Here is a 72,089-nt window from a genome sequence, read left to right on the forward strand (position 1 = left end):
GGGAGGAAAAGGTTTTCTTAGCCAGGTTTGGTATTTTCTAAGCTTCATTATAGAAATAATCATTGTAACTATACCTCAAAGTAAATTGACTTTTTGAGATGGTCCTATTGTGAAATCTTTGTTAGGCGCAATTCATGTTGAGATCATATACCAACCAAGGTTTGGAATGCTGTTAGGAAATCTTACTGTGTTTATGATTAAGAACATAAACTCTTCTTGTAAAACAAAAGTTGGTAAGAATTCCATAACAGTTTCCCCCACACCAAAAAAAGCATTTACTATGATGTATTAGTTTGGATCGTAAGTTCACTGAAGACCCACAAAATTAGCTAATTTCAGTTCCTTATATGATTTTGGGTAGTGGCGAAGGGTTAAAATAGGGACACTTAACTCATTGATTAAAAGCATTCTTTCTCTTGAGCTACACAAATACAGGTATTTGTCTTTTAAAGTTTACTTCTAAAGTGCCTTGTAAGCTTTCCCCATTCCTCTTTAGGCCTTTTTTTTGTATTTTATGTTGAACATTGTATTTTAATGTAGCTTATTTATAAGCTTTTTGTTTCTTTGGCTTGATCTACTCTCCTAGTTATGTATTCTATTACATTTTTAATGTGATAAAGGATTTCTGACTCATTGATTTTTATTATTTAAATTATAATATTTTGAGCTGGCTTCTGGTGGCTTATGCTTGTAATCCTAACTACTCAGGAGGCTAAGATCTGAGAATTGTGATTCAAAGCTGGCCCAGGCAGGGAAGTCCATAAGACTCTCATCTCCAATTAACTACCAATAGAAAAAAAAGCTGGAAGTAGAGCTGTTGCTCAAGGGGTAGTGTGCTAGCCTTGAGCAGCAAAGCTCAAGGACTGGGTTTAGGCTCTAAGTTCAAGCCCCTGGATTCCCCCCGATCCCCCACACAAATGTGGTCACACATCCACACACTCACATCCACACACACACACACACACACACACTGTATATATATATATATATGTATACATACATATTTATGTTGTGTTTTGTACAGCCTAGTTAATAGTTTTATAATTTTGTCAAATTCTTTTTTCAAAGGCATAGTAAATACTGCAAAGTTCATAGTGATATCATTTTTATATTATCTGTAGATGATATACAATTTTGGGGGGGCTCTAGTACTGGCCACACAGTGTGTAGCACATTTCTCAAAAATACAGCTCAGGATCTTCCAATTTCCTCTATGATCTAGTATGAAATACTAAGCAGTACATTTGTCCACAATTCTATCCTGAAGCTGCCTGGTATTTATTTAATGAGCATCATGACATTTATTGTTACTGTCAGGGAAAGCAAATTAACAGAATATTTTGACTTTAATCAAAATCTGATTATTTTTGATTACTTCAATTTCTCTCTTGAAAACTATATATTCTTGGTAGAATAAACCTAATCTCATATTAATATATTCTGATGTTCATATACTGCTGATAAAGTTGCTAATATTCTGTAATTTTTTTGCCTATTTTCATAAAAATGAAGTTGGGATATAATTGCATCTTCTTTTTTGCTTGTTAGGTTTTAGTATTAAGACATCTCAGATGCTATTATTGAATTGAAATATGCACTCTTTAGTCTCAATGAACATATATAATAATGGAATTATTATTTCCCTGAATGTCTTTAGCTTTTAAATAAAATTTAATAGTAAAGAATTGTTTTTAGCATTTTTCTTTTTCATACTGAAATTTTCAAATAACAAATGATCCTGCTGTTTTGTTCTGTTCTGTTTGTTTTGTTCTGGACTAATTATTTGAATTAGTTCTATTTTTTTAATTATTCAGTTTACCTATATTGCCCATTGATACATACAAAAGCTTATAATTACTTGCATTCCTAATAATTGCTGTAAAAGCAATATTGGTATTGCTTTTTTTTGGTCAGGTGTTAGGCTTTAATTCTGGGCATATACTCTGTCCTTGAGCTCTTCAGCTCAAGGTTAGTGCTCTACCACTTGAGCCACAGCGCCACTTCCTTGTATTGCATTTTAATTTCCTCATTTTGCTATTTGCACTTTGTATTTTCATTTTATTTTTGCATAAAAGGTAATAAAATCAGAGTAAGGAACCACATATTTATCTATTTTCTTTTTTATTGTATGTTGACTTTCTATTTAATTAATTTCTGTGATTAATTTTATAGTTATTTTCATTTTTGTACCATTTCTTTAATACTATTCTTTGTAACTAATTGAAATAAATGTAAATCTTATAGCTTTTAATATTCTTTTTTCCTTTTTTAAAATTGTAATTAATACAAGGGTTATGGTTATAATCGCCAGATAGAATGTACATTACTTCACCAGCACTGATACCCCACCTTCTCATGTTTAGCTTTTAATATTCTTATAGAATGCAATTTACTTTATAAACTTACTGAGTTCTGTAACCAGTATGTTGTATCAAATTTCTTTCTCCTCTCTTTTTCTTTTTCCATCTATGTTGAATGTTCATGAGCTTCTTTCTTTACTTCATTTCTCCTTCTCATCAAAATGGTAACGCACAGTGCATCTAGTGTATATCAATACATTCTTGTTATGTCATAGTGACAGCCTCACGGTCCTCATGTCCAATCTCAGTTGCACAGAAACTCTAAAATTAGAGTCTTAGAAACTCATGAATGAAGAGCTAAAGCCTTCTTTCCCTTTTAATAAAGGAATATTTTTGATTGTGTGGATCTATATATTCTGAAATTAGTGTTTCTGTTTCCATCATTTCTATGGACTCTTCTTGGTGCCTTGATTTCTTTTAATAACTGAGAGATCTAATTACAGCTTTGGTCATTTATTTGTATATTCATTTTACCCTGATATAATATGAGTTTTCTCAGGGGGTTGATTATGGAAAGGTTTGAGATTTCCAAGAGCATTGTGGTTGCATAACTGTGCAAGGACCTATTACTTCCAATTTCCCCCCCGTCCTGAAAATATATATGAGGTGTGTCAAATTTTTCACATTACCTTCACCTAGTTATTTTAAATTTTGGCCTATCATACAAAAGCAATACAAAATCTTCAGCCTGTACTAGTGCCCTGTGCTAGTAAGACCTTTTTCTGACTTGTCAAATTCTGTTGTCACAAAGAAATACTTCAATGCTATGCATACTTTCTGTGATCCCCTATTGTCTGGTTATGCAGCTTCTTATTTTCTGTAAGTCAAATAACATATTTATGACATAACATTTCATCATTGGTTTCAGTTGTGCTCGTCATGGGATTAATTAAAATGACCCAAACTGATATTATTGGTCAGGAACCCATATGAGTGGGATATTGCACTAGCAGCCCTGTGGAGACATGGCACCACGTTGAATTTGAACTGTCCTCACATCCTGCCATCCATGCTCAGGTGCTTAGTGGCCACTGAGATCTGAACTGACCACTCTGGTCCCTGGCACATCATCTTCTCACACTTGCCTCTGTTTATTTTGCCTCCATGGAATTTATTCCTGTTTTATAATAATGTATATGGCTTAAGTTTCCTTAAACCTGGATCCTACAGTGAAATGTGTATTCTACCTTGCCTATTTATCATTGTAACATGAAAAGTGGGAACAGTTTCTTGAATATAAGAATTATTCGCAACGTTTCCTTAATGTATGAAAGAAGACATGAATGACTAAAAAAACTAGTATCTTTGGATTTGCCACAAAATTAGGTGGAATTTGGTCCTGAAGCACTTTAAGCAGAGGAGAAGCAAAGCCATGTACATAATGGTTGTCAGCTCATAAAGATGTCTTTCCAGGGCTCAATAACAGATGTAAGGGAAGGAATGTCGAGTCACGGCATGTGGATCAGTCCCTGAAGTCAATCTAAGAGTGTAGAAGTAACAGTGTCTCTGTCATCAGTCTATAAACTGAATGGTTTTCTTGGATATTGTTTGTTTTTCTTTGACTAGGTCATTCGAAGCCCTGGAACTCAATGCTTTGTCCAGCAGAAGAATTCACCTCATTGACCAGAAAGTGGAATTTACAAATCCATCAATGATAGTTACTTCTATTCTTCTCTTGGAACCCCATAATTTGGCCAGAGGGAGAGTTAGGAACATAGACTGTTGTACCCGAATTTCTAGAACCCCAAAAAGACCACCAGAGACCACAGCCAAAGCTAAAAAGCAGGGGTTCGTTTATTTTCGAGTCCGGACTCAGGCCTCCGCGTACCAACAGCCGGCAATGCTGAAAGGCCCTGAGCAAGAACTTTACACCGCTTTTAAAGGAGAATCACAATTAACCACTGGTCGAATTAGAACTCAGGTGTCTAACCGCTGAGTACCAAGCTATTACCACCTGGGGTTCAAGTACATGGGCCCTAAACAAGGGGGAGGGGGTCATTCCCAGAACTTGGAACAATCTTGGCACAACAAGACCAGAATGTTATGATTCCACAAAGGTCACTCCCAAAGATACCTTTTATTTTACAAAACAGATTTCCAAAAAATTTTCTCTCTGGTTCCTCCTTACATTTCTCTTATAGTATACTGGGTCATAAATATACCTACTATGTTCATCTCAGGATAAATTGGTGTTGATACAATAAAGTGATGGGAATATGTGTAGTCATTTCTCCATTACTGTAAGTAATTTAGATAATCAACTTGCAGTGATTAAAAAAATTACTTTGGCACACAGGTTTGGGTGCTTGGTGGCATCTGATAGCAGGGACACGGTAGGGCAAATCATTCACCCACAATGCCCTTTCATACCTCTCAACCCTTCTATCACTACCCAATAGGACACAAGGAATCACAAGTTAAGTAACTTTATAGACCTTAGCTTAATATCTAAACTATAATCAGATTTAACAAACTGAATATACAGCAGTGAACACTGAAAAACATAAAGAAAACTTAAAAATATTTCAGCAAAGTTTGTTTATGAAAAGAGTTTATGTTTTTAATATAGATTTAGTGAGGTTTTATACAACCTTACAAAACTCTTATTTACTACAGTATCTGAAAACTACCACTATCTTTACTTAAAGTTTCACCATGAATAGTTGCATATCAATAATACATAAAATTTGGAGACTCATTTTTTAGTGTGTATTAATTACCAAAGGGTTTTTATTGTTATATTTCTGCATATGCATATAATGTACTTTGATAAAGTTTATTCTCTCTTTAAAAAATATAAGCATACAATCCTTTCAGTTTTTAAATTAAGTAAACATCAAGGCGCCAGTAGTTTGGCCTAGTAGTTGAGTGCTTGCCTAGCACGCACAAAGACCCAGGTTCAATTCCTCAGTTCCACATTCTTAGGGAAAAAAAGCTGGAAATGGTGCTGATGCTCAAGTGGTAGAGCTCTATCCTTGAGAAAATCCAAGGACACTGCTCAGGCCCTGAGCTCAAGCCTAGAACTGGAAAAAAAATCCCTATCAAGTATAATTATAATTGATTTTTGGTGTGTTTGTATAAATAGCTGCCAGACATAACAATATGATTAAGCTATGAGGAAAATGAACATTTTAGGTCCAGGAGACAAAGGATGCATCTTTCCCTTACATGTGGTAAGTATATATAGTTAATAAAAAATAAGTACATGCATTGGGTGGTATGCAAGTATGTATAAATATATTGACTGAAATATGGTAACTTTAAGGGAGAACTCAATTGTGAATATATACATTAAAAAAATTATTGTAGAGCTGGGAAGGTGGCTTAGTGGTAGAGTGCTTGCCCAGCATGCATGAAGCCCTGAATTCAATTCCTCAGTACCAAAAGCCAAAAGGGGCATTGTTGCTCCAGTGGTAGGGTGCTAGCCTTGAGTAAGTGAAGCTCAGGAACAGTTCCCAGACCCTGTCTCAAGCTCCAGGACTGGCAAAAAATGTTTTTTGTAAAGGTGATGTACAGAGGGATTACAGTTACATAACTCATGTAATGAGTACATTTCCTTTCAAGAAGTGTCATCTGCTGCCTTCTCTCCCATGTCCCCGCCAGCTCTAACTTATATAGTCCATAGAGTGTCCTCTAGTGATTATCATTGCCGAATCAGCTTATCCTTTGTCCCAACATTTCTGTGCATCCCTTTCCCCTTATATACAAGACAAAGGGACAGAAATCAAATACAGTTACAAAAGTGACAAACCAAAGGGGGAAAAAAAGGAAAAACAAATTACAGGCTTCTAGGCCTGATTTCCTTCCACCTTACCACTAGAGAAAAAAGAAAACTCCTACAGAGTGACAAGTATTACACCAAACTGTAGCAGATGCCCTGGGCTCCCATTGCCACTGTGTGCTTGGGGAGCCTGGATGAGGAGGTCAGTGAACACTCCTGTGGGGAATATTCTCCAGGAAGGGCCCGTGGTCAACACTCACATGCCAAAGGATAGAGTCACTAGCCAGCATTAAGGTTATGGATTTGTTGAATTCTTGAGTAAGGAAGATGCTGACTCTGCCATTAACACTATGAACATGATCAAGTATTATTAGAATCCCATCCAGGCGAACAAGGCACCAGCTCATAACAAAAACCTGGATGTAGTATAGCTCTGAGTGCCTACAATAACAAATTGGAAAAATCACAAACAAACAATTTAATGTGTCATCTTAAGCACCTGGAAAAAGAGCAACAAACCAACCCTAATCCCAGTAGAAGGAAGCAAATTATTAAAATCAAAGCAGAATTAAATGAATTGGAGTCCAAAAAAAAAACTATAGAAAGAATCAACAAAACAAGGAGTTGGTTCTTTGAAAAAATTAACAAAATTGACAGACCCTTACCAAATCTTACCAAAAAAAGAAGGGAACATACTCAAATAAACAAAATCACAGACGAGAATGGTCATATCACAATAGAAATTACCAAGATCCAGAGCATCATGAGGGAATACTTCTCAAACCTTTATGCCAACAAATTTGAGAATCTAGAAGAAATGGATGAATTCCTAGCCAATATTAACATAACCACACTGAACCAAGAAGAACTAACCCAACTAAACAGACCTATTTCAAGCACTGAATTAAAAATGGCAATAAGAGACCTTCCACCTAAGAAAAGCCCAGGGCCAGATGGATTCACAGCTGAATTCTATAAGGTCTTCAAAGCAGAGCTCACACCAATACTCCTCAAGCTCTTCAACGAAATTGAAAATGAAGGTTCTTTACCAAACTCATTCTATGAAGCCAGTATACCCTCATCCCCAAACCAGACAGAGATTCATCAAAGAAAGAGAACTATAGACCTATTTCTTTGATGAACATCAATGCAAAACTTCTCAACAAAATACTGGCCAACCGTCTACAACAACTCATCAAAAAAATTATGCACTATAATCAAACAGGTTTCATCACAGGGAGGCAAAGCTGGTTCAACATATGCAAATCAATTAATATAATTCAACACATCAACAGGAGCAAGGACAAAAATCACATGATTGTCTCAATAGATGCAGAAAAGGCTTTTGGCAAGATCCAACACCCCTTTAGGTTAAAAGCTCTGGAGAAACTAGGAATCCATGGAACATTCCTCAATATAATAAAGGCTGTGTATGACAAACCCACAGCTATATTATACTTAATGGAGAAAAGCTAAAGCCATTCCCTCTAAAATCAGGAACGAGACAAGGATGCCCACTCTCTCCATTCCTCTTTAACATAGTAATAGAATTCCGAGCCAGAGCAATAAGCAAGAAGCAAGCATAAAGGGGACCCAAATAGGGAAAGAGGAAGTGAAACTTTCTCTCTTTTCAGATGACATGATTCTGTACTTAGAGAACCCTATAGACTAATGGAATAGAACTGAAGACCCAGATATTAAACCACAGACCTGTGGTCACCTAATCTTTGACAGGGGAGCCAAAAAAATAGAACGGAAGAAAGATAGCCTCGTCAACAAATGTTGCTGGCAGAAAACTAAAGTTGGATCCTTCTTTGTCACCCTGCACTAGGATTAACTCCAAATGGATCAAAGACCTCGAAGTAAAAGCTGATACACTGAACATTTTACAAGAAGGAATAAGAGATACACTAGGTCTCCTTGGCACAGGTCAAAACTTTCTTAATAAGGACCAAGAAACACAACAAATCAGAGAAAGGCTGGATAAGTGGGACTGCATTAAACTGCACAGCTTCTGTATGGTAAAGGACATAGCTAGCAAACTAACTAGAAAGCCTACAGAGTGGGAGAAAATCTTCACTAACCATACAACAGACAAAGGCCTCATATCTAAAATATATCAACAGCTCAAAAAATTGAATCACTCCAAAACTAATCTCCAAAGAAATAATCATCCCATTAAAAGATGGGCCAAAGACTTAAAGAAAGTCTTCTCTGAAGAAGAAATAAAAATGGCTATAGACACAAGAAGAAATGCTCAACATCTCGGGCCATAAAAGAAATGCAAATCAAAACAACTCTAAGATTCCACTTCACTCCAGTTAGAATGGCCATGATCAAGAAGTCTAATAACAACAGATGCTGGAGGGGATGTGGCCAGGAGGGATCACTACTACACTGTTGGTGGGAGTGCAAACTCATTCAACCACTATGGAAAGCAGTATGGCAGTTCCTCAAAAGACTAAACATAGAGCTCCCCTATGACCCAGCAATTCCACTACTTGGCATTTACCCAATTGTCCGGAAACAAGGACAGACTAAATCCACTAGCACAATGATGTTCATTGTAGCACTATTTACCATAGCAAAGATATGGAACCAACCTAGATGTCCCTCACTTGATGAGTGGATCAACAAGATTTGGTATTTATACATAATGGAATTCTATGCTGCTGTCAGAAAGAACGATATTGCCCCATTTGTAAGGAAATGGAAAGACTTAGAAAAAAACCATATTAAGTGAAGTAAGCCAGACGCATAGGCTCAATGGTGTCCCTTATTTGTCATAATCAGTAGAAACCTTGGGCTCTCCTAGCAGAGATTCACAATAGAACAAAATCTAGATGCATAAGGCCATATAGTATGATGCTAAATGAAAGGACCTTCAGGATATAGGAACAAAAGCCATATAATGAGTGATTATTGTTTTTAATGTACTATGTTATCTCTCATCTCTTTTGCTGTCCCTTGGTTATCTCATATTATTTCAGTATTTCACCTTGTTATGTATTTTATATATGCTTAATTGGTTATTTGAAATAGGAGAGGGAAGGGGGGAAATCAAGTTTTGGGGGGGGAGGGGAGGAGGGAAATGGGGACCATGACATGAGAAAGGGTATCAATATTTGTGAAGTAATGTACCTTCTATCTGGTGAATATAATGTAAGGCTTCCATTAATTACAATAAAAAATATATGAAAAAAAAACCCTGGATGTAGGGGCCAACACTTTCATCGGGAATCTGGACCCAGAGATTGATGAGAAGCCGCTTTGTGATATTTTCAGAACTTTTGGAATCATCTTTAAAAACCACTGAAATTATGCAGACTCTGACTCAGGAAACCGCCAAGGTTAAGCTTGCATTCACTTTGCTTCATTTGCTGCTTCAGCTGCAGCAATTGAGACCATGAATGGGCAGTATCTCTGTAACAGCCCTATCACAGCCTCTTAGGCTTTCAAGAAGGACTCTAAAGGTGAGTGGCATGGCTCAGCCCCTGAACGACTTCTGGCAGCCCAGAACCCTCATTCCCAGGCTGAGGGACCTCATCAGCTGTTTGCAGATGCCCTCCCCCCCTTCATCTTCTGCCCTGAATCCCGTGGTATCTTCATTGGGATCTGGGCTTCTTCCTCTAAGCATGCTGTCTCCCTGGCTCCTTCCCACCTCCAGTACCACCTGGAATAAACCCAGCCATGTCCCCCACCATCAATGCCTCCTGGGACTGGAGGACATGTCCCCCCTTCACCAGGAATTCCAGGGGCTTTAACATCCTGGTCATGGACATTCACATCTACATCCATTCGCACCAGTGCGGATGCCCCATCCAGGGATGTCTCATTTGCAGCTGGACCACCGTGGCAACTATGGCCTAAGGCGTCCCCCATGCTGGGCCTCCAGGCTCTAGGGGGCAGCCTCCATCCTGCCTACCACCTGGAGTATCTCATCCTGGACCTCCCTCAATGGGCATGCTCCCCTCTCAGAGCCTCCATTTGCCTCTCCCATGGATCACCCAGTTCTATGCTCCCAGGTGGCATATGCGTAGGCCCTGTCCATGGATGCCTCCTCATGGTTACATTGACCTTTCTTGATTCCCCACCCAGATCCACTCCTTGACCTCCAGTTCCCCCTAGAGGTCCACTTCCCTGTCCTCTCCCTCAGTAAATCCTCCTTCTTCCTCTTTTTATATCTGCCCTATGTCATTCCATTTCTTGGGCCACTCAGAGTTGCTCTAGCTCGTTGGGGCTAATGTAGTAATCACTTAGCTTCTGCTCTCCTCCCCTTTTCTAATGTTAATTATTGTAAAGAAGGTTTTTTTTAAAAAAAAAATTGGTCTTAAGTGTTTTGCAGATGGTCAGAGGATAAAAAAACTATGCACTGTGTTTTTTTTCTTTGAATCACACACAGTGCAATACAAAAACTTCTTGTTGCTGTTTCTAGGAGTTCCCTTTGATAAGCATCATTTCATATGGTTAAATGCACATAGCTTCTAAGCTCTTGTGATAATCTCCTAATTATCCTTTGGTCCCACTGCGTGAATATTTAGAGTGCTGTTTTGTTGCTTATGTTCAAGAGTATTTATTCATCTTTTTTTCAATGTAATCTCCTTTTTCAATCTTTATTGAACAGGTAATGTGCAGGAGGTTACAGTTACATAAGTAAGCTCATGAGTACATATGTTCTTATTTCATTACTTACTACATTGTAAAGTATTCTACATGTGGCTTATAATTTTGAGAAATCAAGAGTTAAAAGGAAGTGATGATCATTTTCTTTTGACAAGGAAATATTGATGCTGCACAGTATAAGAATTGTGGGAGATAATAAGAACAAAGCAAAATAAAATAAGCACCGAGGTGCATGTGTCATTTAAAATGTTATCTTTTACTATTCATTGGGTTTACTTGTAATATTATAGGAAGGTTCCAAATATTATGAATAAAGGAAACCATGCAGCCTATGTTTCTTTCGGTCTGACTTACTTCTCTCAGTAAATTTTTTTCCAAGTCTTTCCATTCCCTTGTGAATGGGGCAATGTCATTCTTTATGATGGAAGCATAGAATTAAATTTCATTCCATTTAGAATGGTCATTATCAAGAAAACTAACAATAATGCATGCAGGAAGGGATTTGGCCAAAAGAGAATACTACTACACTGTTGGCTGGAATGTAAAGTTTTTCAATGGGAAGCAATTTGGAGACTCCTCAAGAGACTATGGTTTTCCTTTATGACCCAGCAACGCTGGGCATTTGTCCGAATGACTACAAACCAGTTTGCACTAAAGCCATCAGGACAACCTCATTGCAGCATTGTTTACCATAGCTAAGATATGAAATCAACCTAGATGGCCCTCAGTGGTCAAATTACCACATTTTCTTGATCCATTAGTTCATTGAAAGGCCTATGGGCTGATTTCTTGGCTATGATAACAAGTATTGCAATTAAATAGGGTTGTGCTGTAGCTTTACTGTGGACTTGTTTGTGCTTTATTGGATAAATGTCCAGGAGTGGGATTGCTGGGTCATAGGAAAGCTCTATATTTTGTTTCTTGAGGAACTTCCATATTGTAAACACTGGTATTGTTTGTTTGCTTTTCTATTTTTAATTTTAATTTATTTTAAAGTAATGTACAGAGGGGTTACAGTCACTTAGTAAGGTAATCAGTACATTTCTTTCGAAGAGTATTACCCCTTCCCTCATTTTCTTTCCATCCCCGCTGGCTCTCCCCCCTGCCCCAGCTATAAAATTTATTTCCAACATAGTGTTGAGTGAATATTGCTGTAGTATTGGTTTACTCTTTGTCCCTTTCTCATTCCCAAATCAGAAAAAACCTTATATTTAAGACCAAGTATATGAAAATCAGAAACAGTGACCTTAGGAAATAATCCAGAAAAATGAGAGGCAAGGGAAATAACTGCAAAAAGTTCACTGAGAAAAGATAGGCAAAACAACTACATTAAGAAAAATCTCTTGTTTCCAAGAGCCATATAACATGTGACTGGTGTTCTTAATGTACTATGTTATTTCTCATCTCTTTTGTTGTTCCTTGGTTATCTCATATTGTTGCAATATCTTACCTTGTTATCTGATATATATATATATATATGTTTATTTGAAATATAATAGGGAAGGGGGGAAAACAAGATGAGGGGAGAGGGAGAGGGAAATGGGGACAAAAACACAAGAAAGGGTATCAATGTTTGTGAAGTAATGCAACTTCTATCTGGTGAATATAATGTAACGTTCTATTAATTACAATAAAAAAGAAAAATCTCTTGTTTCCAAATCATGGAGATCATGTTGATTAATGCGATTTTATGAGCTCTTATGTACATAGCTATTGTGCTACTGTGAACCTTCGCTAGGACTGTCTTCAGAACATACTAGTTATTAGAGATCAGGGAAAGTCAGAAGCATGTAGGTCAGTTCACGCCCACAATCTAATGGTTTAATTGTAGCAGCATCACTGTTACTGCTTTTTCTGGAAATTGCTTGTTTTTCTTTGACTTAATCCTCAGAAGCTCAGGAACTCCTTTTGCCAGCAGAACTCAGCTACCTTGACCAGAAAGTCCCTTCCCTTTCTTTACTTGGAACACTATAACTGGGTCAGAGCAAAAGGTTAGCAACACAGATCATAATGCTATGTACCCACAAACATCACTCCCAAAGATATTTTTTCTTTTAAAATGAGAAATTAATGTTTGAATTCAGGATCATTCAGGATGGTGACAAGGTGTTAATAATGTACAGAAATAGTAGAAAATACAGCCCAGCAGGATCGTATTCTTCACAGGGCTCTCTAAATTTGGTCATTATTTGCCGGGGCCTACTGGCAGCAAATTGGGGTTCCTGAAATAGGGGGCAGGGACTGGAAAAAATAGAAGAGAGACAAACATCGGGTCCGGGAGGTCTGCAGCCCAGGCAAAAACTGCAGCTCTGTTTATTATCAACTCAAAGCTTATATCCCTTCTTGAGACCAGGGTACTGCCAGGTGTTACATCCAGATGGTTAATCAGGGAACTGTTGGGGGTTACATTCATATGGTAAATCTCAGATCAATTGAACAGGAGAAGGCCAAAAAACAATAAGACAATCAAGCAATTATCTGATGCAAATCAAAGTACAGTTTGATTCCACTCTGGCTCCCAACAATTATTATGTACAACAGTTAAAAATTAGATGACTTTGGAGTATCTGTGTTTTCATGCATTCATAAATAGTATAAATGCACTATTACATTTTTATTATTTATACTATACAATCATAAAAAGCTTGAAGATTGCATGAATTAGAGAATGCTTTCCATACAAATGGTAGTTAAATTCTGAATAGATTATGAGACTTTATTTTTGAAACCCTTGCTCTGATACTTTGAGATTAAATTTGTAGCTTCAGGGCCAGTTTCTTTATGCTAAATTTTAGTGGGCTATAGTAGCTTTTCGAGTGATAGCCTATGAAAAAGAAGCAAATCTAAGTTCAAAAATTGCTCTATTACACTTCACAAAGTATGTTTTGTTAAGCAACAATAAGCAACTATTTCTGTTAAAAATTACATGGCCAATTTTTTTTTGAGATGTCATCACATCTTTTTTTATTGTTGGGATAATGTATAGAGGGGTTAGAGTTACATTTGTCAGGTAGTAGGTGCATTAGTTCTCACACATTGATACCCCTTCCCTATTTTTCCCATTTTCTCAATTTCCCTCCCTCCCTCAGTCCCAATCATCTTGTTTTTCCCCCAAAGATATTTTTCAGACAAGAAGAGTTTTCAGAAAAATTGTTCTGTTTCCTCCTTGCATTTCTCTTACAGTCTATTGAGTCATAAATATACTTACCAGGTTAATCCCAAGATAAACTGGTGTCGAAATAGATACAATAAAGAGATAGGACTATGTGCACTCACTTTTCCATTACTGTAACAAGTAGCTGAAATAACCAGCTTACAGCTATAAAAAGTTTCTGTTGGCATACAGGTTTGGAGAAGTCTTGTCCCTGATAAGTTCATATTGGGTCTTTGGTGGCACATCATGGAAGGGACATAGTAGGGAAAAACCATTCACTCTTGTGGTTAGTTAGTAAGCTGAAGGAGAGTAAACTGAAGGAGAATAATACCCTTTGATAGTTGATTCACAATAAGCCAAAGAACTTGCACTTAGCTCATCCTGGCAATGCTTCCATCACTACCCAATAGGACACAAGGAAACACAACTGAATTAACTACAGACCTTAGCTTAAGATCTAAACTATAAGACTTAACAACCTGCAGTTGTTATACAACAGTGAACACTGTTTGAAAAATATAAAGAAAACTTAAAAAAATGCAGCAAAAATTGTTTATGAAAACGGTTTATATTATTAATATAGATTCAGTGAGGTTTTGTGCAACTAACATATTAAAAACCTCTTATTTACTATGGGATCTGAAGACTACAATTATGTTTACTTAAAGCTTTGCCACGAATAGTTGCATGGCAATATGTAGAAGACAACCTCAGAGACTAACTTTCCTTTTACCTATATCTGTGGATTATTATTAGTAGAATAACAATTAGAAAGTAACAGGCCTCCTAAAATAGTTTCCTACCAAGCTCTCTTTTTAGAGCACTCTTGATCTCATTATTCCTGAGGCTGTAGATGAGGGGGTTCAACATAGGGATCACCACCATGTAGAACACAGATATCACCTTGTTTTGGTCAGTGGAGTAGCTGGACTTGGGCAACACATAGACGAATGTGATGGTTCCATAGAACAGAGTGACGGCGGTGAGGTGGGAGGTGCAGGTGGAGAAGGCCTTATGGCGGCCCTCGGTGGAGTGCATCTTTAGGATGGTGATGAGGATGTAGATGTAGGACACGGCTATCACAATCACTGTGAAGACAACAATGAAGCCAGCAGTCAATGTGGAAAGAAGTATTAGGACACTGTCTTCAGAACAGGCAACCTCACGTAGAGGAGCAAAATCACAGAAGAAATGATTGATTCTATTGGGTCCACAGAAGAGTAAAGAACAAAAGGAAATGGTAAAAGATGATGAATCAAGAAAACCACTGATATAAGCTATAATAAGTAACTGCACACAGACTTGTGTGGTCATTTTGGTTGAATAGAGCAGTGGGTTGCAGATGGCCATAAAGCGATCATAGGCCATGGCGGCCAGAAGAAAGCATTCAACTGCCCCAAAGAAAACAACTGTGCCCAACTGAATGCCACATCCATGGTAGGAAATCCTGTTTTTGTCCACCAGGAAGTTAAGCAACATGTTAGGTGTGACAGAAGATGAAAATACCATATCCACAAAAGCTAAATGGCTGAGGAAAAAGTACATGGGGTGGTGGAGCTGAGTGGAGACTCTGACGAGCAGGATTGTGCAGAGATTTCCACATATGGTCACCAGGTAGATGCAGAGGATGATGATGAAGAGGAAGACTAGAAGGACTGGATCATGTGTTAAGCCCAATAGAATGAAATCTGTCACTGCAGTGTGGTTCTTCTCTACTAGGGAATCCATAAGACAATGGAACTGCTGCCTGAGCAATTCTAGGATGAATAGATTATTAAGTATATAAATGTTATAATATCATATTCACTAACCTATATGGAATGTCATTATAAACATATTCAAGTACCAAGTCACATTCACATGGAAAGATGATTCCATCTACAATTTTAAACTGAATTTTGCAAAACCACACTCAAAATTCTATTCTATACTGTGTTTTTACCTTTATATTTAAAATTTCTTCAATCCAAATAATAGGTAATATTAAAGTCTATATAAACACTAGTTAGATTACTATAATCATTTATAAGTTTGAGTATATTTGAGGAAAACCAGGTGCTTTAAGTTGTTGCAAGGAAGGCTCAGGGAGCAGCTCATATATGTTTGCATACTTTCTAAATGGTATGATGCAGATGAGACTTAGATTCTTACTGGACTTTGAGTATAACATGACATATTGTATGTTCTAAAAATGACATGATAATTTCTATTATGTAGGTCCAAGTTATCAGAGTCTGGTGATGAGTGTGTTACATGTTCATGGTTGCATAGCAAGTGGTATATCCCAAATATTCAACCTAGAAGATTAATTGCCTGTTCCTTACCTTACTGTATTATAATGAAATTCAGTTGTTATAAAAGGAATCAAACCCATAAATCCACTTATAAATGGGAATTGGATTCATTGGATCTTCTTCAGCCTAACACGATACAGCATCTCCTAGTTTTACACACATTTCAAAATAGCTATCTGTTAAAAAGAAACCCTTTTTGAGAAGCATTAAATTTGTTTCTCATACTGAACTAGATAAAATTGTAAATTAGGGATATATGTAAGGTTACTTCTGCTTTTCAAACTGTTAAAATTGATGAATATTTTTATGTTTTTGAAACAGAAAATAGTGTTTTGCATATCCTCTGAATTATTGCAATCTCTATGCGAATGGCACTTTATTGTCTGACTGAATTGAAGTTGTTTCATTCAAATAAATAATTTTGTACTGTAGCAGTAATTTATAAATGCTTTTCACCTAATCAAGGCATTTTGAACATAATATGTAGCTATATAAAGTATATAGAAAAAAATCACGTGTTGATCCTGATGTTCCAAATTTTCTGTATGCATATATGAACATTTTCATAAATCCCACATCTACTAATACAATCAAATGGATAATCAAAGTAGTTCTGCCAGATTTTATAACTTTATGTTCAAAAAGTACAAATTAATTTGTAACATTTAAATATCAATATGAATCCAAAGCAGCTCAAAGGTAGCATTCTGGCAGCAATTTGAGTAGTGCTGGAAAGATCATGCATATATCTTACTATTAAGTAAACCAACAATCCTGGTAATGAATTATAAGTAATTACTGACATGAAACTGGTGGTATAAACAGAGCAAGCCAGCCCAAATCACTCACCACCTAATTACTTGATTACACTTGCCATGTTTCTACATGTATGAACTGCAGATTTTATATAGAGTCAAAGTCTCTCTAATAGTTTGCATCAAATTAATGAACAAAATCCAATTTCTTAAATCTTGAAAGGGGAGCGCATCCATCCTTCTGTAGTCATACAAAATTATAGTGGTTTTTATCACCTTGTAAAGTACTTCTGCTCTCTTGTAGAGAAATCCTGGATGAAGCTGGTGATTCAGGCATGCATTGGAAAGCATCATGGAGACACATTAGGTCTGGATTGGCTATTGAGCAACTGAATTTACACAACAACACACCCAATCTTCCTTCTATCTCAGTACTTGTGCATACCTCTCAACACTTTCATATTTGCAAGAGAATTTAATTAAACAAATTGTCTTATTAGGTCAACATTGTTTCCAAATTTACTTGGATATCTGTGATTAAGAAATGGTACTAAATTCCTGGAATGAAATAATGATATTAGCATTAATCAGTCAGGATGTGTCTACTGCTAAGGATTCTGTTTTGATACTTGCAACACATGACCCTAAATACTGTGCAGGCGCATGATATAGAAATATGCAAAATTCAATTTTAAATAACAAAAAATAGGACATGTAATGTCATAAAGAAAGTTGAAAGTAAATCCTTAAAATTTCTCCCTAAAATGATACATTTAAAAGATGTTCAGATGATTTCCAGGAATAGTGTCAAAATATTTTATTGAGTACTTCCTTATCATACAGAACATCAGAACGTTCACAACAATGACAGAGTGTGCTCCCCTAGCTCTCTTATGAATCCTCAGTGTTTGTAAAATGTATGAATCCTCTGCTGTATGTAAAATTATGTCACTCCACTGTTGAGGAGTTGCAACCCTGTGATAATTAGAATCTCTATTCCTAAAGATCTCACTTTTCCCAAGTATGTATTTGTAACATCAAACACATATTTAATCCCCACAGCAATTTTTATGAGGTAGGTTCCTTTTTGTTTTTGAATTCATTCTTCAGAGGAAAAGAAAGAGTGAAGTGTTCAAACAACCTGTGATGATGGTTTCTTAGGCATCTACCGGTATTTCCCTGGGTCCACTGCCATCTACTGAGGTCTCTAGATGTATGTTGCACCAACTTCACTGAAGCATTGATCCTTCTGAGAAGCCACAGCAGACTACTGAGTCTACAGTCAAGCAACTCCTAGATATAGAAGCTGTTCAGGTCCCTGGAGGTAATCACAAAAAATAACGGAGTTTGGGATCCAGTGCATGAACATTATTTCTTCGGCCTTCAGATGGACAGTGCTGGAAGGCCATCACTGAAGGAACGTGTCCCAAGAGAATTGAGTTGATTCTGAAGCCATCCAGCTAGGGAGATAGGATCCCTTTTCTTGGAGGAATGACACCAGCCAAGGAGATAGGATCTCTTTTCTTGGAGGAGTGAAGTGACTCTAAAATGCAAGTATCTGATATAATATAAGCATGAAATTCTTCTAATTTTCTAAACAAGTAAACATCAAATAAAATAGAATGGTGATTTTTTGGAAAAATATCCCTGAGACATAATACAACAATATGATGAAGGTAGTATGAGAAAAATGAACATTTAAGATCCTGGAATAGTTTGAAGTTGCCAGGCCCAGAGAGACAAAGATGAATATTTTCCCTTGTGTGTGAAAAGTATATGTAGCTTATAAAATAATAAGTAAATTCATTGGGTGGTATGCAAGTACATATGAATATATGAACTAAATATGGTAGATTCAAGGGAGAATTCAATTGTGAACACATACCATATTTTCTTTTTTTTTTTTTTTGCCAGTCCTGGGCTTGAACTCAGGGCCTGAGCACTGTCCTTGGACTTTCTCAAAGTTAGAGCTCCACCACTTGGGCCACAGCACAATTTGCGGCTTTTTCTATGTATGTGTTACCCAGGAATCGACCTGGGTCTTCATTCATGCGAGCCAAGTACTCTACCATTAAGCCAAACATCCAGCCTATATTTTCTTTTTTTTTTCTTCATATATTTTTATTGTAATTAATAGGAGGGTTACATTATATTCACCAGATAGAAGGTCCATTATTTCACAAATATTGATACCCTTTCTCATGTCATGGTCCCAATTTCCCACCACTCTCCCCCCGCAAAACTTGATTTCTCCCCTTCCCTATCCAATTTCAAATAACCAATTAAGCATATATAAAATATATCAGATAACAAGGTGAAATACTGTAACAATATGAGATAACCAATGGACAGCAAAAGAGATGAGATAACATAGTACATTAAGGACAACAATCACTCATTATATGGCTTTTGTTCCTATATCCTAGAGGTCCTTTCATTTAGCATCATACTATATAGCCTTATGTATCTAGATTTAGTTCTATTGTGAATCTCTGTTAGGAGAGCCCAAGTTTTCTACTGATTATGATAAATGAGGGAAACCATTGAGCCTATGTTCCTTTGAGTCTGGCTTACTTCACTTAATATGATTTTTTCTAAGTCTTTCCATTTCCTTATAAATGGGGGCAATATCGTTCTTTCTGACAGCAGCATAGAATTCCATTGTGTATAAATACCACATCTGTTGATCCACTCATCAACTGAGGGACATCTGGGTTAGTTCCATATGTTTGCTATGGTAAATAGTGCTGCAATGAACATCGTTGTACTAGTGGCTTTAGTCTGTCCTTGTTTCTGGACAATTGGGTAAATGCCAAGTAGTGGAATTGCTGGGTCATAGGGGAGCTCTATGTTTAGTCTTTTGAGGAACTGCCATACTGCTTTCCATAGTGGTTGAATGAGTTTGCACTCCCACCAACAGTGTAGTAGTGATCCCTCCTGGCCACATCCCCCCCAGCATCTGTTATTAGATTTTTTGATCCTGGCCATTCTAACTGGAGTGAGGTGGAATCTTAGAGTTGTTTTGATTTGCATTTCTTTTATGACCAGAAATGTTGAGCATTTCTTCATGTGTCTATAGGCTATTTTTATTTCTTCTTCAGAGAAGACTCTCTCTAATTCTTAGGCCCATATTTTAATGAGATGGTTGTTACTTTGGAGATTAGTTTGGGAGTGATTCAATTTTTTGAGCTGTTGATATATTTTAGATGAGACCTTTGTCCCTTGTATGGTTAGTGAAGATTTTCTCCCATTCTGTAGGCTTTCTAGTTAGTTTGTTAGCTTTGTCTTTTGCCATAAAGAAGTTCTGCAATTTTATGCATCCCCACTTATCCAGACTTTCTCTGATTTGTTGTGCTTCTTGGTCCTTATTAAGAAAGTTTTGACCTGTGTAAAGTAGACCTAGTGTATCTCCTATTCTTTCTTGTAAAGTTTCTAGCATGTCAGCTTTTACCTCGAGGTCTTTTTTCCGTTTGGAGTTAATCCTAGTGCAGGATGACAAAGAAGGAGCCAACTTTAGTTTTCTGCAGTGCTTAACCAGTTCTCCTAGCACCATTTGTTGAAGAGGCTGTCTTTCTTCAATTCTATTTTTTTGGCTCCCTTATCAAAGATTAGGTGACCATAGGTCTGTGGTTTAATATGTGGGTCCTCAGTTCTATTCCATTGGTCTTCAGGCCTGTTCTTGTGGCAGTACCAAGCTGTTTCGGTCACTAGAACTCTGTAATAGAGTCTAAAATTTGGCATTGAAATTCCTCCTGCCCTGTTCTTTCTGCTAAGAAGTGTTTTTGCTATACGGGGTCTTTTGTTATTCAATATGAAATTTTGGATTGCCTCTTCTATTTCTTTAAAGAATGACATTGGGATATTGATGGGTATTGCGTTGAATTTGTAGATAGCCCTTAGCAAGACTGCCATTTTCAAGATTTTGATGCTTCCAATCCAGGAGCATGGGAGGTTTTTCCATTTCCTCAGTTCTGCTTTAATTTCCTTTTTCAGGGTTTTAAAGTTTTCAGCAACAAGTTGAGGTGATGGGGTGGGGGGAGGGAAAGGGGGACCAAGACCTGAGAAAGGGTATCAATGTATGTGAAGTAATGCACCATCTATCTGGCAAATATAATATAACCCTTCTACTAATTACAATAAAAATATATAAAAAAAACAAAAAAAATAAAGTTTTCAGCAAAAGGTCCTTTACATTCTTAGTTAATTCCTAGGTATTTTCTTTGAGGCTATTGCAAAAGTAGTTGCTTTCCTGATTGTTTCCTTGTTCCTCTCACTGTTGGCATAGAGGAAGGCAGTTGATCTTTGAGTGTTAATTTTATACGCTGCTACACTTCCAAAGTTTTGAATCAGCTCAAGGAGCTCGGGAGTGGAGTTTATAGGGTTCTTTAAATACAGAATCACCTAATTTGCAAGGATGGAAAGTTTCACTTCCTCTTTCCCTATTTGGATCCCCTTTATGCTTGCTTCTTGCCTTATTTCTCTGGCTAGGAATTCTAATACTATGTTAAAAAGGAGTGGAGAGAGTTGGCTATATTTTCTTTTTAAAATATTTTTTGTAAAGGTGGTGTACAGAGGAGTTATAGTTACATAAGACAGGTAATGAGTACATTTCCTTTGGAGCAGTGTCAACCATTCCTTATTCTCCCTCAGTTTTCCCCCTACCATCTTCCCTCCTCCCTCAAGTTATATAGTTCATTTTCAATATAGTGTCTAGTGAGCATCACAGCTGAATCAGCTCACCCTTTGTCCCACCATTTCTATGCTAAGGGAACAGAAATCAAACAAAGGGAGTAAACCAAAGGGGAAAAAAGAAAAAGAATCACAAACAGTGCAATAATAAAACCTCTTGTTGGCTGGAAGCATGGTCTAGTGGTAGAGGGCTTGCCTAGCATGCACAAGGCCATGGGTTCTATTACTTGGTGCATCATACACATATAAAACAGGATATAAACTCCTGTCTGTGGCTCAGGCCTTTAATCTTAGCTACTCAGGAGGCTGAGATCTGAGGATCAAAGTTCAATGCCAGCATGGGCACAAAACGACCTGGGACTCTTATCTCAAATTAATCTCTAGAAAATGGGAAGTGGGGCTTGGCTCAAGGGTAGTGCGGTAGCCTTGAACTGAACAGCTCAGGGACAATGCCTGGACCCAGAGGTAAGGTGGTAGCCTTAACCTGAAGAGCTCAGAGACCATGCCAAGGCCCCATGACCCACAAAAAAAAAAAGAATAAAAAAAATAGGAAGTGTTGCTTTAGAGTTCTAGCCTTGACAAAGCCCAAGGACAGTGCCTGCGCCCTAAGGTCAAGCCCCATGAGTAACAACAACAACAAAAAAATCCTCTTGTTTCCATTTCTAAGAGTTCATTTTGATGAGAATCATTTCATATAATCAAATGACACAGCTTTTAAGCCCTTTCGATAATCTCCTAAGAATATACTTTTGACATCAAGTCTGTACACAATGCTGTTACTATGTTTTTAGGAATGACCACGATGACAGAAGAAAAAAAAAGGGGGCGGAAGAGGATGGAGAAAAAAAATGACAAAATAAAAGAGAACAAGTAAAAACGTAAATGAAAATTAGTAAAATTTGAAAAAATATGATTAGAAGAAAATGTATTCTTCAGGTTTTTTTGGGGGGGGTAAGAGGGGGAGAAAATTGTGTCTCCACTGAATTCTGAATCCAGTCACTTTAAGAAGTCTTTTTCTCCTGTGATTTGGCTTAGTTGATTTTTCCATAAGGTCATACAGGATGAGGCTAAATGAAAGGATCTCCAGGATATGGAAACAAGAGCTTTATATTGTGATTGTTATTCTTAATGTACTATGTTATTTCTCTTCTCTTTGTTTGCCCTTATGGTTAATCTCATGTTGTTATCTGACTTTGTTACCTGGCATGTTGTATATTTGTTTATTTGAAATAGGAAAGGGAAGGGGAGAAACAAGATGATTGTGAGGGGTGGGGGGAAGGAAATGGGGATAAAAACATGAGAAGGGGTATCAATGTGTGAGAAGTAATGTACCTAATATCTGATGAATGTAACTGTAACCCATCTATACATTACAATAAAAAATAAAATAATAAAAAACAAAAGATGAACTTTAAAAAAAAAGGAATATATGTATTTGGTCTCAGTGTATGAATGTTTAGAGTCCTGTTTAGTTAATCATGTTCAAGAGTAATTACTGTCCATTGGGTTTACTTGTAGATTTATAGATACATTTTAATTATTTTTATATGTTATTTTTTTATTAGAGAATTTATTAATGTTAATTTTTACATCAAATTACTAGTTTAACAAACAAGTGTTCAAGGAGGGAATCTCTATTTACAATCACTGGGACTTAGTATTTAGAACTTAATCAAAATTAGGCTAAGGGTTTGTATGTCATAGAAACATATTAATTTATGAAATAAAACATTATGTCTATAGAGTCATAGGTTTTTATGTCCATATAGTTATGTTTATATTTCCATTACCATGTCCATAGCTTTGGGTATGCAGTTATTGAATCCTCCACCTTGTACTCTTCGGATTTAATAGCCACATATTAAGGATACCATGCACCTTTTGTTCCTTAGGTCTTGACTTGTCTCACGCAACATGATTCACTCTAGATTCATCCACTTCCCTGCGAATGCCATTATTTTATCTTGTCTGTTGGCTATGTAGAATTCCACTGTGTATATATACCACATTTTCTGTATCCATTCATCTGCAGTAGGGCAACTGCATTGTTTCCATCGCCGGGCTATTGTGAATAGTGCAGAGATAAGCATAGCTCAGCAGGTGTCCTTATAATATACTGGGTCATGATGTTCAGGATAGATGCCCAGAAGTGGTATGGCGGGATCACAGGGAAGGTCTATTTTCAGTTCTTTAAGAAACCTCCACACTGCTTTCCAGAGTGGCTGAACTAGTCTACATTCCCACCAGGAGTGCAGTGGGGTTCCTTTTTCTCCACAACCCTGCCAGCAACTGTCATTGTCTGAGTTCAAAATCTTGGCCATTCTTGTTGGGGTAAAGTGGTATCTTAGGGTTGTTTTTATTTGCATTTCCTTTATGACCATAGATGATGAACATTTTCTCATATGCTTTTCTGCCATTTTAATCTCTTTTTCTGATAAGTCTCTCTTTAGTTCCCTTGCCCATATAGTGAATGGTTTATTGGGTTTGTGGGGGATTAGTTTTTTGAATTCCCTGTAGATAGTGGATATTAAGCATTTGTCAGATATATTGTTGGTGAATATCTTTTCCCAGCTCTTGGCTGTCTCTCTACTTTTGCAACTATGTTTTTATCTGTACAGAAACTTTTTATTTTTAGGTAGTTTCATTTATCGAGTCTCTCTCCAATCTGTTGTGACCCTGGGATTCTATTCAGGAAGCTTTTTCCTGTGCCTAGGAGTTCCAGTGTCTCTCCTACTTTATCATATAGCAGTTTCACAGTTTCCCATCTGACATTGAGGTCTTTGATCCAATTTGAGTTAATCCCTGTGCATGGCGAAAGGCTAGGGTCAAGTTTTAGTTCTCTGCATGTGGCTGCCCAGTTTTTCCAGCACCAATAATTGAATAGACTATGTTTGTTCCACTGTATATCTTTGCTCCTTTGTCAAATACAAGTTGCCTATAGGTATGTGGTTCTGTCTCTGGGTCTTCTATTCTGTTCCACTGATCTTCTGGACTGTTTTTGTGCCAATACCAAGGAGTTTTTGTTATTATGGCTCTATAGTAGAGTTTGAAGTCTGCTATTGTAATATCATCAGCATTGCTCTTTTTGCCTAGAATTGTTTTGGCTATTCTAAGGTCTTTTCTTGTTCCATATGAATCTTTGGATTATATCTTGTATTTCAGTAAAGAATGTCTTTGGGATTTTGATGGGCATTGCATTGAATTTGTGTATCAATTTTGGCAGTATAGCCATTTTCACTATGTTGGTTCTCCCTAGCCATGAGCATGGCATGTCTTTCCATTTTCTAGTGTCCTCTTTAATTTCTTTCATTAGGCTTTTATAGTTTTTATTGAATAATTCCTTTACATCTTTGGTTAGGTATATTCCTAAGTATTTTATTCTTCTGAGGGCTATTGCAAATGGGATCATTTTCTTGATTTGGCCTTCTGGTTGTGTATTGTTGGTGTACAAGAAGGCTACTGACTTCTGAAGGTTGATTTTGTATCCTGCCACTTTGCTAAAGTGGTTTATTAATTCTAGAAGTTTGGGAGTGGAGTTTGTTGGGTCACTCAAGTAGAGGATCATGTCATCTGCGAATAGGGATAGTTTAATTCCTTCTTTCCCTGTGTGGATCCCCTTGATGTCCTTTTCTTGCCTTATTGCTCTGGCTAAGGGTTCTAGCACTATATTGAAGAGAAGTGGAGAGAGTGGGCGTCCCTGTTTAGTTCCTGATTTTAACGTGAATGGTTCCAGTCATTCACCATTTAGTATAATACTGGCTGTAGGTTTTTCATACATGGCTTTCACTATTTTGAGGAATGTACCTCTTATTCCTATTTTTTCTAGGGCTTTCAACATGAATAGATGTTGTATTTTGCCAAATGCCTTCTCCACATCCAGAGAAATTATCATATGATTCTTATCCTTAACTCTATTGATATGATGTATTACATTGATTGATTTGCGAATGTTAAACCAGCCTTGCATCTGTGGGATGAAGCCCACTTGATCATAGTGTATGATTTTTTAATTTGTTTCTGGATTCTGTTGGCTAATTTTTTCATATATTTTTATTGTAATTAATTCATTATATTTGCCAGAAAGATGGTGCATTAATTCCCATACATTGATACCCTTTCACATGTCTTGGTCCTCATTTCCCTCCCCCCACCCCCACCCCTACTCTTGGTTTCCCCCCTTTCCTATCCAATTTCAAATAACCAAATACAAATATATCCTATATATCAGGTAACAAAGTGAGATACTGTAACAATATGAGACAACCAAGGGACAGCAAAAGAGATGAGAGATAACAGTATCTTAAGAACAACAATTATTCATTATATGGCTTATGTTTCTATATCCTAGAGATCCTTTCATTTGGCGTCCTACTTTATGGCCTTTTGTATCAAGGTTTTGCTCTATTGCAAATCTCTGCTAGGAGAGCCCAAGATTTCTACTGATTATGACAAATGAGGGAAACCATTGAGCCTATGTTCCTTTGAGTCTGGCTTACTTCACTTTATATGATTTTTTTTCTAAGTCTTTCCATTTCCTTACTAATGTGGCAATGTCATTCTTTCTGACAGCAGCATAGAATTCCATTGTGTATAAATACCACATCTTGTTGATCCACTCATCAACTGAGGGACATCTGGGTTGGTTCCATATGTTTGCTATGGTAAATAGTGCTGCAATGAACATTGTTGTGCTGGTGGATTTAGTATGTCTTTGTTTCTGGATGGTTGGGTAAATGCCCAGTAGTGGAATTGCTGGGTCATAGGGGAGCTCTATGTTTAGTCTTTTGAGGAACTGCCATACTGCTTTCCATAGTGGTTGAATGAGTTTGCACTCCCACCAACAGTGTAGTAGGGATCCCTCCTGGCCACATCCCCTCCAGCATCTGTTGTTATTAGACTTCTTGATCATGGCCATTCTAACTGGAGTGAGGTGGAATCTTAGAGTTGTTTTGATTTGCATTTCTTTTATGACCAGAGATGTTGAGCATTTCTTCATGTGTCTATAGGCTATTTTTGTTTCTTCTTCAGAGAAGACTCTCTTTAAGTCTTTGGCCCATCTTTTAATGGGATGGTTGGTACTTTGGAGATTAGTTTTGGATTGATTCAATTTTTTGAGCTGTTGAAATATTTTAGATATGAGGCCTTTGTCTGTTGTATGGTTGGTGAACATCTTCTCCCACTCTGTAGGCTTCCTAATTAGTTTACTAGCTATGTCCTTTGCCATACAAAAGCTCTTCAGTTTAATGCCGTCCCTCTTATCCTGTTGGCTAATATTTTATTGAGGAGTTTTGCGTCTGTGTTCGTTAGAGAGATAGGTCTGTAGTTTTCTTTTTTTGTTGGGTCTTTCCCTTTAGTTTCATAAAATGAGTTTGGTATTGCTCCTTCTGTTTCTTTTTCTCGGAAGAGTTTCAAGAGTATAGGTGTTATTTCATCTTTAAATGTCTTGTAGATTTCCACACTGAATCCATCTGGACCTGGGCTCTTTTTGGTTGGCATTTCCCTGATTGCTTCCACAATTTCGTTGTAAGAAATTGGTTTGTTTAATTTGTTTACCTCATCGTTGTTCAGTGTGGGTAGCCTATATTTATTTAAGAAATCATCCATTTCTACTAGATTTTCTTGTTTCTTTGAATATAGGTCCTGGTAGTACCTATTCGTTATGGACTGAATTTCTTGGGAATCAGTTGTGATTTTTCCCGTGGGGTCTCTAATCTAGTTTATTTGAGTCTCTGCTTTCCTTTTTTTTTTGATTAATCTTGCCAAGGGTCTGTCTATTTTCTTGACTCTTTCAAAGAACCAACTTTTTGATTTATCAATTTTGTGTATAGTAGGTCTTATTTCAATCTCTGATATTTCTGGTTTTATTTTTGTTATTTCTGTCCTTCTATTTGTTTTAGAATTAACTTTTTCTTGCTTCTCTAGGTGTTTCAGTTTTTTTAGGTTATTCACATGCTCTTCTTCTGTCTTTTTAATATGCACTCCTAGTGTGATAAATTTGCCTCTTAGACCTGCCTTTGTTGTGTCCCATAAGTTCCTTTGTGATGTTTCTTGATTTTTCATTACATTCAAGGAAGTTTTTAAATTCATTTCTGATCTGATCTGTTACCCAGGATTTATTCAGAAGTGTGTTGTTCAGTTTCCAAGTTATTGAATGTTTTTTCACTTTGACTGCATTGTTCAGAATTAGTCTGACTCCATTGTGGTCTGATAGAATGCATGGGATTATATCAGACCTCTTGTATCTGCTTAAGTTTTCTGTATGAAGTATTATGTGACCTATTTTAGAGTGTGTTCCATGTGTTGCTGAGAAAAATGTAAAAAGTTTTTCCATTGGGTGGAAGACTCTGTGTATATCTGTTAAGCCCAGCTGGGCTATGGTGTCATTTAAGTCGATGGTGTCTTTGCTTAGTTTTTGTTGTGTTGACCTGTCATTTGTTGTGGTGTATTGAGGTCTCCCATTATGATTGTGTTTGAGTCTATCTTGTTCTGTAATTCTAAGAGAGTTTGTTTGACGAATTTGGGTGCTCCCATGTTCAGGGAGTTAATGCTTATAACTGTAATATTATGGGCATGGATTGTACCCTTTACTAATATATAATGGCCGTCTCTATCTTTATGTACTGATTTTACAGAGAAGTTAATATTGTCGGAGATTAAGATTGCTACGCCTGCTTTTTTGCATGGTGTATTGGAGTGGAAGTTTTTTCTGTCTTTGGTGGTGAGGTGGGTCTCTTGGAGGCAACATATGGATGGGTGGTGTTTCTTAATCCAGTCTGCTGCTCTGTGTCTTTTGATTGGATTGTTCAGCCATTCACTTTTAGGGAGATTATGGAGAAGTGGTCAGTGTCCATTGTCGTTATTTATTTTTACTTCTAAGTTTCTTTCTCTCTCTTTTTTCCCCTTTTGTGTTTAGTGAATTATAGATGTTTGCTTCTTGATGGGGGTTCTTGATGTTCTACAATTTGTTCTCGATTAATTAGTATTTTTTGTAAAGCTGGTTTGGTGTGCACGTATTCATAAAGCTTCTCTTTGGAGTGAAATATTCTTGTTTCTCCCTCAAATGTAAATGCTAGTTTTGTTGGATGTATCAGTCTGGGTTGGCAGTTGTTGGTCTTCAGGACATCAATGATGTTTTTCCAAGCTTTTCTTGCATTTAGGGTTTGCATGGAGAGATCTGCTGTAATTCGAATTTTCTTCCCATTGTAGTACAGGTCCTTCTTTGTTTTTGCAACATTTAAGATCAATTCTTTGGTATTCGGGTCTAGTGTCTTTAAAGGTCTGGGGTTTGGGACTTTCTAGGGGCTCTCAGGTAGGCCAGCTAGTGTCCTCTGTTCCCAGGGGCGGGGCCCAGCTGAGGAGGTGGGCGCCAAGGCTGGAGCCCTGCCTTTCTGGTTCTTTTTTTTTTTTTTTTTTTTTTTTTTTTGCCAGTCCTGGGCTTGAGCTCAGGGCCTGAGTACTGTTCTTGGACTTTCTCAAGGCTAGAGCTCTACCACTTGAGCCTCACCACCACTTCTGGCTTTTTTCTATGTATGTGGTACTGAGGAATTGAACCTGGGTCTTCGTGCATGCTAGGCAAGCACTCTACCACTAGGCCAAACTCCCAGCCCCACCTTTCTGGTTCTCAGAAGGCAAGCTTGGCTACTGGTCTGCCCTTCAGTTCCCTGCTGTGTTTTCACCGCTTTGTCAGAGAGTCTGTGACTGTGGGGGGCCCCTCGGTGCTGTTTTGCTCAGGATTCCCAGCTGGAGGATGCCCGGTTCAAGATTTGAGGGGGACAGATGCTGGCTCCTATTTTCCCACACACCAGACCTGCTGTTTAAAGGCAGGGTCTCAGCACCCCCCACTCTCCAGACCCAGTGGCCTGGGAGAAGAACCTGTTGGGCGGATGGGAGCTGGGACACCTCTGTCTCCCCTAGTGGGGTGCTGGGTCTTAGCATCTTTCTGCCTGTCATTCTCCAGTCAGAGGCCTGGGAGAGGAACCTGTTGGGTGGGTGGTGGCTGGGATACCTCTGCCTCCCTTGGTGGGGTTCTGGGTCTTAGCGTCCGCCCGCCTGTCAGTCTCCGTGAATGGCCTGGAGGAGGGGGCTGTTGAGGGAAGGGACAGGATTCTAAATTCCTTGCCCCCTTCTCCTGCCAGTCTTTCTCGGGCGGGGTGGAGGGGTCTGAGTTAAGTTCTATTGCTTGGCACCAGCTCTGCTTTCCCGATGGGTTTGGGGACCCACTGGGCTACTCACTCATCTGTGTTTGGCTGTGGATGCTCCGTGGTGTTGGGGAGTCATTCACTCCCCTTGGATCCCTGCCGCCCCTGTGTTCTGCGTCTGGGTTCTGCTGCTTGCTGTTCTGGTTCCGCGTCTGGGTTCCGCTGCTTCTGTGGCTTGCTGGCCCGGTCCTATGCTGATTTCTTCAGGTCTGGGCTGCCCGGCCCGGTGGCTTTTCATGGCTTGGAGCTGGCGGGGAGTGGTAGGGGAGTGGTCCTCGTGTTTGGAATTCTTTGAGAAAGTTGGATGTAAGCTTTATCTGGATTTCTTTTATGGTTTGAGTTCTTCTCCGTTGCTTATTGAGTTTGTTGTTGTGGATTTCTTAAGGTAATTGGCTCGTGGGACTCCCTGGTTCTCTCTTTTTGTGAGAGAGAGCTAGGCAGCGTCCCTATTGTCTCGGCGCCTCTTCCGCTTATATGTTCTACATTTTAATTATTACAAATAAGGGAAACCTTGCAGCCTATCTATCTTTGGATCTGGCATACTGCTCTTGGCACAATTTTTTTCAGGTCTTGACATTTCTTCACGAATGGGGTAATGTCATTCTTTATGATCGAAGCATAGAATTCCTTTGTATATGTATCACTCCAGTTAGATTGGCCAGTCTCAAGAAAACTAACAATAATGGATGGTTTTGGGGGTGTGGGCAAATGGGAATATGGCTACAGTATTGGTGGGAATGTAAACTTCTTCAATGGAAAGCAATGTAGAAGTTCCACAAAGGAGTTATCATGGAGTTCACCTATGACCCAGCAATCCCACTCCTAGGCATTTTTCCAAATGACCACAAACCAGTTTGCACTAAATCCACCAGCACAACCATGTTAGTTGCAGAATTGGATATGGAATCAATCTGGATTTCTTGGCTAAGGTAAGTGGCGTTGCAATAAACAGGGTTTGCTATAGCTTTACTTTGGACTTGTTTTTGCTCTGTAGGAAAATGTCCAGGAATGGGATTGCTAGGCCATAAGAAAGATCCCTGCTTTGCCCTGCAGAAGAATTCACTTTGATCAGAAAGTGGAATTCACACATCAATTAGTGATAATTCCTTCTTTTCTTCTCTTGAGACCCCTCATAATTTGACCAAAGCAAGGGGCTAGGAACACTGACCAGAATGTTACGTATTCATAAAGGTCACTCCCCAAAGGTATTTTTCAGACAAGAAGAGTTTTCAGAATTGTTCTTTCTGTTTCCTCCTTACTTTTCTCTCATAGTCTACTGAGTCATAAATATACTTACCAGGTTAATCCCAGGATAAATTGGTATTGAAATGGATGTGATAAATTGATGGGAATATGTATAGTCACTACTCCATTACTGTAACAAGTAGATGAGATAACCAACCAACAGAGATAAAACATTTACCTTGGCACACAGGTTTGGATAGGTTGGTCCCTTTTAAGTCAATTTTGGATCTCTGGTGGCATCACATAGGAAGGACAAACTAGGGCAAAAACACTCACCCTTGTGGTCAGTTAGCAAACTAAAGGAGAATAAACTGAAGGAGAATAATAACCTTTGATACTTTATTCACAATAAGTCAAAGAACTTCCACTTAGCTCAACCTGGCAATGCTTCCATAGTGATGGAACACACAATAGGACAAAAGGAAACACAACTGAATAAACTTTATAGACCTTAGCTTAAGGGCTAAATCATAATAAGATTTAACAACCCATGTATATAACAATGAATACCATTTGAAAAACATGAACAAAATTTCAAAAAGATTTTCAGCAATGTTTATTTCATGAATACAATTATGTTCTTAAGGTAGATTTAGTGAGGCTTAATACAGCTAACATAATGGAAAACTCATATACTACTGGATCTGAAAACTCATGTTTATATAAAGCTTCACCATGAATGTTTGTAATCTAAAAAGGAAACACAACTTCAGCAACTCACTTTTCTTTTTTTTTAAATGTAAAATTTTTATTGTAATGTATAGAGGGGTTACAGTTATATTCCCCACATAGTAGGTGCATTACTTCTCACACATTGATATCCCTTATCATGTTTTTGTCCCCATATCCCTCCCCCCACTCCTCCCAATCATCTTGTTTTCCCCTTCCCTTTCCTACTTCAAACAAATAAACATGTATACAATATGTTTCTTGGTTTTCCCTCTTTCTTTCTTTCTTTCTTTCTTTCTTTCTTTCTTTCTTTCTTTCTTTCTTTCTTTTTTCTTCCTATCTGTAACAGCTTTTAAACTCTGGGGCCCTGACACTGGCTCTGAGATCTTCAGCTTAAGGCTATTGCTCTATTCCTTGAGCCACAGCCCCGGGTTTCTAGTGGTTAATTGGAGATGAAAGTCCCACGGACTTTTGTGCCTGGGTTTGGCTTTGAATCTTGATCCTCACAGCTCAGTCTCCTGAGTAGCTAGAATTACAGGCATGAGTCACCAGTGCTTGGCTCAGTTTTCTTTTACATATTTAAAGGGCTTATAACTTATAGAAAATAACACATCTTCTTAAAATTTTTTTCTACCAAGCTCTCTCTTTAGAGCACTCTTGATCTCATTATTCCTAAGGCTGTAGATGAGGGGGTTCAACATGGGAATCACCACCATGTAGAACAGAGATATCACCTTGTTCTGGTCAGTGGAGTAGCTGGACTTGGGCAGCACATAGATGAATGTTACGGTCCCATAGAACAGAGTGACGGCGGTGAGGTGGGAGGTGCAGGTGGAGAAGGCCTTGTGGCGGCCCTCGATGGAGCGCATCTTCAGGATGGTGATGAGGATGTAGCTGTAGGACACGGCTATCACAATCACTGTGAAGGCAACAATGAAGGCAGAAGTCAATGTGGAAAGAAGTATGAGGTCACTGTCTTCAGAACAGGCAACCTCACGTAGAGGAGCAAAATCACAGAAGAAATGATTGACTCTATTGGGTCCACAGAAGAGGAAAGAATAGAAGGTTACTGCAAAGGATGAAGCATCAAGAAAACCACTGGTGTAAGCCACTATAAGTAACTGCACACAGACTTGTGTGGACATTTTGGTTGAATAGAGCAGTGGGTTGCAGATGGCCATAAAGCGATCATAGGCCATGGAGGCCAGAAGAAAGCACTCAACTGCCCCAAAGAAAGCAACTGTATCCAGCTGAATGCCACATCCATGGTAGGAAATCCTGTTTTTGTCCACCAGGAAGTTAACCAGTATATTAGGCGTGACAGAAGATGAAAAGATCATGTCAGCAAAAGCTAAATGGCTGAGGAAAAAGTACATGGGGTGGTGGAGCTGAGTGGAGACTCTGATGAGAAGGATTGTGCAGAGATTTCCACATATGGTCACCAGGTAGATGCAGAGGATGATGATGAAGAGGAAGACTAGAAGGACTGGATCATGTGTTAAGCCCAATAAAATGAACTCTTTAACTGTAGAGTGGTTCCCATACAATCTGGAATCCATTGGAGATGTTGGGAATAGTAATCTAAGAGGATTATATGAAAGTTTATAAATGTAATTCCATTTATGAATGCCTATGGTATATCATTGGAAGCATATTCAAATACCAGGACACATTTACATGGAAAGATGATTCCATCTATAATTTCAAAATTGGATATAACAAAGTCACTCTCAGAATTGTATCTGATCCTATTTAACTTTATATGTAAATTTTCTTAAATCTGTGTGGTATGTAACTTTAAAGATAAGTAAAAATACTATTTAGATAAGAATAAGCAAAAGGAATTCTGAGTGTACTTCAAGGGAACATGGTTTTTAGCTGATTCAAGAATGCTCAGTAACAGCTCACATATATTTGTATGCTTTCTAACTGGTAAGCATACAGGTATGAATTAGATCACTACTGAGTAAATATATAGATTATTGCATGTTCCAGAAAAGATATTATGGTATTTATCATGTAGTTCTGAGCTAGCAGAATCTCATAATGATAATTTAACATGCCCATGTATACATAGCAAGTAGTGTATACCAAATATTTAGCCCAGTAGTTTGCCTGTTCCTTTCATAACTGCATTACTATGAAATAAAGTTGCTGTAAAAGGCATCAAATCAATAAATCTATTTATAAATAGGAATTGGATTCATTGGATAATATTATATAGCATCTTCTAGATTGTTTTACATTTCAAAGTAACTATCAGTTAAATAATCGGCTTTCTGAGAAGTATTAATTTTGTTTCTGGTACTAAGGTAGATAAAACTTCTAAATTAGGGATACTGATGAGTTTAGTAACTGATTTCCAAATGGTTAAAATTGATTCAATATTTTTATGTTTTTTAAACAGAAAGTAGTATTTTGTATATGCATTGAATTACCATTGCAATCTCTGTGCAAAAAGAACTTAATACTTAGCTCAAATTAAAGTTGATCCATTCAAAAAATGACTTTCTAATGGTAATTTCTAATGGTTCTTTTGGACATGAAGTTGTGACAATTTGAATATAATATTTAGCTCTATAAAGTACATATGAAAAATTCAAGGCGTGTCCTGGTGCTTTTTCCCAGGTTAATCTTAATGCTCCACATCTTCTGTGTAGATACATGGGAATTTTCATAAACACTACTCTAAAAAAAATCAAAGGATGAACAAAGTAGTTCTGCAAAGGTTCATATAACTTTATATTTAAACATCTTTAATTTAATTATTAACATTTATGCTGCAGTACAAGCTGAGAGCAATGCCGACATGATCATGTGTGTTTCTTACTGTTCAGTAATCCTGTTAATGAATTATAACTTATTACTCACATGAAAATGAAGATGCAAAAAGAGCAAGTCAGCTCAAATCAGTCGCTGCCTGATTGCTTGATTACATATGCCATGTTTCCACATGAATAAACTGTGGACTTTGTAGAGTCAAATGTTCTCCAACATTAAGTGAAGCTTGCATCAAATTAATGAACCAAAATGTATTACATCTTGAAAGAAGAATTCACTCATTACTCTGTAGACACTCAAAGTCATAGTTGTTATTATCACTTTTAAAGCCACTTTTGTTCTCTCTTGTGGAGAAATACCAGATAAAGTTGGAGATTTTAGCTATGAACTGGAAAGCATCCTGGAGCCTCATTTGGTTCTGAAGTTGTTTATTGTACAACTCAATTCCCATCACAGCACAATGATCTTCCAAGATGCTACCAATTCTCTGGTGGTCAATTTATTCTTTTGTTTCCATGTACATGATCATATATACATCTTGGAACTCTAATATGTACAAAAGACTTCAATTAAACAAATTGTCTTATAGACGAATATTGTTTTGAAGTTAACTTTGACGGAAAGACCAATAAACACAACAAAGCAAAGAATGTTTGGATAAATGGGACTGCATTAAACTGTAGAGCTTCTGTATGGCAAAGAACATAGCTAGCAAGCTAAATAGAAAACCCACAGAGTGAGAGAACAACTCTAACTCTAACCATACAACAGATATCAACAGCTAAAAAAATTGAATTACTCTAAAACTAATCTTCAAAGAACAACCATCCCATTAAAAGATGGGCCAAAGGGCCGGGAGTGTGGCCCAGTGGTAGAGTGCTTGCCTGGCATGCACGAAGACCCGGGTTTGATTCCTCGGTACCACATACGTAGAGAAAAGCCAGAACTGGTGCTTTGGATCAAGTGGTAGAGCTCTAGCCTTGAGAAAGTCCAATGACAGTGCTCAGGCCCTGAGTTGAAGGCCCAGGACTGGCAAAAAAAATAAATAAATAAAAGATGGGCCAAAGATGGGCCAAAGCCGGGCTGGCATGGTGGCTTATGCCTGTAATCCTAGCTATTCAGGAGGCTGAGATCTGAGGATCAAGGTTCAAAGCCAGCCTGGCACAAAAGGACTTGAGACTCTTATCTCCAATTAACCTCTAGAAAATGGGAAGTGGGGCTTGGCTCAAGGGTAGGGTGGTAGCCTTGAGCGGAAAAGCTCAGGGACAACACCCAGGCCCCTAAAGAGTCTTCTTTTTTTTATTTTTATTGTAATTAATAAAAGGGTTACATGATATTTGCCAGATAGAAGGTGCATTAATTCACATACATTGATACCCTTTCACATGTCTTGGTACCCATTACCCTCCCCCCTACCCCCCTACCCGTCTTGGTTTTCCCCCTTTCGCTATCAAATTTCAAATAACCAAATACAAATAAATTCAATATATCAGATAACAAAGTGAGATACTGTAACAATATGAGATACCCAAGGGACAGCAAAGAGATGAGATATAACATAGTACATTAAGGACAACAATCATTCGTTATATGGCTTTTGTTTCAATATCCTGGAGGTCCTTTCAATTAGCTTCATACTTTATGGCCTTATGTATCAAGATTTTGCTGTATTACAGATCTCTGCTAGTAGAGCCCAAGGTTTCTACTGATTATGACAAATGAGGGAAACCATTGAGCCTAAGTTCCTTTGAGTCTGGCTTACTTCACTTAATATGATTTTTTCTAAGTCTTTCCATTTCCTTACTAATGTGGCAATGTCATTCTTTCTGACAGCAGCATAGAAATCCATTGTGTACAAATACCACAACTTGTTGATCCACTCATCAACTGAGGGATATCTAGGTTGGTTCATATCTTTGCTATGGTGAATAGTGCTGCAATGAACATTGTTGTGCTAGTGGATTTAGTATGCCCTTGTTTCTGGATGGTTGGGTAAATGCCAAGTAATGGAATTGCTGGGTCATAGGGGAGTTCTATGTTTAGGCTTTTGAGGTACTGCCACACTGCTTTCCATAGTGGTTGAATGAGTTTGCACTCCCACCAACAGTGTAGTAGGGATCCCTCCTGGCCACATCCCCTCCAGCATCTGTTGTTATTAGACTTCTTGATCATGGCCATTCTAACTGGAGTGAGGTGGAATCTTAGAGTTGTTTTGATTTACATTTCTTTTATGACCAGAGATGTTGAGCATTTCTTCATGTGTCTGTAGGCCATTCTTATTTCTCCTCTTTAAGAGTCTTCTCTAAAGAAGAAACAAAAGTGGCCTATAAACACATGAAGAAATGCTTGACATCTCTGGCCATAAAAGAAATGCAAATCAAAACAACTTTGAGATTCCACCTCACTCCAGTCAGAGTAGTCATTATCAAGAAATCTAGTAACAACAGATGCTGGCTGGGCTATGGCCAGTAGGGATCATTATTACTCTGTGGTGGGAGTGTAAACTCATTCACCCACTATGGAAAGCAGTGTGGCAGTTCTTCAAAAGATAAGGATAAAGCTACCCTATGACCCAGCAATTCTGCTACTTGGCATTTACCCAATCGTCCAAAAACAAGGACATACTAAATCCACTAGCACAACGATGTTCATTGTAGCACTATTTATCATAGCAAAGATATAGAATCAACCTAGTTGTCCTCAGTTGATGAGTGGATCAACAAGACGTATTTATACACAATGGAATTCTATGCTGCCATCAGAAAGAATGGCATTGCCCCATTTGTAAGGAAACGGAAAGACATGGGAAAAAATCATATTAAGTGAAGTAAGCCAGACTCAAAGGAACAAAGGCTCAATGGTTTCCCTCATTTGTCCTAATCAGTATAAACCTTGGACTCTCCTAGTAGAGATTTACAATAGGGCAAAACCTAGATACATAAGGTCATATAGGATGAGGCTAAATGAAAGGACCTCCAGGATATGGAAACAAGAGCCATATAATGTGTGATTGTTGTTCTTAATCATCTCTCATCTCTTTTATTGTCATTGGTTATCTCATATTGTTACAGTATCTTAGTTTTTTATCTGATATATTGTATATATGTTTATTTGAAATAGGATAGGTAATGGGGAAGACAAGATGAGGGGAGGGGGTGGGAGAGGGAATTGGGAACAAAAACATGAGAAGGGGTATCAATGTTTGTGAAGTAATGCACCTTCTATCTGGCGAACACAATGTAACCCTTGTATTAATTACAATAGAAATATATTTAAAAAGAAATGGTACTGGATTCCTAGAATGAAATAGCAACATTAAGTTTTAGAAATTTTACTTTATTGTTATTATATAGGTATTATACAGAGGGGTTACAGTTATATGTGTCAGGAAATAAGTACATTTCATTTCATATGGTGTCATCTGTTGCCTCATTCTCTCCCATTCCCTCCCTTCTATCTCCATCCATGAGTTGTGTAGTTCACACTCATCATTGTCCAGTATAATCCACATCTGCATTTTTCCACCATTTTCCCTAGAATCTGTGCCCTCCCCCAACCATACCACATATATGCCCATGAATAACGTATATAAGGTAAAGCATACAGAATCCTCAGAAAAAGAAATAACAAATGAAGAAAAGAGTCTTTTGGTTCCATAACTTTAGGCTTCATTTCAGTATATAAATATAAATACATATGTATATGTATATATATATTATACATATGAAGAAGTACTTGGGTATTGCACCTTCATGATTCTCTCCTAACAGGATACTCTTTTGGTCTCATCTCACTGAATGGGAGTATCGAGAATCCTCTATAATTTGTCATATTCCAATATGTTTTAGGTCCAACTTCCACAGATCTGAGAGAATATGTGCCATTTGTCTCTCTGTTCTTGGTTTGCCTCACTTAACATGGTTAGATCTAGTTCCACATGTTTCCCTGCAAATAACATTATTTTATTATTTCTAATGGCTGTGTAAAATTCCATTGTATATAGGTACCACATTTTTTGGATCTACTCATCTATTTTGGGGCATCTGGGTTGTTTCTGTGCCTTGACTATTGTGAACAGTACGGCAATAAACATGGCTGTGCAGGTGTCCTAATCATATCCTGGGTCATGAGGCTCAGGGTAGATGTCTAAGGTTGGTATAGCTGGGTTAAAGAGAGAGGCTACATTTAGTTCTTTGCTAGTTTACATTGCCACCAACAGTAAAATAGGGTTCATTTTTTTTTCCATAGCCCTGCTGGCATTTGTTGTTTGAATTCAAAATGTTGGTCACTCTAAGTGGTAGTTATTTGGAATTGGAGTTCTGGTTTGATTTATATTTCTTTTATGGCCAGGGGGGATGAGCATTTCTTCATGTGTTTCTTTGCCTTTCTTACCTTTTCTTCTGAAAAGTCTCTCCTCAACTCCCTTGCTCATTTAATAATTGGTGTATCAAATCTGAGAGGGGTTCATTTTTTTAGCTTTTTATCTATTTTATTTTTTGCCTTTTTTCTTATATAATTCCACAGATTATTTAATTTATTTTTATGTTGGATTTTTAAATTGAATCTATTAACATTGATTTTTAAATCGTATTTCAAATGACATGTTTAACAAACAATTTTTCAAGAAGGGAATTTCTATATACAATCACTGGCACTAAGATGTTAGAACATAATTAAAATTAGGCTAAGGGTTTGTATGTCATAGATACATATTAATATATGTAATAAAATATTATGTCTATAGAGTCATAGATTTTTATGTCTATGTAGTTGTGTTTATATTTCCAGTATGGTCCATATGTTTATATTTCCAGTATGGTCCATAGCTTTGGGTATGCAGTTATTGAGACCTCCCTCTTGTACTCTTTGGATTTAATAGCCACATATTAAGGATACCATGCGCCATTTATTCCTTTGGGTCTTGACTTGTGTCACTCAACATGATTCACTCTAGATTCATCCGCTTTCCTGCAAATGCCATTATTTTATCTTGTCTGTTAGCTATGTAGAATTCCATTGTGTATATATACCACATTTTCTGTATCCATTCATCTGCAGTAGGGCATCTGCATTGTTTCCATCGCTGGGCTATTGTGAATAGTGCAGAGATAAGCATAGCTCAGCAGGTGTCCTTATCATATCTTGGGTTATGGTGTTCAGGATAGATGCCCAGGAATGGTATGGCGGGATCATAGGGAAGGTCATTTTTCAGTTCTTTAAGAAACCTCCAAACTGCTTTCCAGAGTGGCTGAACTAGCTTACAATCCCACCAAGAGTGCAGTGGGGTTCCTTTTTCTCCACAACCCTGCCAGCAACTGTCATTGTCTAAGTTCAAAATCTTGGCCATTCTTGTTGGGGTAAAGTGGTATCTTAGGGTTGTTTTTATTTGCATTTCCTTTATGACCATGGATGATGAACATTTTCTCATATTCTTTTCTGCCATTTTAATCTCTTTTTTCTGATAAGTCCCTCTTTAGTTCCCTTGTTCATTTAGTGAATGGTTTGTTGGGTTTGGGCGGGATTAGTTTCTTGAATTCCCTATAGATACTGGATAGCAAGCATTTGTCAGATGTATTATTGGTAAATATCTTTTCTCAGTTGGTTGGCTGTCTCTCTAATTTAGTGGCTATGCTTTTATCTGTGCAGAACCTTTTTATTTTTAGGTAGTCCCATTTATCGAATCTCTCTCCAATCTGTTGTGACCCTGGGATTCTGTTCAGGAAGTTTTTGCCTGTGCCTATGAATTCCAATGTCTCTTGTGCATGGTGAAAGGCTAGGATCAATTTTTAGTTTTCTGCATGTGGCTGCCCAGTTTTGCCAGCACCAATAATTGAATAGGCTGTGTTTGTTCCACTGTATATCCTTTTGTCAAATACAAGTTGATTGTAGGTATATGGTTCTATTTCTGGATCTTTTATTCTGTTCCATTGAGCTTCTAGTCTATTTTTGTGCCAAGAGTGGTTTGTTTCTTGAACCCCTTGTATATACCAGATATTAGGCTTTTGTGTAATGGATGTATTGTTTGTAAAACTGTTTTCCAAATTCATTGGCTGTCTTCCTACTTTAGTAGCAATGTCCTTACCTGTGCAGAAACTTTAATATAATGTACTCTAATTCCACTTGTTGAGCATCTCTTCTATCTGTTGTACCCCTTGTAATTTCAGATTTCAGGTCTGTATTGAGATCTTTGATTTGCTTCGAATTGCTATGGTGACATACATGATACCAAGCAAGGATCCTCTTTCAGTTTTCCGAATAAGGCTGTCAAGTTTTTCCCAACACAAATTATAGAAGAGGCTATGTTTTTCCACTTTATATCTTCTTCTCCTTTGTCAAATATCAGCTGACTATAAGTATGTCGTTCTATTTCTGGGTCCTCTAATCTATTCCATTGATTTTTTGGTCGATTTTTATGCCAATACCAAGTTGTTTTTATGTTGGTTCTGAAGTAGAGTTTGAAATCTGAAATCTGACAGTAATGCCACACACATTGATTACTTTTTTGCCTAGAATTGTTTTGTCCATTTCATGCCTCTTGTTTTATATGAATATTTAGATTCTCTTTTTCTATCTCAGTAAAGAACATCATTGGATTTTGATATGGATAGAGTTTAATTTGTATCTCCTTTTTGGTAGTATGGCCATTTTCACAATATTGATTCTACCTATCCATGAACATGGACGGTTTTTCTATTTCCTGGTGTTCTCTTTGATTTGCTTTTCTTTTAAAAATTTACTTTATTATACGAGTGATGAATAAAGGTGTCTTTTTTATTTCTTTCTTAAGATTTTTATAGTTTTCACTATAAAGAGATTTTACATCTTAGATTAATTTCTAGGTATTTTTTTTGAGGATATTGCAAGTAGGGTTGTTTTCATGATTTCCCTTTCTGCTTGTACTTAGTTGGCATACAGAAAGGCTACTGATTTTCATAGGTTTGTATAAGTAGCTATATGACATAATACAATAATATGATGAAGGTAGTATGAGGAAAATAAGCATTTATGCTCTCAGGATAGTTTGAAGTAAGTCAGGTCCAGAGAGACAATGGATGCAATTAAATGCATTGGGTAGTATGCAAATATATATAAATGTATTAACTGAAATATGGTAGATTTAAGAGAGAACTCAAAGCCAGGCACGGTGACTTATGTCTGTAATCTTAGCTACTCAGGAGGCTGAGATGTGAGGATTGTGGTTCAAAGTCCATTCAGGCACTAAAGTCTGTAATACTCTTATCTCCAATTAACCACTAGAAAACAAGAAGTGGTGCTGTGGCTGAAGGGGCACGATGGTAGCCTTGAGCTGAAGAGCTTAGGGACAGCGCCCAGGCCCAGAGATCAAGCCCCACAATTGAAAAGTGAGGGGAAGAGTAATTTGGGAAAGATGGGTGAGAATGTTGAAAGCGTGACATTGATCAACACGGTATTCATAAGCTGTTTTGTTGAATGGCATCACATTTGTACAACTACTTAAATAAAACAAAAATATATTTTTTGAAAGAAGAACACAGTAGTGTAATTTCTTAGAAAGGTAAAGACAAAGTTCAACAAAATAAACACCAGGAAGCAGGTACTTGAATGTGTTGGTGTAGAGTCAAGGGGAAAGGGATAGATAATGAAGCAGAGAACAGGGGGAAAATGTCAAGAATCCTATATATATCATAAAATTAAGAAGTGTGAAGAAATGGATGGATAAGGGAGACATGGGTGAGAATGCTGAAAGGGGTGATATTGATCAAGATGCTTTGTATTCATAGACTGCTTTATTAAATGCAACACCTATGTAAAATGACTCAAAGATAATTTTCAGAAGTGCTGACTGATAGGATGTCATTGCAAGCAACAGTAGAAAACATCGAAGCAAAAACAAATTACTTGGAAGCAACCATATATTGAATGTTTAAAGGTAATATTAATGTTTGTCCTTGAAATTTAGCACTATTTTCAAATCATAATCTTCAAGGAAAACATGAAAGAATATTTATCTGTAAGGCAATTTGTTTAATTATTCTCTTGAGGAAATACAAGGAAAGATTGTTGATGTGTGCATGAGCACCAAGATAGAAACAAAAGAATAAATTGATCACTTGAGAATTGGTACCATCTTGGAGAACCAATTGGGTTGTGTGACTTGAACTGCTCAGAATCTACTCCAGAACCTTCGGTTTTGAATTCATAGCTGGATTCTCAATTTCCTTAGAGATTAATTCCCAAAGGACAATAAAAATTATAAAACAATTTGTTCTCCCTTTATATATTCACTGTGACTTTGTGCTGCTACCAAAAGATGAATGACTTCTTTTAAGAGGTAATCCTTTGACTTTCATTCATTTTCTTACTTTATTATTATTATTATTATTATTATTATATCATATTGCAAATGTCAACTTTATCAAACAAGTATTCAAGATTGGAATCTCTATATGCAACCACTGGCACATAACTTTATTTAATTATTTATTTACTTATTTATTTAATTTATAATTTTTTATTGTAATTAATAAAAGGGTTACATGATATTTGCCAGATAGAAGTGCATTAATTCACATACATTGATACCCTTTTACATGTCTTGGTACCCATCACCCTCCCCCTCCACCCATCTTGGTTTTCCCCCTTCCCTATCAAATTTCAAATAACCAAATACAAATAAATTCAATATATCAGATAACAAAGTCAGATACTGTAACAATATGAGATACCCAAGAGACAGCAAAAGAGATGAAAGATAACATAGTACATTAAGGACAACAATCACTCATTATATGGCTTTTGTTTTAGTATCCTGGAGGTCCTTTCAATTAGCTTCATACTATATGGCTTTATATATCAAGGTTTTGCTCTATTGCAGATCTCTGCTAGTAGAGCCCAAGGTTTCTACTGGTTATGACAAATGAGGGAAACCATTGAGCCTAAGTTCCTTTGAGTCTGGCTTACTTCACTTAATACGATTTTTTTCTAAGTCTTTCTATTTCCTAACAAATGGGTCGATGTCATTTTTTCTGACAGCAGCATAGAATTCCATTGTGTAAAAATACCACAACTTGTTGATCCACTCATCAACTGAGGGACCTCTAGGTTGGTTCCATATCTTTGCTATGGTGAATAATGCTGCAATGAACATTGTTGTGCTAGTGGATTTAGTATGCCCTAGGTTTTGGATGGTTGGGTAAATGCCAAGTAGTGGAATTGCTGGGTCATAGGGGAGTTCTATGTTTATCCTTTCGAGGCACTGCCACACTGCTTTCCATAGTGGTTGAATGAGTTTGCACTCCCATCAACAGTGTAGTAGTGATCCCTCCTGGCCACATCCCCTCCAGCATCTGTTATTATCTGTTTTCCTGATCCTGGCCATTCTAATTGGAGTGAGGTGGAATCTCAGAGTTGCTTTGATTTGCATTTCTTTTATGACCAGAGATGTTGAGCATTTCTTCATGTGTCTATAGGCCATTTTTGTTTCTTCTTCAGAGAAGACTCTCTTTAAGTCTTTGGCCCATTTTTAATGGGATGGTTGTTTCTTTTAGTTTTGGAGTGATTCAATTTTTTTAAGTTGTTGATATATTTTAGATATGAAGCCTTTGTCCATTGTTTGCTTGGTGAAGATCTTCTCCCACTCTGTAGGCTTCCTATTTAATTTACTCGCTATGTCCTTTGCCATACAAAAGCTCTGCAGTTTAATGCAGTCCCACTTATCCAGCCTTTCTTTGATTTGTTGTGATTCTTGGTCCTTATTAAGAAAGTTTTGACCTGTGGCACATAACTTTAAAAGCAAAATTAAAGTTAAGCTAAGAGTTTGTATGTCATAGATACATATCAATCCATATAGTATATCAATATGTCTATAGAATATATATCCCATAATAGATTTATATGTCTATATAGTTATAGTTATATCTCAAATTTCAAGTCAATGACCTTGAGTACCCAAGTATTGAATCATTGCTCTTGTACTGTTTGAATCTAATATCCACATATCAAGGAGACCATCTACCTTTTGTTCCTGTGGTCTTGACTTATCTCACTCAACATGATTTGCTGTAGTGTCATCCACGTCCCAGCAAATGCTATTATTTAATATTGTCTGGTGGCTATGTATAATTCCATTGTGTATACCACATTTTTTGTATCCATTCATCTGTTGTGGGGCATCTGGGTTGTTTCCATTGCTTGGTTGTTGTGAATATTGCAGTGATGAACATAGCTGTGCAGGTGTCCTTATCATATCCTGGGTTATGATGCTCAGGGTAGATGCCCAGGAGTGGTATGGCTAGATCGTAGGGAAGGTCTATTTTTAGATTTTTCCAGGAACCTCCAAGCTGCCTTCCAGAGTCTTTGTACTAGCTTGCATGTTGTCTGATGTCTGAATGTTGTCCATTCTGATTAGGGTAATGTGGTATCTTAGGTTGTTTTCATTTGCATTTTCCTTATGACCATGGATGATTAGCAATTTTTTGTATGTTTCTTTGCCATTTTTATCTCTTCCTCTGATAAGTCTCTCTTTAGTTCCCTTGCCCATTTAGCGTTTGGTTTATTGGGTTTGTGGGGGGGGGATTAGTTTCTTGAATTCCCTATATATATTGGATATTAAGCATTTGTCTTATGTATTATTGGTAAATATCTTTTCTCAGTTGGTTGACTGTCTTTCTACATTAGTAGGTATGCCTTTGTCTGTGCAGAAACATTTTACTTTTAGGTAGTCCCATTTGTTTAGCCTCTCTCCAATCTGTTGTGACTCTGGGACTCTGTTCAATTAGTTTTTGCCTGTGCCTACAAGTTCGAATGTCTCTCCTATTCTATTGTGTAGCAATTTCAGAGTTTCAGGTCTGATATTGAGGTCTTTTCATTATGTTGGTTCTCCCTATCCATGAGCATAGGATGTTTTTCCATTTCTTGGTATCCTCTTTGATTTCTTTCTTTAGACTTTCATAGTTTTCATTAAATGATTCCTTGGTTAGGTTAATTCCTAAATATTTTAGTCATTTGAGGGCTATTGCAAATGGGGTAATTTTCTTGTTTCTCCCTCTATTTGTGTATTGTTGGCATACAGAAAGGATACTGACTTTTGAAGGTTGATTTTTGTATCCTGCCACTTTGCCAAAGTGGTTTATTAGTTCTAGGAATTTGGGAATGGAGTTTATTGGGTCATTCAGGTAGAGGATCATGTCTTCTGCAAACAGGGATTGTTTAATTTCTTATTTCCCTGTTTGATGTCCTTCTCTTGCCTTGTTGCTCTGGCCAAGGGTTCCAGCACTATATTGAAGAGATGTGGAGAGAGTGGGAATACTTGTCTCATTCTTGATTTTAAGATAAATGATTCTAGTGTTTCTCCGTTTGGTATGACAATGGCTGTAAGTCTGTCATATATGGCTTTAATTATTTAAAAGAATGTATCTCCTATGCCTATTTTTCCTAGTGCTTTCCACATGAATGGATGCTGCATTTTGTCAAATGCCTTTTCAGCACCCAGAGAAATTATCATCTGATTCTTAACCTTAGCTCTAGTAATATGATGTATTACACTGGTTGATTTGCAAAGATTGAACGAGCCTTGCATCTTTGGGATGAAGCCTACTTGATCATAGTATATAATTTTTTAAATTTCCCTCTAGACTCTGTTGGCCATATTTTATTGAGGAGCTTTGTGTCTGTGTTCATAAGAAGGATTGGTCTGTAGTTCTCTTTTTTAGCTGGCTCCTCCCTGCTTTTGGGATGAGTGTGATATTGGCTTCATATAATGAGATTGGGGGCTCCCTTTGCTTGTATTTCTCAGAAGAGCTTCAAGAGTGTAAGTATTAACTCATCTTTCAAACTCTTATAAAATTTCACAGTGAAACCATCTGGGCCTGGGCTCTTCTTAGTTGGCATGTTTCTGATTACTTACTTCTGCTATCTCAGTTTATGAAGTTGTTTTTTTCAGTTGACATTTCTCTTCTTGGTTCAATGTGGGCAGCTTATGTTTATTTTTTTAAAAAACATCCATTTCTACTAAATTATTTGTATTTGTGTGTCATTCTTGTATAGTGACCGTGCTAATCTTAGTATTTGTGCTGTCTAAGTGAGCAATAGTTTTCTTGCCTAATTTCATTTACTATTTAAGAAAAATTGCTTTCTATAGCTTGTAATATTCACAGATCATAGTGTGAAAACAGAGAAGATGTAATTATGCAATCAAATTGTGGGTTACTTTGTTTGACTTGCTCTGCTTATATCATCAACAGTCATAGTCCATTACTACGATTCCTGTTTACATAGCCATAAAACAAGAGCAGACACTGTCTTTCTAGCATTACCCAAATTATGACACTCTGATACAAAATGCTAGATTTCAGTTGCTTTGGGTTTTTGTTAGTACTTAAATAATTAATTGAAGAGTTTAAAACATGTATATCCATGTGATATTACTCATTAACATTTTCAAAGCTAAAGGAAGTGGCTGTCATAGACATAGGTGAATTTCATGGTTATTTTCATTTCATTATTACACAGATACTGTACTAAAAGGGCTTCATGTTTCTAAATTTATCATTTACTATGTAATTATTTAGATATTTTATATTCTGTTTGACTGCTAATTCAGTACTACAATGATAATGAAATCAATATTTTGGTAAAATTTAGTGAATCATACATTTATAAATATTTGTGTAAGTATATTATTCCCACCTGCATGCTTTCTACTTACTAAAAACTCAGATAATTATTAGCTACTATCAAAATTCTAGCAATACTCTGCATACATTAATTGCCTCATTACAATCTTCATTCACTGTTGCTATTTCCATTGCCTTATATTTTTATTATACGGGTTTAAAGCCACTTCAGATAGTATCAGAAACATAAACATAAAAAAGAGACAATATAAGGACTTTTGTGCATGTTTTCTAAAATTTTTTAAATTGCAGATTGAAACGTTATTGTTTAAAAAGAAGTACAGGTACTTGAATGTCTTTGATTTTAATAACATTCTGTAAGTGTTAAAATGGTACCATCATATTTATTTATAAACTTTTCATGTAATTTATTCATCCTAGATTAGTTTTGGCAGTAACTCCTTCACCGTTAGATGGATTCTCTGGTGAATGGAAGCCACACTGCAGTGACAGAATTCATTCTGTTGGGCTTAACACATGATCCAGTCCTTCGAGTCTTCCTCTTCATCACCATCCTCTGCATCTACCTGGTGACTGTATCTGGAAATCTCTGCACAATCCTGCTCATCAGAGCCTCCACTCAGCTCCACCACCCCATGTACTTTTTCCTCAGCCATTTAGCTTTTGCTGACATGGGCTATTCATCCTCTGTCACACCCAACATGCTGGTCAATTTTGTGGTGGAGAGAAATACAATCTCCTATGTAGGATGTGGCATCCAGCTTGGGTCAGCTGTTTTCTTTGGGTCAGTTGAATGCTTTGTTCTGGCTGCCATGGCTTATGATCGCTTTATGGCCATCTGCCACCCACTGCTCTATTCAACCAAAATGTCTACAGAGGTTTGTGTGCAGTTACTTGCAATAGCTTACATAGGGGGTTTTCTTGATGCTTCCTCCTTTACCCTCTCCTTCTTCAGTTTAATTTTCTGTGGACCCAATAGGGTTAATCATTTCTTCTGTGATTTTGCTCCTTTAGTTGAAATATCCTGTTCCGCACACAGTGTCCTCACAATTGTTCCCTCATTCACAGCTGGTTCAGTCATTGTGTCCACAGTGATTGTCATAGCTGTGTCCTACATCTACATCCTCATCACCATCCTGAAGATGCGCTCCACCGAGGGTCGCCACAAGGCCTTCTCCACCTGCACCTCCCACCTCACCGCTGTCACTCTGTTCTATGGGACCGTAACATTCATTTATGTGCTGCCCAAATCCAGCTACTCCAGTGACCAGAACAAGGTGATATCTGTGTTCTACATGGTGGTGATCCCCATGTTGAACCCCCTCATCTACAGCCTCAGGAATAATGAGGTTAAGGGGGCTTTGAGGAGACAGCTTGGTAGGAAAACCTATTTTTAATGAGGTTTCTTTTTATTTTTTAGAATTTGTAGAATAACATTTGATGTGTGCCCTAAAAATGATTTTGTCAGTGAGATGTACATGTATTTATTTACATCTGTCTAATGGGTAGCTTTTAGCAAGTATAGAGATTAAAAATTAAAATTGAAAAAAACATTAAGAGTCTCTTGATGATTTACTGAAATAAAATGATTTTAAACCTAAAATTGCGAATATACACTGTTTCATTTTTTAATATTTTTATTGTAATTAATAAAAGGGTAACATATTTGTCAGATAGAAGGTGCATTAATTCACAAACATTGATACCCTTTTACATGTCTTGATCCCCATTTCCTTCTCCCCCACCCCCGCCCCCATTTTGTTTTCCCCCCTCCCTATTCAATTTCAAATAACCAAATACCAATATATATATATATATACATATCCAATATATCATTTAACAAAGTGAAATACTGTAACAATATGAGATAACCAAGGGACAGCAAAAGAGATGAGAGATAACATAGTACATTAAGGACAACAATCACTCATTATATGGCTTTTGTTTCAATATCCTGGAGGTCCTTTCGATTAGCCTCATCCTGTATGGCCTTGTATATTTAGCTTTTGCTCTATTGTAAATCTCTGCTAGGAGAGCCCAAGGTTTCTATTGATTATGATAAATGAGGGAAACAATTGAGCCTATGTTCTTTGAGTCTGGCTTACTTAGAGCAATGCTATGTTATTGTGGTAATATTCTATGTAGCCTTTCTCTACCACATTTTACTATTGTTTTTACTATGTTCTCACATTGCCTGATTTTTTGCATGGCAGATACACAGATGAAAGTTGATTAGCTGTGCTCAATTTTTGGTAAGAGCACACAGATTAACAAAGAAAAAGGAACTCTAGTAGGGGCAGTAGGAGAAGCTCAATGCCAATAGATTTAATGTCCAGTCTCCAAAGCTGTCCACAGCAATGAATTAGGTGGATCTTACAATGACTTTCTTGGATCCCTAAGGGGGAGAACATAGCACCATACCTCACTGAGAGCCAGCTGTGAGCATGCAGAAATATATTCTTTCAAGAACTATTATTGGATGAAAAGAACATGATTAATTAGGACCTTCTGGGAGTGTTTGGCTTATATTCAAGGGGACCATAACCACAAGGTCTATGATAGAATTTTTTTTTCACCAGTCTTGGGTCTTTAACTCAGGGCCTGAGCATTGTCCTTGGGCTTTTTCCTCAAAGCTATCACTCTGCCACTCGATCCACCACTTAAGGCTTTTTCTATGTATGAACTGAGGAATCAAATCTAGGTCTATATGCATGCCAGGCAAGCTCTTTACCACTAGCCAAACTCCCCACCTGATGATAGAATATTTAAAAACATTAATGTGAATAATGTTCTGTTATTACAACTTTGATTGAGAAAGTATAGGTACATGAAACAACAGGGAAATTATATGAAACACTTTAATCAGAGCCAAGAAATAAAGGTTGAAACAGCATATTTTCCTCCTATCATCTTCCCTTCCTGGAGATGTTTTAGTATCTAAAGAATAGAAAGACATAGACTAAAAGGAACATTTTCCTTCTTCTTTTAGATGTCAAGAAGACACAATGTCTTGGATTAGGTAGAAAGACAGACGCTAAAAGTGTTAGATGACCAAAGATATTATTTCTCTTGTGGAAGTTACTGAATTTTTTTATTTGACGGCACCATTTTAAGGTATTTATTTATTCTGATAGGCTAATGTGGTTCTTAATTTTTCGATGCCATTTATTTCAGATATCAATACAAAATACTTAGCAGTGAACATATCCAAAAAGTTAAAACTGCTAATAATTTATGCCTGAAATTTAGTTTAGTTTTTCAGATCTTTCTTTCTTTGATTCTTTCTTTCTTTGATTCTTTCTTTCTTTCTTTCTTTCTTTTTTTCTTCCTTTCTTCCCTCTCTCCCTCCTTCCTCCCTCCTTCTATCCTTCCTTCTTTTCCTCCTTCCTTCCTCTATTTCTTTCTCTTTTTTCCTTCCTTTTAATTTCCTTGCTTAGTCTCTGTTCTCTCCATCCATTACCTCTCTTTTTCTCTCACTTTATCTCTCCCGTTCTCTTTTCCTCTCTTTCTCCCTCCTGCCCTCCCTCTTTCTTACCCTCTCTCTGTCTCTTTCTCTCTGTCTGCTGATCTATTTCTCTCTCTTGCTCTCTCTGGAACTTCAATTAAAGCCTTGAGTGCTATCATTGTTCAAGCCTCAGATTCTCCCACTCTAGTCACAGCAACACTTTAGGTTTTCTTGATAGATTATTGGAGATAAGGGCCTCCAAGAGATTCTTGCCTAGGCTGATTTCAATTAGTAATCCTCAGATCTAAGCATCCAGAATAGCTTGGACAAAAACATGTACCAGTGCCTGATACAGTACCATTTCTTAATCATAAATATCAAAGTAAACCTAGAAATAATGTTGCACTATGAAACAATTTCTCAATTATGCTATCTTGTAAATATTAAAGAAAGTTATAGATCTCTATATGAACATCTACCAACATAGAAACAAGAAAAATTGACCACCAAAGAATTGGACAACTGTTGGAAGAAAAGTTGCTTTCTTGTGAGAATTGAGTAGCCCAATATCCACTCGAGAGCAATAGTTTTGAGTTCATTGTCAAATTTCCAGTATCATTACAGTGTTCTTCCCCAAGGGAGAATCAAAAATTAAAGACTAGCTATATAATCATGTTGGTTTTGTGTTTTTCTGGAACGATGAATGAGTTCTCATTTCCAGAGGTAAGACTTTGGGTTTTGTTAATGGCTGATCTCTTGGGTTTAGCATTTGTGAAAGCATTACTCCCTGAGCTTATGTCATGTGACAGTACAGAGAGAACAGAGGTACTGAAGCAAGAAGGAGGTAAGGGAGTTTGGTTGAGATTTTTACCTCTGTTTACATCATTAGTTCTGTATTTATGTTGTGTTTTCTGTTACTCTAGGTATTTATTGTTGTTATCTTTTTTTCCTTATATTTTATGTGTCTTTGAAGACACATAATAAAGTATTCAAAAATACAAAAATAAAAAGAACATAAGGAACCATTTTCAGATCTTTTCCTAAGACTGATTTTTATCTTATATATAAGCTCATCATTGCATAAAAATATGTAGTGGCTCTTGAATATTACAGTTTAAAATGACATTCTACATTTATCAAAGAAAATGGAAACATCATATTTATAAATATACTCCTGCAATTTAAAAAATTACAGGTTTCTTTAGCAGCAGCTCCATTGTCTGATGGATTCCCTGGTGTATGGGAACCACACTGCAGTGACAGAGTTCATTCTGTTGGGCTTAACTCATGATCCAGTCCTTCGAGTCTTCCTCTTCATCATCATCCTCTGCATCTACCTGGTGACCATATGTGGAAATCTCTGCACAATCCTGCTCATCAGAGCCTCCACTCAGCTCCACCACCCCATGTACTTTTTCCTCAGCCATTTAGCTTTTGCTGACATGGGCTATTCATCCTCTGTCACACCCAACATGCTGGTCAACTTTGTGGTGGAGAGAAATACAATCTCCTATGTAGGATGTGGCATCCAGCTTGGGTCAGCTGTTTTCTTTGGGTCAGTTGAATGCTTTGTTCTGGCTGCCATGGCCTATGATCGCTTTATGGCCATCTGCCACCCACTGCTCTATTCAACCAAAATGTCCACAGGAGTCTGTGTGCAGTTACTTGCAGTAGCTTACATAGGAGGTTTTCTGAATGCTTCCTCTTTTACCCTTTCCTTCTTCGGTTTACTCTTTTGTGGACCCATTAGAGTTAATCATTTCTTCTGTGATTTTGCTCCTTTAGTTGAAATATCCTGTTCCGCACACAGTATCCTCACAATTGTTCCCTCATTTACTTCTGGCTCCATCATTGTGGTCACAGTGATTGTCATAGCCGTGTCCTACATCTACATCCTCATCACCATCCTGAAGATGCGCTCCACCGAGGGCCGCCACAAGGCCTTCTCCACCTGTACCTCCCACCTCACCGCTGTCACTCTGTTCTATGGGACCATCACATTCATCTATGTGCTGCCCAAGTCCAGCTACTCCAGTGACCAGAACAAGGTGATATCTGTGTTCTACATGGTGGTGATCCCCATGTTGAACCCCCTCATCTACAGCCTCAGGAACAATGAGATTAAGGGGGCTTTGAGGAGACAGCTTGGCAGGAAAACATGTTTTTAATGGGTCCTGTTTATATTTTTTAGAAGTTGTAGAATAACATTTGATGTGTGCCCTAACTGATTTTTGTCAGTGAGATATACACACATTTATATATATATATATATATATATATAATCTGTCTAATGGGTAGCTTTCAGCAATTTTAGAGATTAAAAATTAAAATTGAATAAAAATTAAGAGTATCGTAATGATGTACTGAAATAAAATGATATTTAACTTAAAATTGAGAACATAAACTGTTTTACATGAAGCAGTGTTGGTTAAATATTTATTCAATTTTTTCACATATTTTTTCCAAAAATGTTCACAGGTATAAGTTATGATTAATAAATCTTATTATAATTTGGCTCTTACACAATTCCAAAGTACCACTTGCTTGGCAATTTGTGTTTTCCAGAACTGGTTCTAATGTTTTTTGGAGGCATTAGACACATTGAGAAGTTGAGCATTGTAAGGATTCTTTATTTCACTTGGGATGTAAAGTCAACGCGTTTATTTTGCTAACTTGTCTACTACAAGAAACAACAAAACCGTGTCCCTATAAAGTGATGAGGAAATACAGAAAACATTAAACAACATTGTATGTTGTTGCTTATATATTTTATGATAACCTTTTCTGTATATACATCAATGTTAATGAATCATGCTAAATTTCTTTGTAAGGAAGTAACAGCTGAGGAAAACCAAACAACGTATGGAGATCAATCAAATGGATTAGTGGCAGATATTTTTGTTTTGTTTAGTGGGAAGGATTTGAACTTGGAGTCTTGAGTTGCTATCCAGGTACTTTGCTAGTTTATGTACACCACCACATTATTATTTTCTTTTTATAAAATGCTTCATTTTACATATTCATTGAAACTCTGGTCAAAAACAATGATAGCATTATTTGTATAAATTGTCAAGCTAAGTGTAAAATTTATCTGGGTATGAATACCAGCCTGAAAACAGAAAATAAAATACAAAGTTTGATTATAAGCAAAACAGAGGTTAGAAATTTAGCATAGTTCTAAAAAGCACCAATGCATTTCTTTTATATGACTCATGATTTGTTAATTCTTGTGTTATGTTTAAAACTATATTCTCCAAGGAATACATTTTCTGTTGCATTTACTTCTTTAAATACCACTATTTTTTATTTCCCTCTCCCCTTTTTTTGTTCTAGGGATTGAAGTCCGGGTCTGATACTTTCCCTAAGCTCAGGGCTAGTGCTCTACCATTTTGTGTCACTTTTCCACAGCATGTTTTTTTGTGATTAATTGGAGATAAGAGTCTCATAGCCTTTCCTACCTTCACTGAACTTAAACTGCAATCCTAAGGTTTTAGCCTTTTTTTTGTAGCTAGATTTACAATTGAGAGACATTGGTGCCCAACTATTTTCTAATTTTTTTTTAATCAGTGATGTGGTTTGAATCCACTCTCTTATAGAGTGTGATGTAATGGTTGGTATACTTATCTATGGGGATGTTTCAATAACAGCTTCTGAGTGTGCATAAGGACATGAAACTACAAGGCTGTTATCATGAGCATTAGTATATCCTAGAGCCCTTTTGTCTTGGGATAAACCATTTATGTCCATAGGCTGCAGTGGAATTCTAATTCAATGTGGATATCCTTTTATTATTGAATGGACAGGCCTAGCTTTCTCAGGGTCCCTGGGAGGTGCCCTTCTAGGTTGTTGTATGTTGTCTAGGGTATAGAGTACTTTTGTAGGTTGATTGTGAGATATTAGAACTAAGTCTCAAGATGCTTCAAGATCCACAGGTGAGATGAAGCTAAAGTGTTCAAGTCGGCTTGTATAAGTGTTGTGTGTGTATATTTCCACCTGTTTTTGGACAGTCCTCAGAAGGTGATCAAGAGTTGCTTGAGCTTTTTATAGGCAATTTCATCATCTCCCTGAAGTCATGTTGTATTTACCTTGGATTTCAGAGAAGATAGGATTACATACAGAGATACATTTTTTGGGGAAATATTCTTGGGTGAATAGAACATAATTAATTGGGAAATTCTGGGAGTGTCTATCTTATATGTGAAGGAACCATGACCTCTAGGTTATGATTCTATTTTTGTGTGTTTGTGCTGCTCTGGGGCTTGATCTCAGGGTCTGGTCACTGTGCTTGGGCTTTTGTGTTCAAGAATCGTGCTCTAAACTTCAGTAAAAGTTCCACTTTTGACTTTTAGGTGCTAATTGGAGATAAGAGTCTCACATACTGCCTTGCCTGGGCTGGCTTTGAATCAAGGACCTCTGATCTCAGCCTCCTGAGTAGCTAAGGTTTATGGCTCCCAGCATAGTAACATCTTTATAAAGAACAAAAGTAGCCATAAGTATAGCAGGGCCTTACAAGACAGTTCACCTGCCAAATGTGGATAATAGCCAATAACAATCAGCTTGCACTGTAGTTGGAGAGTAATGTTTTGGGAACCAGATTGATCCCCTCAAGTGATAACAGACAGGAAATCACTCTGGAGTGGGAACTAGAATTAACATAATGAATGATAAGCCAGGACACACCTTTAACTGAAACTCTTAAATTATACATACCTTGTGTTCTGTCCCTAATTCTTCCTGTATTTGAACTTAAACACTCATCATTTCCATCCTAAGTATGGTTAAAGAAGCAGAGCAATGCTATCTTACTGTGGTAATATACTATGTGGTTTTTCTCTACCACATTTTTTTCCTTGGTAAACATTACTATCATTTTTACTATGTTCTCAACTTGCCGGATTTTTTGTATGGCAAATGCACAAATGAAAGTTGATTAGCTGTGCTCAATTTTTAATAAGAGCATATGAATTAATGAAGAAAAAGGAACTCTAGTAGGGGCAGCAGGAGAAGCTCAGTGACAATAGATTTAGTCCAGGCTCTAAAGCTGCCCATAACAATGAAAGGCTAGGCAAACACTCTACCACTAGGCTCAACTCCCAGTTTCAGAGATAAATTCTTTTAAAAACTATTCTTGGGTGAAAAAACATAATTAATTAGGAAATTCTGGGAGTGTTTAGCTTATATTCAAGAGGACCATAATCACCAGGTCAATGATAGAATATTTGAGAAAATTAATATGAATAATGTTGTTACAATTTTGGATTGAGAAAGTATAGGTAGATGAAACACCAAGGAAATTATACGAAACTCTTTAACCAGAGCCAAGAAATAAAAGTTGAAAAGCATGTTTTCCTCCTATCACTTTCTCTTCTTGGAGATGTTTTAACATCTAAAGCAGAGAGAGACATAGAATAAAGGGAACATTTTCCTTCTTCTTGTAGATATTAAGAAGACACAATGTCTTGGTTTAGGTAGAGAGACAAGATGCTAAGAGTGACAGATGTCAGAAACACCATTTCTCTAGTGGAAGTCACTGAATTTCTTTGTTATTTGACTGCAGCATTTTAAAGTATTTCTGTATTCTGATAGGCTAATGATATTCTTAAATTGTTTTGATATTTAAAAGTCAATTTGCATTATTTCCAACCTGTATTCGTACAGTATTTAATGCTACACACTCCAGATATGAATACAAAATACTTAGCAGTGAAGATATACCAAACAGAATTACTGTTACCATTTTATATCTAAAATTCAGTTGTTTCTTTCTCAGATTTTCTTCCTTTCTTTGTCCCTCCCTCTCTCCTTTCCTTCCCCCCTTCCTTTCTTCCTTCCTCCCTCTCTCTCTCCCCCTCTCTGAGCCCTCCTATCTATCTCCCCCCACTTCCTTTCTTCTTGGAGCTTGAACTCAAAGCCTGAGTGCTATCACTGAGATTTTTGGTCAAGTCTAGCACTCTTCCACTTGAGGCACAGTTATACTTTTGGTTTTCTTGGTAGATAGGTGGAGATAAGAGTCTCCAGGACTTTCTGGCCCAGGTTGACTTCAAATAGTAAATCTCAGATATAAGCCTCCTTAGTAGCTAAGATAATAGGCATGAATCACCTGGGCCTGTTTCAGTACCATTTCTTAATCATAAATATCAAAGTCAACATAGAAATAATATTTCTCTGTGAAGCAACACGTTTAATTATAACATTTTATAAATATTATAGAAAGTCATAGATTTCCATATGAACATCAATTGACATAGAAGCAAGAATAATTGACCACCAGAGAATCAGTCACATAATGGAAGATCAGTTGCTTTGTGGTGAGAATTGAGTTGCCCAATATCCACTCCAGAGAATAAATATGCTCCACAATAGTTTTGAGTTCACAGTTGAATTTCCAGTTTCATTAGGGAGTTCTTTCCCAAGGGAGAACCAAAAAATTAAAACACGAGCTATATAATCGTGTTGGCTTTGTGTTGTTATGAAAAAAGGAATGATTTTTAATTTCCAGAGGTAAGACTTTGGATTTTGTTAATGATTCTGATCTCTTGGGTTTAGCATTTGTGAAAGTTTTGCTTCCTGAGCTGTTGTCATGTCACAGTACAGACACAGGCAGAGGAACAGAAGTAAGCAGGAGGTGAGAAATTTTGGTTGAAATTTTTCTCTGTTTACATCAATTCTACATGTGTAAATAGTGATTATTCATAATCAGAAACCTTATTTACTTACCATAGGACAGGAATTCACATGAGCATCACACAGTATCTAATCTTAGAACTCTGCCCAAATGCTAGTTTCAATTTGTTTGGGGCTTTTGTTAATGCTTAAGGATTTAAGTAGAAGATTTTAATTATAAGGATGTGTGCTTTTGCAGAAATACTTAACTGTGTTATGTATAAATTTTGAGAGTATAACGAGATTATGAAAACTAGTGTATACATGCAAAGTGTTTGGAAATGGAGAACCATGAAATGAAATGAAAAATTTGAAAGTAAAAACCCATGAAATGAAGTGAAAAGTTTGGAAATGAAGATTGGACATTGCTAAATGTAAATATAGTTTAAAATATCTTTACTTCATGCCTTTGGACTAGGTACTACATACTTTCGCATAGTTATTGAGTATGAATTTGAAAGTAATTGCTACACAAATATTTTCTGCTTCAAAAATATAAGTCCCATACACCCAATAAATGGAAAAACAGATAACTTCATTTATGATACTATTCTAAAATTCCTGTTTGGTTATAGTATCAGCAACATATTTCTACCTTCATAAAAATATTTGTACTAATTAGGTTGATATGTATATTGAAGAATAGAACAACTCTGATGCTGTATTACACATGAACTTTACCAAGATCAAAGAAACTTGTCTCTGGTGGATAGATGAAGAGGAGAATAGGGGAGACTGGAGTCAAGAATTCAATGCAAAATTAAGAAAGCAAGAGAAGGGGTAGATTGGGAAAGATGGTTAAGAATGTTGTACCCATTACCTGACGAATGTAATTGTAACTCCATTACACATTATCCCGCCAACAAAATACAATTAAATAAAAACAATGTTGAAAGCAGGTAATATTGTTCTAGATGTATTGAATTTATAAACTACTTTGTGAAATGACAACTCCATTGGGCAACGACTTAAAGATAAAACCCAAAATCTCCCCCAAATTTATGTTTAGGCATCTCAGATACTACCAGAGAAAAGACATGCAATACAAAAGTTATTTATGGTAAGGTAGATAGGTCTTTCCACCTATCCTATAAAAATGATGTAAAAACCTATCTGATTTTAAAAAATGACCACAATAAATAATCCACAAAAATAAAAAAACATAAGAAACCTGTTAGATACTCAATCCTGGGTGCACTGAACTTTGTGATAATAATAATTTGAGATTGTTATTACATAGCTACTAAAAGGAGTTTCCACAGCTTGATATTTCTGACTTTACCATTTGCTATATAACCATGTAAAAATAACCTATTCTCCTTCAGACTCTGTTTATTTAATTCTATATTGATAATGAAAATAATATTGCTTAATGGAACATATCACAAGCATATATTTGTATATATAAACCATTTTAGCTGTATACCTATCATTTAAGATGCACATATATAAATATTGGCTACTCGTCTAGACTCTCTGTATGTTGTTTTATATCACACTCAGAATTCATTGCTGTTCTTTTCATTGTCTTATGTCTTTTTTGTTATATGTCTTTGAAGGTACATAATATATTGTATTCGAAAGTACAAATACAAAAAGAAAGAGCATAAGAAAACATTTCTGGTCTTTGCCTAAGATCAATTATACAATGACATATGAACTCATAATTGCATAAAAATATGTAGTGCCTGTAAAATGTTACTCTTTAAAATGATATTCTATATTTAATAAAGAAAATGAGACTGCATATTTATAAATCTACTCTTGAAACTTAAAAAATTACAGGTTTCTTTAGCAGCAGCTCCATTGTCTGATGGATTCCCTGGTGTATGGAAACCACACTGCAGTGACAGAGTTCATTCTGCTGGGCTTAACTCATGATCCAGTCCTTCGAGTCTTCCTCTTCATCATCATCCTCTGCATCTACCTGGTGACCATATGTGGAAATCTCTGCACAATCCTGCTCATCAGAGTCTCCACTCAGCTCCACCACCCCATGTACTTTTTCCTCAGCCATTTAGCTTTTGCTGACATGGGCTATTCATCCTCTGTCACACCCAACATGCTGGTCAATTTTGTGGTGGAGAGAAATACAATCTCCTATGTAGGATGTGGCATCCAGCTTGGGTCAGCTGTTTTCTTTGGGACAGTTGAGTGCTTTCTTCTGGCTGCCATGGCTTATGATCGCTTTATGGCCATCTGCCACCCACTGCTGTATTCAACCAAAATGTCCACAGGAGTTTGTGTCCTGTTACTTGTAGTAGCTTACATAGGAGGTTTTCTTGATGCTTCCTGCTTTACTCTCTCCTTCTTCAGTTTAATTTTCTGTGGACCCAATAAGGTTAATCATTTCTTCTGTGATTTTGCTCCTTTAGTTGAGCTCTCCTGTTCTGTAGACAGTATCTTAATCCTTGTGTCCACTTGTTCTGCTGGCTCCATCATTGTGTTCACAGTGATAGTGATAGCCGTGTCCTACAGCTACATCCTCATCACCATCCTGAAGATGCGCTCCACCGAGGGCCGCCACAAGGCCTTCTCCACCTGCACCTCCCACCTCACCGCTGTCACTCTGTTCTATGGGACAGTTACATTCATCTATGTGCTGCCCAAGTCTATGTACTCCACTGACCAGAACAAGGTGATATCTGTGTTCTACATGGTGGTGATCCCCATGTTGAACCCCCTCATCTACAGCCTCAGGAATAATGAGATTAAGGGGGCTCTGAAGAGAGAACTTGGTGGTAAAATACTTTTTTAGTGAAATCTCATATTTTCTCCTTTTAGATTTGTTGCATGAGGCACATAAGAATTTATTTACATCTATGCAATGTGGAGCTTTAAGCAAATATAGATGTTAAAATTTCAAATATACGAAAATGATGAGGCTTACATGGTTTACCTAACTTAACCGTACAGTTGAGAACAGAAATTCTTTTACACAAAGTAAAATTTGGCAAAACATGGCTTAAGGTTTTATGTGTACTTTTTTCAATAAGCATTTCAAGCTATAGGATAAGTTTATTCAATCTTGTTGTAATTTGGGTCATATATTTCCAAAGTAATACTGGGATGCTAGCCTTGTTTCCCAGAGTGGTGCTTTTGGGTGGTGCTGGAATTCTAAGAGGTTGAGCCCAGCAAGGATTTTTATTTTATTGGATGTGACATCAAATTATTTAGTGGGACCCCAGTCCATTCTTCTGTGTCCTATTTTTCTTCTGAACCATGAGGACAATAGTAGGTATCACTGCCAAGATATGTCATAAGATCCAGAGCTGCAAACCAACCTATCACCAACTAAAACTTACTGGTTGCCAGTATTAACCCCTTCTCTAAGTTTGGTATCTCATCTTTTGTTATAATAGCAGAAAGCTTGATAACAACACTATCTCAATCTTCCAGCAGTGTTCTTTCCCACATCTGCTTTATCCGGCGAGAACAGAGACAACTGTAGTTATGTCTGCATGCATTGTAAAAGAATGATAAAACTTTTAGAAATGTTTTTCTCTGAAAATTGTCTTAGAGGGGCCAGGAACTTGGCCTAGTGGTTAAAGTGCTTGCCTAGCAAGCACGAAGACCCGGGTTCGATTCCTTGGTACCACATATATAGAAAAAGCTGGAAGTGGTGCTGAGGCTCAAGTGGTAGAGCTCTAGCCTTGAGAAAGTCCAAGGACAGTGCTCAGGTCCTGAGCTCAAGCCCAGGACTGGCAAAAAAAAAAAAGATTGTCTCAGAGTAATTGACTTTCAGATCCTATAACACTCACATTTGTAGTCTTAGCCTCTTATCTCCCCCAATTGTGGTGGGGAAGGGGAATCCCTAGAAAAAATAGCAGGGACCATCTCTGATTAATCTGTGAATTGCCTTGTCTGGTCACAAGAAATGAAGGCTGTGCTGGAAGGAGAAGAGGGTTCCTCATGTAAGAACTGAGTGAAACAAAAACAAAGAAAAATTTCCAAGGGAAGAGTCCAGCTTGTAGTGTGATGGCATTGAGGTGTGTACAAACACATTTTGATGCTAAGTTTCTGAGATCAGTGTGCTACTCAGGATGCTGGAACCAACTTGGCTTTCACTCTCTTAGAACTTGTAACTCTTCTCTGTGCAGACATCATCCATCTTTATGCTCTAACTAGCACCATATGTGCTTCTGTTTTTAGTGCTTCAGAAGAAATTCTGTCTTTTTGCAGCTAGAATCATGATAGCAATTATTTATTTCTTTATTTATTTTTGCTAGTCCTGGGGCTCGAACTCAGTCAGGGCTTGAGTACTTTCTGGGCTTTCTTCAAGGCCAGTGCTCTACCACTGGAGCCACAGCATCACTTCCAGCTTTTTTCTATGTATGTGGTATCGAGGAATTGAACCTGGGTCGTAGTGCATGTTAGGCAAGCACTGTACCACTAGGCCAAACTCCCAGCCCAGGAATCATTTATTTTTAAAAAGTAATTTCTGTATTTCTTTGTGTATTGAAGAAGTACTTTAATGAATTATTTAGTTATTCCAGGAACTGCTTACACTATTTGTTTTACAAGTGACAGTCAAGATGAAATTGATCTTCTAGCATCCATATAAGAAGAATTTTAAATAACCTTGCTGCAAGAAAGGCATGAATTCAATGGAGAAAAGTTAAGGCATTTTCCAGTGGTGAGGCATGGTTAGCGCTGGTCTTAGTGGGGATATAACATGGGAGCAGGGATGGAAGATGCCGAGGACATTTCCTATTTGATAGCAATTTGTTTTTTAAATTTTACAGAGGAGTTACAGTTACATGAGCCAGATGATGAATACATTTCCTTTTGAACATAATCAATGCCTCTCCCATTCTCTCTCAGTGTTTCCCCTCCTGACTTCCCTCCCTTTACAGTTATGTAGTTCATTTCTAATTTAGTGTCTAGTGTCAGGGCTGAATTGGTTTGCCTTTTGTCCCACCCTGTTTGTGCTTCCTCTTCCCATCCCCAAATCAGGAAAACTTATATACAAGACAAAGTGCACAGAAATAAAAATGAGTGACAGAAGGGAATGAACACACACACACACACACACACACAAACAGGAATGCAGAAAAGAAAAGGAAAAAAAGAATAACAGTCTAATGCAAAATCTATTCCTTTCATTTCTCGTGGCTCATTTCAATAATAAGCATCATTTTATATAATCATATGTACGTGACTGTTGAGCTCTCTGATGGCAATTTCAAAGTGAGAACTCAAAATTTTTGAATCCTACAAACAAATTAGGAGCATTATCATTATCCGATGTTTATACATTATATCCAACAGCTTTTCATACTTGCAAGTTAGTAAACATGCTTAATACAGCAAACTAATACAATTTAAAAACAAGCTTAAAGACCTCTTGAATTTTATATAATCATAAGAATCCCAAAACAATGACAAACTTGTACATAAGTCATTATAATTATCTGCCAATTGCAAAGCTCACCATGATGGAAGTATTACACCAGGCATTTTGTTGGTGAACCTAGTTCCCACGGGGTTTTAGAGATTTCAAGTAACATCACCAAGAGAGAAGCATCTCATCTTTGAAACCATATGACACTCACTGAAACCACTGTACTGTACAGTAATGTCAGATGCAAGTCCACAGCTTTTCAGGGGTTGTTTATAGTCACAAGAATCACTGTACTCATGCAAGCCCATGGCACAAAGCCCAATATACTGGGCAATTATTCATTCTAGTCATGTGAAATATACAATAAGAGTCATCTTAGTTTTAAGTGATGTTGCAAGTAACACACATGATATTTAATTTTACGAGGAGTTAGAACTGGGAAGCTTATCAATGGAAAATTTGTCTCAGGTACAGCATCTAGGCAGAGTTCAAGCCTCATGACCCAAAACAACAACAACAAACAACCGCAACAACAAACCTATCATAACTCTTTAAAGATCACAGGTGATTTTTTTTCTAACTCATGGTTTGTGAATTCTTATGTCGTGTTTGAAAATATATCCCCCAAAGAACATACTTTCTGTTATATTTACTTCTAGAAATGTCAGTATTTTCTAATTTTTTGTTTTGATCAGTGATGCATTTTGAGTTCATTGTCTTAGTGTGATGTAAGAGTTGGTTTAGTTTGTAGGGTTGTGCAGGTGTTTCAGGAGCCAGTTATTAGTCTGAATAAGAGTATGAGATGACAGATCTTTTTCCAGAAGCTCTAGGACCTCTAGAACCACTCTGTTGTCTGTATAAGTGGACTACCTCCAGTAACTTGGTCTATGTACTGGAATAGAGTTCTATTTAATATTTGCCCTTGGTGAATCATGAATGATCTCATGGATAGGCCCGGCTTCCTCTGTGTCCTCTGTGTCCTTGGGAGGGCTCCTACTAGGTCACTGGATGAGCCCTCGAGTGTGGAGTACTCTTGCAGCATGGTTGTAAGATGTTAGAATTAAGTTCCAAAATGCTTCAGGATCCACAGGTGAGATAAAACTGAAGTGTTCAAGTGTGCATCTCTCAGCTAGTTTTTGACAGGTCTCAGAAGGTCATTGAGAATTGCTTCAGGTTACTTGCAGTAGGGCCATTTCAAGATGGAATCACTTTGTTATCACCTATGTTTTCAGGTAACATCTTGATAACATCTTTCTTTTTTGTTTCCTGTGCCAGTACCGGGACAGTTCAAGGTTAGTACTCTACTGCTTGAGACACAGATCCACTTTCAACTTTTCAGTATTTAATTAAAGATTAGACTCACAACATTTTCTTGCCTGGGCTGGTTTTGAATAGACATGATCTGATCTCAGCATCCTAAAATAGCTAGGATTATAGCTGTAAGGCACAGGTGCCCAGGTTGATAACATCTTATTAGGGACAAAACTAGATATATGGAGTCTGGGAGTTTGGCCTACTGGTATGTAGAGTGCTGGCCTAGCATGCACCAAGACCCAGGTTCACTTCTTTGGTACCACCTACATAGAAAAGCTGGAAGTGGTGCTGTGGCTCAAGTGGGAGAGCACTAGACTTGAGGAAAAAGCCCAAGGACAGTGCTCGGGCCCTGAATTCAAGCCCCAGGATTGGCAGAAAGAAAACAAAGAAAGAAAGAAAGGAAGAAAGAAAGAGAGGAAGAAAGAAAGAAAGAAAGAAAGAAAGAAAGAAAGAAAGAAAGAAAGAAGGAAGGAGGGAAGAAAGAAAGAAAGAAAGAAAGAAAGAAAGAAAGAAAGAAAGAAAGAAAGAAAGAAGCTTAATTCCTTAGATTCCAGGGAATCTCCTAGGACTCAAAAACAAAAAAACAAAAACAAAAACCCAGGTGTGGTGGCTCACGCCTGTAATCCTAGCTACTCAGGAAGCTGAGATCTGAGAATTGCAGTTCAAAGCCAGCCTGGGAACTAAAGAGTGTGAGACTCTTATCTCCACTTAATCACTAGAAAACAGGAAGTGGGGTCATGGCTCAGGGATAGGGAGGTAACCTTGAGTGGAAGAGCTCAGGGACAGCACCTAGACCCAGAGTTCAAGACCCATGGCTGACAAAAACCAAACCAAACCAAACCAAAACAACAAAATCTAGACATAAGGGTAGCAGAGCCTTATAAGATCCTCAAATGAGGATAACTAATACTGATCAGCTTTCACCCCAGTTGAAGAAGTTATTTCATGGGAACCAAATTGATCCTCTTAAGTGATGACACCCCAGAAATCTCAAGAACATAGAAAACCAGAATCAACCTACCGATAAACCAGGCCATACCTGTAACTATATGTGTTCTCACTGAAAGGAACCCAATTAATTGAGAAATTCTTGGAGTGTTTCCCTTATATTCAAGGGAACTATGACCACCAGTACAATGATAGAATAATTTATGAACATTAATAACAATAATTATCTATCACTAAAATACTGGACTGACGAAGTATAGCTAGATAAAATAACAGGGAAATTCTATTACAGTATTTAAGCAGAACCAAGTAATAAGGATTGCAATAGCATGTTTTGGTTCTCTCACCTTAATTTTTTTCCTTTTAGATTTTTTTTTTTTGCCAGTGTTGGGCTTGAGCTCAGGGCCTGAGCACTGCCCTTGAATTTTCTTAAGACTAGAGCTCTACCACTTGAGCCTCAGCACCACTTCCAGCTTTTTTCTATGTATGTGGTACCAAGGAATTGAACCCAGGTCTTTGTGCATGCTGGGCAAGCACTCTACCACTAGGCCAAACTCCCGGCCCTTTTAGATGTTTTAATAGAGAGAGAGAAACATTGAAGAGATCATGTCCTTCTCCGTTACGATGTCAAGAAGACACAAAGATAGAGGATAAATGATAAAAGAGCCTTTCTGGAAAATAGAATTCTCCATGTTTCAGTTAATAGACTCACCTTAAGACAGTCACCGGAATCCTTGCACACTTAATAAAATGATTAGGGGTTGCTAGGTGACGTGGCCATATGCAGTCCTCTAGCTTAGACAGTACAAGGATCTTAGGAAGAACTCTACCATTTTGAGCTTTGTTCATTTTCATCTTATATGAAGTTGTTGCCTCTTCCCTTTTTGTTTTTATTCCTATTTTTACAAAATTAAATACGCAGTAAGTTTCCATCTTGTGAGACTTCTTAGGACCTCTCGAAACCTTTTTCTTTTTCAGTCATGAATTTCAAGTTCCTCTGAATTTCTTGGAAGTTGGAAGCTCATTCTTTCCTTAATCTAGTAATAGAAGTTACTGGGCCAGCTGTGATGTGAGCCTTATATATGGAAGTCATTTATCTCAGAGCTTTTTCTGCCTATATTTCATTTCTAAACCTGCGATTCTGTTATAATGGAATTTTCTAGTTCGCTTGTTCTAATTTAATTGTTTACTCTGTACTCTGCTTCAAATAAGATGTGGATGAGGAAAAGTATAGGGAGAAAGCAATCACAACATCAGCCCCCCCAAAGCCAATGTGTTTTCTCAGCTTCTGAGTAGATCAAATACAAATGAAACTGAAATTATATATGTATGTGTTGTATGCTTGGCATAGATGTTGCTAGAAAGTGAGTTCTGCAGGAATATTTATTGAAGTAATCATTGTTTTTAAACCTCCTTCCTCAAAACTGGCACTACAGTGTTTTATGTATGGCAGATTCCACATTACATAATTGTAAGAGAGCTAGGATTGTAGTTTGTCTTTATTTAGAACATTCTGATGTTCTGTACTATAAAGAAGGAATCAAGAGACAACATTTGGATACCCTTTCTCTTTTGAAGTCACTTGTTTTATTTTGATTTGTATTCCTTTGCACCATTCTTAAGGTATTTATTTTATTTATTCTGATAGACTAGTACAGATCTTAAATTGTTTTTTATACTTAGAACTTGCTTAACATAATGTTCCAAACGATGTGTCTCACAGTACTTAATGCTAGGCATTGCATAAATCAGTTCAGAATAATTCACAATGAGTATGTACCGAGTAGTTAAAAGCTAATGTTAGCATTTTATGTCTGAGGTTCAGTACAACTGCTTCCTTTCTTTCTTTTTGTAATTTTTGGTACCTGTCTTAGAGCTTCAAGCCATGGCCTGTGTGCTGTCCCTGAGAGCATTTTGCTCAAGGCTAGTGTTCTACAACTTGAGCCACAAGTCTGCTTCTGTGTTATTGGTTGTTAGTTGGAGATAAGAGTCTCTTTCTTGCTGGGCTAGCTTTGGACCATAATACTCAGATCTCAGACTTTTGAGTAGCTAGGCTCAATATTATTTCTTACTCATAATTATGACAGTGAAACTAGAAATATTTATCTATAAGACCATTTGCTTAGTTATACTATCTTGTAAATATTCAGTAAGGCTGTGCATTATGGATATCTACCAAGATAGAAACAAAAGAATAAATTGACCACTAGAGATTTGGTAACAGTTTGGAAAATCAGTTGTTGTGAGAAGTGAGTGGCCCAATATCCACCCCAGAACATAATGATCCTCTACCATGCTTTTGAATTCATAGATGAATCTTTAGTTTCTTTAGGGATTTATTCTCCAAGGGCAAACAAAATATTAAAGGACTTGCCATATAACTGCTTTGACTTTCTGTTACTGTCAAAAGATGAACGAAGTCTCATTTCTAGAGGTAATACCTTAGATTTCGTTAATGAACCTGAGAAAGTTTTAACTCTCTATGTGGTTCTCATGTCATATTATAGAAAGAGGGCAGAGGTACTCAAGCAAGCAGGAGGGGAGAGATTTTGGCTGACTTGCCAAAATCTGTTTACACCATCAGTTACATCACTGGTAAATAGTCATTATCCATTATCAGAAATCTTATTTACTAAGGCAAGTACTCACATGATCATCCCATACTATCCAAACTTGGTGCTCTGCTGAAATGCCAAATTTGACTTGCTTTGGGCTTTCTATTAATGCTTAAAGATTTAAATAGAAGATTTGAAGTGTAAAGATGTAAACATTTTGCAGATAAAGTTATATATTGATAATCCACGAATATTTGAGGTAAAGTAAGTTTCATGAAAACATTAGTATATAAACTCAAAAAACTGGAAAAGAAGAAACTTGAAACATTTGAACATGAAGATTGAACTTTGTTAAGCATAAATTCAGTTTAAAATAAATTTACTTCATGCTATAGAGTTCTAATTAGAAATGATTGTTGCAGTAGGAAGTGATTTGTTTGGGTTTCATTTGGACTGAGTATCATATGCTTTTCTCACAGTTATCTGGTCTGACTTTAAAGCTATTTCCTAGGAGAGTATTTTCTGATTAAAATTATAAGACGATGTGCCACGAGTTTGGCCTAGTGTTAGAGTGCTTGCCTAGCGTGCACAGAGACCCGGGTTCGATTCCTCAGTACCACATTCATAGAAAAAAGCCAGAAGTGGTGCTGAGGCTCAAGTGGTAGAGATTTATCCCTGAGAAGTCCAAGAACAGTGCTCTGGCCCTGAGCTCAAGCCGAGGACTGGCAAAAAAAAAAAAAAAAAAAAAGAACTTGAGAGCTAATAGAGCAAATGGAGCAGTAGATGGCTTCTTTTTATAGTACTAATTTAGAATTCCTGTCTAGTTATAGTATTAGCAGCAGATGTCTATATTCACAAAAATGTCTGTATTAATTGAGTTGATAAATATATTGAATAGAACAACCCTGGCGGTGGTATTACACATTAGTTTTTTCGGGGCCCAATAAAGCAGCAGTAATATATGAATGAAGAGAAGAAGGAGAGGACAGTACATTCAAGAATTTAATGTATAAGATGGGTGCTGGTGGCTCACACCTATAATCCTAGCTATTCAGAAGATTGAGATCTGAGGATTGAAGGTAAGAAAGTCTCTAAGGCTCTTCTCCAATTAACCACCAGAAAACCAGAAGTTAGTCTTCTGGTGCAGCTAGTCTTGAGCAAAAGAGCTCAGGGACAGTGCTCAGGTGCTGAGTTTGGGCCCTAGGACTTGAAAAATATCAGTATATATTCTACAAAATCAAGAAGTGAATAGATGGGAAAAGAGAAAGAGGTAAGAATGGTGAAAGTTGTGACACTGATCAAGATGTGTTATATTCCTAAACTGATTTGTTAATTGGCAACTCCTTTGTGTAACTACTTCAAGACAATACGAAAACACAAAACCTTTCCCAAACTTATGTTTATATATCTATCTAATATGTTTTGAGGCAAAATATATGTGACACAAAATTATTTATTGTAATGTATGGAGCTCTTTCTATCTATTCTATTAAAATGAATTAAAACCTATGTGATTTGTAAAGGTGACTACAATAATAAACATTTCACAAAACTAAAAAAATAAGGAGTCTGTTAGATAATCCTGGGTGTACTGAAATATGTGTTTATTATAATTTGATTTCATTATTCCATAGTTACTAAAGAAACAGTCTTTACACCTTTCCATTTCTGATTTTACCATTTGTTATCACAAACCATGTGAAAATAACATATTCTCTTTCAAACTCTGGCTACTCAATTCTACACTGATAAGGAAAATAATATTTAATAGGACATATCATAGGCATATATTTGTGTATAAAATATTTTTTTCTGTATACTTACTTAGGATGATGTAAATAAATACTGACTATTACTGGAATAATCTGTAAAAACCCTATATATGTTGTTTTCCCATTATACTTAATATTCATTGTTGCTATTTTCATGGTCAAAAGTATAAACATAAAGAGAGAAAGGGAGAGAGAGAGAGAGGGAGAGAGAGAGAGACAGAGAGAGAGAGAGAGAGCGTGCCAGACAGACAGACAGACAGACAGACAGTATAGGCAGAAAATCTTTAGTTTTTTTGCTAAGATCAATTGCAAAATTACATATAAACTCATTATTGTATGGTTCTTGAATATTATTATTTATAATGACATTCCACATTTATTAAAGTAAATAGAACCATCATATTTGTAAGTAGAATCATGCAAATTTTCTTTAATGCAGGTTCCTTTGTCTGATGGATTCCCTGGGGGATGGGAACCACACTGCAGTGACAGAGTTCATCCTGTTGGGCTTAACACATGATCCAGTCCTTCGAGTCTTCCTCTTCATCATCATCTTGTGTATCTATCTGGTGACGGTATTTGGGAATCTCAGCACAATCTTTCTTATCAGAGTCTCTACTCAGCTCCACCACCCCATGTACTTTTTCCTCAGCAACTTGGCTTTTGTTGACTTACTCTTTTCATCTTCTGTCACACCTAATATGCTTGTCAATTTCCTGGTGGAGAGAAATAGAATCTCCTACCTGGGTTGTGCCATCCAGCTTGGGTCTGTCATTTTCTTAGGATCAGTTGAGGGCTTTCTTCTGGCTGTCATGTCCTATGATCGCTTTGTGGCCATCTGTAATCCACTCCTGTATTCAACCAAAATGTCTACACAAGTCTGTGTGCAGTTACTTGTAGTAGCTTACATAGGAGGTTTCCTTAATGCTTTAATGTTTACCATCTCATTCTTTTCTTTGGTCTTCTGTGGCTCAAATAGAATCAATCACTTTTTCTGTGATTTTTCTCCTTTAGTTGAACTTTCCTGTTCTGATGTGAGTGTCATTGCAATTGCTCCTTCATTTTCCGCAGGTTCTGTTATTATTTTCACTGTGTTTGTCATAGCCATCTCCTACATCTACATCCTCATCACCATCCTGAAGATGCGCTCCACCGAGGGCCGCCAAAAAGCCTTCTCCACCTGCACCTCCCACCTCAGTGCCGTCACTCTGTTCTATGGGACAGTTACATTTGTTTATGTGCTGCCCAAGTCCAGCTACTCCACTGACCAGAACAAGGTGATATCCATATTCTACATGGTGGTAATTCCCATGTTGAACCCACTGATTTACAGTCTTAGGAATAATGAGATTAAGGGGGCTTTGAAGAGAGAGCTTGGAAGGAAAATCTTTTCATAATTGTGTCTGCTATTGTGTATTGCTTTGGATAGTAATAATAGCCTATAATAGCAGAAGGTAATTGCGTCTGTTCTGAAAATATCCATGATATATCATTAGCATGTATTGTGCTTTTCAGCAAACATAGAGTTTCAATGTTTAGATGATAGAGCAAAAAAGACTTACCTTTAGTTTATTTTTGAATGTTATTATTATTGTCACCTTTCAGTGATTGTATAAAGGAGTTGTCATTCAACAAAGCAGTTTATGAATAAAGTGCATGTTGGTCAATGTCTTTCCTTTCAACGTTCTCACTTGCCCCTCCCAACACTTTGAAAACTGTTTAGGATATGTAATAAAGTTTTGGGGCCATTTATCAAAGCTGTTTATGCATATAATGCATCTTGATCTGTGTCATTCCTTCAACACTTTAACACCCCCCCTTCCCTATGTTTCTTAATTTTGTGGCACATAAAACCAAATTTGCTACAAATCCTTTAAAATTTGTATGAATATTTTTCAATATGTTACTCCATGCCATATGCTTACTTAAAAAAATGCCTTTTATTGGGCCAGGAGTTTGGCCTAGTGGTAGAGTGCTTGTCTAGCATGCACGAAGACCCAGGTTCAATTCCTCAGTATCACATACATAGAAAAAGCGGTACTGAGGCTCAAGTGGCAGAACCATAACCTTGAGAAAGTCCAAGGACAGTGCTCAGCCCTGAGCCCAAGCCCAGAACTGGCAAAAATTCCTTTTATTTCTTGAATCTTAACTCTTTGCAAAGATACATGAGTTTGCTCTTGGTCCCTTATCTTGGTGCTTATGAAAGGTGATGGACATTTTGAAAGATTTTGCCTGCAGGCTTCACTAGTTCATTGGGGTAGCCCATCACTGCAAATTTTATGACCTAAGCTCCTTCCTCTTCTTTTCACTTAGGAAGTAAGTAGTTTTGCTCTACCACATAATTTCTGGCATAATGTGTCCCTTAGACACAGTGCAGACTCATGGAGTCAACTTAGGAACTAAAACTTCCAAAATCAGTGTGCCAAAACAAACCTTTGGTCTGTACAAGTTGGTCATTTCATGTATTAGTTACAGTATCAGAAAGTCATCCAACTCTTTCATCCTGTGAAGCTGTGTTTATTTTAACACTACCTTATCCTGAGTTAAAACTGGGTAACTGTAGTCATGACTTAGCATATTGCAAAGAAAATATAAAGATAAATATTCCTGGAAATGTTCATCCATTAGCAAGGTTATCTTTAAGGAATGGACTTTGAGGGCCCACAACATTTCGATCTGTGTTCCTGGCCTATGTTCAATTTGATGAAGGAGTCTTTAAGAGGGCCATCTTTGTTTAGTCTGTGAATTCCTGGCTCTGGTTAAAACAGGTTAGTTCTCTGCTGGAATGAATGACAGTTACTAAGTTTCTAAGCACTGAGTGAATCAGAAGCAGTGAGACTTGCAGTGTGACAACAGTGAGGATGTCACAAGCAAATGTTCAGACTGATTTCATGGCTGGATGCACAGGTAATACAGGATGTTGGAGCAGACTTGGCTCTCTGTAC

The 72,089-nt window shown here is 37.1% G+C and overlaps 7 protein-coding genes across 7 annotated transcripts in view; 5 read left to right on the top strand and 2 right to left on the bottom strand.

Moving 5' to 3' along the window:
• LOC150053227 (olfactory receptor 5P76-like) overlaps positions 1–21 on the top strand; it is a 945-nt gene extending 924 nt beyond the window's left edge. Inside the window, exon 1 of the mRNA XM_090348975.1 lies at positions 1–21. This exon is cut by the window's left edge and continues 924 nt beyond it. Coding sequence (XP_090205101.1) covers positions 1–21 — 21 coding nt within the window.
• Positions 22–14,644: 14,623 nt separating this feature from the next.
• On the bottom strand, positions 14,645–15,587 carry LOC150053228 (olfactory receptor 5P6-like). Its single transcript, XM_090348977.1, has one exon. It carries the CDS (start codon positions 15,584–15,586, stop codon positions 14,645–14,647), a length of 942 nt encoding a protein of 313 aa, XP_090205103.1. The 5' UTR covers position 15,587.
• Positions 15,588–32,325: 16,738 nt separating this feature from the next.
• LOC150053229 (olfactory receptor 5P6-like) lies at positions 32,326–33,267 on the bottom strand. The gene has a single exon (XM_090348978.1). It carries the CDS (start codon positions 33,265–33,267, stop codon positions 32,326–32,328), a length of 942 nt encoding a protein of 313 aa, XP_090205104.1.
• Positions 33,268–47,555: 14,288 nt separating this feature from the next.
• Positions 47,556–48,500, top strand: LOC150053230 (olfactory receptor 5P76). Its single transcript, XM_090348979.1, has one exon. It carries the CDS (start codon positions 47,556–47,558, stop codon positions 48,498–48,500), a length of 945 nt encoding a protein of 314 aa, XP_090205105.1.
• Positions 48,501–51,770: 3,270 nt separating this feature from the next.
• On the top strand, positions 51,771–52,716 carry LOC150053231 (olfactory receptor 5P76-like). The gene has a single exon (XM_090348980.1). It carries the CDS (start codon positions 51,772–51,774, stop codon positions 52,714–52,716), a length of 945 nt encoding a protein of 314 aa, XP_090205106.1. The 5' UTR covers position 51,771.
• Positions 52,717–59,024: 6,308 nt separating this feature from the next.
• LOC150053232 (olfactory receptor 5P76-like) lies at positions 59,025–59,969 on the top strand. The gene has a single exon (XM_090348981.1). The coding sequence runs from the start codon at positions 59,025–59,027 to the stop codon at positions 59,967–59,969; it is 945 nt and encodes a 314-aa protein (XP_090205107.1).
• Positions 59,970–69,595: 9,626 nt separating this feature from the next.
• Positions 69,596–70,541, top strand: LOC150053233 (olfactory receptor 5P6-like). The gene has a single exon (XM_090348982.1). The coding sequence runs from the start codon at positions 69,597–69,599 to the stop codon at positions 70,539–70,541; it is 945 nt and encodes a 314-aa protein (XP_090205108.1). The 5' UTR covers position 69,596.
• The last annotated feature ends 1,548 nt before the right edge of the window (positions 70,542–72,089 follow it).

Source organism: Megascapheus bottae, chromosome 16 (assembly GCF_031878675.1).
Source record: "Megascapheus bottae isolate mThoBot1 chromosome 16, mThoBot2.hap1, whole genome shotgun sequence".
Lineage (NCBI taxonomy): Eukaryota > Metazoa > Chordata > Mammalia > Rodentia > Geomyidae > Megascapheus > Megascapheus bottae.

Excerpts from the sequence above, each read along its gene's own strand:
- LOC150053229 (XM_090348978.1), bottom strand. The coding sequence starts at position 33,267 with ATGGATTCCAGATTGTATGGGAACCACTCTACAGTTAAAGAGTTCATT.
- LOC150053228 (XM_090348977.1), bottom strand. The coding sequence starts at position 15,586 with ATGGATTCCCTAGTAGAGAAGAACCACACTGCAGTGACAGATTTCATT.
- LOC150053231 (XM_090348980.1), top strand. The coding sequence starts at position 51,772 with ATGGATTCCCTGGTGTATGGGAACCACACTGCAGTGACAGAGTTCATT.
- LOC150053233 (XM_090348982.1), top strand. The coding sequence starts at position 69,597 with ATGGATTCCCTGGGGGATGGGAACCACACTGCAGTGACAGAGTTCATC.
- LOC150053230 (XM_090348979.1), top strand. The coding sequence starts at position 47,556 with ATGGATTCTCTGGTGAATGGAAGCCACACTGCAGTGACAGAATTCATT.
- LOC150053232 (XM_090348981.1), top strand. The coding sequence starts at position 59,025 with ATGGATTCCCTGGTGTATGGAAACCACACTGCAGTGACAGAGTTCATT.